Source organism: Engraulis encrasicolus, chromosome 16 (assembly GCF_034702125.1).
Source record: "Engraulis encrasicolus isolate BLACKSEA-1 chromosome 16, IST_EnEncr_1.0, whole genome shotgun sequence".
NCBI classification, from domain to species: Eukaryota; Metazoa; Chordata; class Actinopteri; order Clupeiformes; family Engraulidae; genus Engraulis; species Engraulis encrasicolus.
In genome coordinates this window covers 48,056,735-48,120,669 of record NC_085872.1, presented here as the reverse complement: position 1 = coordinate 48,120,669, position 63,935 = coordinate 48,056,735, and the positions used below count along the sequence as shown (strand labels likewise).

At 43.6% G+C, this 63,935-nt stretch overlaps 2 protein-coding genes across 2 annotated transcripts; one reads left to right on the top strand and one right to left on the bottom strand.

Moving 5' to 3' along the window:
- The first annotated feature begins 8,649 nt into the window (after positions 1 to 8,649).
- On the top strand, positions 8,650 to 9,430 carry LOC134466130 (zinc-binding protein A33-like). Its single transcript, XM_063220025.1, has 2 exons — positions 8,650 to 8,674; positions 8,880 to 9,430. Exons 1-2 carry the CDS (start codon positions 8,650 to 8,652, stop codon positions 9,428 to 9,430), a joined length of 576 nt encoding a protein of 191 aa, XP_063076095.1.
- Positions 9,431 to 28,486: 19,056 nt separating this feature from the next.
- On the bottom strand, positions 28,487 to 41,919 carry LOC134466129 (uncharacterized). The gene is made up of 12 exons (XM_063220023.1): positions 41,726 to 41,919; positions 35,363 to 35,523; positions 35,185 to 35,265; positions 34,893 to 35,021; positions 34,685 to 34,762; positions 34,182 to 34,307; positions 33,625 to 34,085; positions 33,193 to 33,523; positions 31,839 to 32,646; positions 31,514 to 31,726; positions 29,996 to 30,624; positions 28,487 to 29,581 (listed from the first exon to the last, which is right to left on the bottom strand). The coding sequence occupies exons 2-12, from the start codon at positions 35,501 to 35,503 to the stop codon at positions 28,487 to 28,489; spliced, it is 4,092 nt and encodes a 1,363-aa protein (XP_063076093.1). The 5' UTR covers positions 35,504 to 35,523; positions 41,726 to 41,919.
- Positions 41,920 to 63,935: the final 22,016 nt, after the last annotated feature.

Genomic DNA, 63,935 nt, shown 5'->3' with positions numbered 1-63,935 from the left:
CTTCACCCACCCACACCAGAGTACCTCCACATTTCAGAGACCACACACACACAGATAAACATTACATTACATTATTATTACATTACATTGCTGTTGGCAGTTGCTTGATAGCCAAAGCAACTAACAAACAAGGACATAGTCATAGCCAGCATCAGCTACATGTCTGATAACATTTATGAAAATGAAGATTTCACCACACCATCATCTAGTAGCACAGCTGAAAACATCGTCATGACGGAGGTTCCTCAAGGATCTCAGCAGCGGACTGAGCATGGCAAAACCCAAGATAACTCAGGGGGACAATATCGTAAGTCTGCATTATTTTCAATCAGGGACTTTTATGTAGCCTATAGTAACTCTAATGTCATCTTGTTCAACACTTGCACACTTTTTCTCCTCAGGTCACTGCATACTGGCTGTGGTCTGTGTTCTCTTCTTGGCTGTCATCACAAGTCTCAAAACACAACGATACATCAAAATAGCAGCAGAGAAAGAGCAGGTATAGACTCAAAACAGCAACTTCACCAGTTTACATGTCACATCATGTGATGCGGCTATGTTGGTGGAATACAAAGTTCTCTGTGGCCATCTCCATTGCATTAGAGAACTATGATATTCCACAATCCATATCCCACCATTCTGTTCTATTCGGATCTCTCTATTCTCTATTCTTCATTTTATTCACATTATTTGCAGTTGGAGACCAAGTTCAATGTTGAGAGAGATCAACAGCAGTTCCAATACACAGCAGAGAAAGTGCAGGTATAGACTCACACCAGCAACTTGACAAGAGGAGGGAAATCATTTTGGCATGTTTAATGTGACATTTTGTGACATGCTGCTGTGTTCTCTGTTCTCTGCAGCCATCTCCATTGCATTAGAGATCTATTACATTCCACAATCCATATCCCACTCTGTTGTATATCTCACTCTAATCCCCATTTCCAGCTGGAGACCAAGTTCAATGCCGAGAGAGATGAACTACAGTTTCAACACAACCGCATCACAGCAGAGAAAGTGCAGGTATCTCACACCAGCAACTTGACAAGAGGGGGGAAATCACATGTTTAATGTGACATTTTGTGATTCTGCTATCTTGGTGAAATGCAAAGTTCTCTGCATCCATCTCCATTGCAGTAGAGATCTATTACATTCCACAATCCATATCCCACTCTATTGTATATCTCACTCTAATCTTCATTTCCAGCTGGAGACCAAGTTCAATGCTGAGAGAGATGAGCTACTGAGACGTATTTGTGCACTAGGTGAGTACAGAATTCATGAAAATGTACGATGATAAATGAAAGCAGCATTCCCAAAGTTCCAAAAATGTTTTGTTAATGGAGAAATGTATTTTCCTTTACCATTTTTTATTGTGTTGGCAATTTGGTCTAGACCTATAGCAGGCCTGGGTTACCAAGTGCATTGTCTTCACTGCAGTGTCTATACACATGGGATATTTGAGGTTGTTTTTGAGGTTGTATGGAAAAGCCTTCAATCCACAAGAGGTTTTGGCCCTGTCACTAGTAGTATGAGTGCGGGAATATTCACGCCTGATGAGGCTAATCAGTTTTATGCTTGATTTGACTCTACTGTGAACACAACTGACCATCACACACCAGTGCAGTACATTGCACATTTAGAGAAGGAAGAGGGGCATTCATCTCTCTGTCCTCCAATAACCATCACTGTTGAGGAGGTACGCTCCCAACTAAGAAGGCTAAATGTAAATAAGGCACCTGGTCCGGATGGGATCATGCCACGTGTCCTCAAAGTGTGTGCTGATCAGTTGTGTGGGGTTTTACATTATTTGTATTCCCTGTCTTTGTCACTGTCAAAAATCCCCATCATATGGAAGACTTCCTGTATTGTTCCGGTGCCTAAGAAACCTAGTGCCAAGGCTCTTAAAGACTTGAGACCCATTGCCTTGACCTCTCACGTAATGAAATGCTTTGAGAGGACAGTGCTGGGACACCTGAGGGCACAGGTCAGTGCTTTTCAGGACCCATTGCAATTTGCATACAGGGGGGGTGTGGGTACAGATGATGTTATCTCTTATCTCTATCTGCTACATAAGGTGTATAGCCATCTGGAGACCTCTGCTGCATCTGTGAGAATAATGTTTTTTGACTTTTCTAGTGCTTTTAACACTTTACAACCCCACATTGTATCTATCTATCTATTCATGGTTTTAATCTGCACAACTCCACTGTTACCTGGATCACTGACTACCTCACAGGTAGACCTCAGTATGTTACAACCCACAACAGCACATCTGACTCCATTATTACTAACACAGGAGCACCACAAGGAACAGTTTTATCTCCTTTTTTATTTACTTTATACACCTCTGACTGCAGACATAGCATTGCGTCCTGTCATCTGCAGAAGTTCTCAGATGACTCTGCATTAGTGGGTTGCATCAATAACAATAACTATACTGCGTATCAGTCTGAGATTAATTATTTTGTTAACTGGTGCGAAGATGCCCATCTCATTTTAAATGTGGAAAAAAACAAGGAACTGATTATTGATTTTTAGGAAGAGTAGAAATGTTCCAGCCCCTATTTTAATCAAAGGTCACCCTGTAGAAGCTGTCTCCTCTTACAAATACTTGGGCGTCCATCTTGACAGCAAGCTGGACTGGAAGGAGAACAGCAGGGTGATTTTTAAGATCTAGACTCTTTTTTTAAAGGAAACTAAGGTCATTTGAGTTGGGGAGGCCTATTTTAAACACATTTTATCATGGGATTGTGGCAAGTGTTTTATTTTATGCTGTTATGTGCTGGGGTATAGGGATATCACTTGAGGACAGAAATAAGATAAATAAGCTAATCAAGAAAGCGGGGTCCATCACGGGTGTATGTTTTAATTCGGTGGAGCAAATTTTAGAGGAGTGGACTTTGAGGAAGATGAACAGTGTGCTGGGCAGGGACGACCACCCACTGTCCAGCCTGTTCACTAAGAGTGGCAGGAGCCAAAGGCTCCTTCTCCCCAGGTGCTCCACAGAAAGGTTCAGACGATCTTTTATCCCTGCAGCAATCAGACTTTTTAAACAACAGCTGCTGAGGGTTTTATTGGTTTTATGTGTTTTTATATGCTGTGGTGACTCTTTGTGTGTTTTTATGATGGACTGTCTGTTGTGTATTGTTTCTTAATGCTTTTTTATTGTTAGCTCTTATTTATTATATGGTTGTCTATTTGTCTGGAATGTGCTGTGTGGATGGCCAGGTGGCATTCAATTTCCCCTGTGGGGATTAATAAAGTCTCTCTCATACTATGTGGTAAACCAGAGAAACTGGAAGCTATGAGAATGACCACTAGCTGGTGGTCAGGGGTGGTACTGAAGTAGTTGGCTATCACGGCCAAGTGAAAGATGAATGGGTGTCAGTGGAGTTTCTTGTTAAATAATGTTTTACCCAGAAATGTTAATATTCAGTTTGAAGCTAGAACTAGTAATAGGCTAGTGACAATGCGCCAAAAAAGGCCTTCGTTTTCAAGATACCCCTACCGGAGGTAGAAGAAAACCCAATAATGTTTTTCCTCATCTCTAAGGTGTCCCATAGGCTACATGAAAGTGATTCTTGGCCAAAGTGGTTTTAATGCCAAAAATTGCACACATTTCCATATGCACCTCCAAACAAAAAAAGCACCAAAAATATGACTTCTCTGTATGGGAGTAGATATATAAAAATCATGCAGAAAATTACCAGAAGCTCTGAGAGCTTTGAGAATTGGTATGTTTGTGCCCAGGGGCTTTACCTGCACCAGATATAAGTGGTTGAATTTGACCATCTTGATGAAGGAGATATAGGCATTTAATCACACACCTAAAATAGGCGGAGTGGCAGTCGGTGAAAACGGTCGGGGTTCCAGCTTTTCATTTTACGTCCGCAGCCGGTGTAAGAACCGCAGACCATGTTTAGCCTGGCCTACCTAGCCACCTGATTGAGTAGCCTGCATCCGGGTCAGACTAGAGTTGCAACAGTGAGACACCTCTGAAAACACTGGCCAGTGAACTGTGTGGTCGGATAATCTTCTCTGTGCCTCGGTTTGATTGACGAGAGCTTTGTGATGAAGTGTGTAGCGTTTTTGAGGTTGTTTATAGCGGGGAACCATCAGAAAATAATATTTACAAATTGGCCACGCCGTGATGCATTGGCTGCGTTTTTCGCCAAAAAGCTTAAAATAAGCTAACTCTATAACAGCGCGGCATTGCCCGGAATGGCTCATCATTAGATACATTATGTGGCATGGGAAATCGATGGTGAAACTTTCATTTTACGCCGGAACTATCCTTTAATCTCACTACCGCTAGAAGGAAATTACGCAAAAGTCAAAATGATACACTTGTCCTTAATTGGTTTATGAGCTCAAAGGACCATTATCAACCATTTTACAGTGATGCGCATGTATCTATTCTGCTTTTTCATGTAATTTAAAGGGGTATGCCACTATTTTGGGGCTTATTACAGTTAAAATCGTTGGGCAGGGTTTATAAAGGTGGTAAAGTGTCTTATTTTTCATGTTAAGCGTTGTCTTGCTTTAAGACAAGTTAAAAGAGGGAATATGTCCCTAAGCTAGTGAAAGTCAATGTATCCATGTAGCATGCTACAATGCTACACGGATACATTGACTTTCACTAGCTTAGCGACATATTCCCTCTTTTAACTTGTCTTAAAGCAAGACAACGCTTAACATGAAAAATAAGACACTTTACCACCTTTATAAACCCCAGCCAACGATTTTAACTGTATTAAGCCCCAAAATAGTGGCATACCCCTTTAACTGCAGAACCCACGGGGTAACCCACAGAACCTCCCACGGCTTTCCCCATTAGGTTGTAATGTCAGCCGCTGGGCTTAGTCACTAGGACATTGTCCAGGCAGGAGTGCAGCTTGCAAGATCTTGTCCTCCCTCTTATTACTGTTTCCAAACCCCACTCACGGCCTTCTGTGCGGAATGCACAGCATAAGTGAGTTGGATACAGTCCTTGTGTAGGAAATCAAAACAAAGTCAATGTTGCCAGACAAGGACATTGGTCTTCCGGTGATGATTACACAAGGGCTCAGACCTGCCTCCGTGTTGTGTGTGACATGCATGCTGCATAGCACAACAGGGATTGTGTCAGGACACGACACGCCCTCTGGATGTCGCTTCACCAGTCTCTTTTGGACGTCCGAAGGATCCTCTTCCGGCTTGACTTGTCGTATGCCATTCTTGTAGTCGTCTTCCAAAACAGTTTTGTCAACTTGTAATCCATCTGAATTCTTCATTCCCCTCGAACAGACAGGATGCAGAGAAGTCTTTTTGGTAGCCCTCTCCTCCCCCCACTCGACCCAATCATAACAAGAGTGGTCGATGATGTCATCAGGAGGGTACAGCTTTGGGGATGGGTTGGCCATAGCAGGGTGCTGAATCACGTGTGGTGACTCTAGCCCAGCTTGCCAGTCTCCACAATGGCTGTCAGAGACTTTGGCACCTTTGTGTGTCCACATGAGAGAGGTCATGACCACCTCCTTCTCGTGCACAAAGAGAATGAAGGGCCAGTCTCGGTCAGGCAAACCTAGAGCAGGTACCGCACACAGTTCAGAGTAAGACTCAAACCATGCACGGCAGTTGCTTGATCTTGCTTGGCACAGGAACATTTTGAATTGCTGTGGTGTGATCAACAGGGTTTTCTCTCTTCCCTTGAGAGAAGTCCGGGCCCCGCAGACTGAGGGTTGAGACAGCTGTGCCTCCAGTTCATGGACGACAGGCCTCAGTCTTTGGGTAGCAGCCTTGTTGATAAGGTACTGCTTTGTGCTTGGTGGGGGCTCTCCACACAACCTCACCGTTTTAAAGTTAAGCTCTCCACCGTCTTTGTCCCAGGGGTGGAGGTAAGGGGCTGCATTGATTTGATGCACTTGTTCTGGCACTGATGCAGTTGCTCCATCTCCATCTCCACTCCCCGACGTCTCTCCCCCATTGGTTGGCTCCTCCTTGATGGCATGCCTCTCAGACGTCTTCACCGTTGGCACAGCAGGCAGGGGGTTGAGGTGGGTGGACACCTGGAAGATGATGTCACATGGCATGGCATCTTGGAGCAGGGTGACTTGCTCAGCATATGGAAACCCCTCAGACGGCCTTATCCCGCTCCCTTGGCATGGCATGGGCGCGTAGGAAGGGCTTGCTTGGGCTGCCCCTCCCAATGGAGCAGGGACGGTCAGTCTGGAAGCCTGAGCGTGTGGACCAGGGACTCTGGCTCCTCCTGGAAGTTCCTCCTCCTCTTCTCCTTCGTCTCCTGAATCAGAGAGTATGGGCGGGGCAGAAGGCACAATACAGGACTCTACCTCATAACACACATTGGTCTGTGGAGAGAGGATGTCTTATGAAAATAATAGAGGAAATTGTTTTAATTAACTGCCTTTCTAATGTCTAATAGCTACCTTGATCAGTTTCAATCAGGTTTCCGTGCCTACCATAGCACTGAAACAGCTCTTATTAAAGTTATGAATGACATAAAATGGAATTTTGATGCTTTGAAACATCGATCTTGGTGCTACTAGACGTAGCCTCTTACTGCAGCAGGGGTGGCCGGCGACCCGATTCTCTTGCTGAAAATGCTTAACTACATCAGAACAACATTGCTATGACATTACAGAGAGCCATAGTGCTGCACTAAGGGGTTAAGTGCCGCTTTCAACACAGTAGATCATGCCATACTACTAAATAGACTGGAACACTGGGTTGGCTTTACAGGCATAGTGATCAACTGGTTGAAATCGTACCTACAACAAATACGTTTTTTTTGTTGCCATTGGAAGACATACCTCATCACCGAATTCTCTGAACTGTGAGGTCGCACAGGGCTCCATTTCTGGGACCACCACTGTTCAATCTGTATATGCTGCCAGGACACATTATCGAGAATAGCTCCATAAATTACCATAACTATGCGGATGATACCCAGCTCTACTTATCTATGTCCCCCAATGACTACTCCCCCCTTGAATCACTCTATCGTTGCATTGACCAAATTAACAAATGGATATCTCACAATTTTCTCCAGCTGAACACAGATACAACTGAATTAATTATATTTGGGAAAAGAGAGGAGAGACAAAAGATTGATACTACCCTTGAACGAAGAGACTGAAAGCAAGGGATACAGTATATTGGACAGTGACAGTGACCTAAACTTTAACAGTCACATGAAAGCCAGTACTAAGTCTGCATTTTATCGCATAAAAAAGGTCTCTAAATTAGGGGCCTCATGTCTAAACATGATCTGGAGAGGCTAATACATGCCTTCATTTCTAGTAAGGTTGATTACTGTAACAGTCTTTTTACAGGCCACCCCAAAAAGACCATCAAACAATTCAACTTGTACAAAATGCAGCAGCAAGGGTTCTTACAAAAACAAGGAAGTTTGACCACATTATTCCAATTTTAAGATCGCTGCATTGGCTCCTAGTAAGCTACAGAATTGATAAGGCAATGCTTCTTGTATTTAAATCATTAAATGGAATGGAACCCACCTATCTACTGGATATGTTTCAGCTGTATGCACCAACCATGTCACTAAGGTCAACGGAGAAGAATTTGTTGGTGATTCCAAAAGTCAAAACAAAGTGTAGAGAGGCAGCCTTTAGCTTGTATTCTTCAAAGCTTTGGAACCAGCTTCAAGATGACGTAAAAATGCACCCACTATTGATAGCTTTACATCTAGACTCAAGACGAAGCTGTTCTCAGATGCTTCCCCCTAGCTTAAATTATATATCATTCTTATTTTTTTATTTTTACGTGTATTTTATTTTATTATTTTTTAACTTATGTTTTATCCTAATGTTTTAAATGTTATTTGAATCTAATTTATTTCCTTCTTTCTTCCCTGTTTCCTTTCTTTTTGCATTTGATGATTTTTGTGAAGCACATTGAGTTGCACCTGTGTATGAAATGCGCTATGCAAATAAACTTGCCTTGCCTTGTTGGGTGATAGGGAATCAGAAGTCCTCTGATATAGTTTGGAGCAAGATCAACAGCAATAAGTTATTTAAAAATAATAATAATAATAAATTAACTAAATTAATTAATACATAGTTCATATTAATAAATAATTAATTAATAAAAGGAATCCTATTAAAATTCTCCAAGACATGTGAGATATGTTCCCATATTCTGTTGTATATAGACGGTATAAAGGGAATTACAATAATCCAAACAAGAGAAAGTAAAGGTCTGGATCAAGGTGTGACATCTGATTTTGGGTGTTTTTCCCCAAAGGAAATTATTTCCTGTCTTGCCAATAAGCAATACATTTTAAGCCCTCACCAACATTATATTTTATAATTGTCATGAATTTGAATATCATATGAAATGAACACAAGTCCCTTTTTGTTTGATCTCACCAGTCACCTTTCCTTTGATTCTGCGCAGTGCAGCGATCGTAAAATCAGTCTGTGCAAGTACTGCTGTTGCTTGGTGGGGCTCGGAAGCATCCAGACCCTCCAAAGGGGGGAATGATGGGAAAAGTTTGAGAACCACTGGTCTAGATGATGATTCTAAGGTGATATGCTCTTCACCACACCACTAGCTTGTCGAAATACAAAATGTGTTAAATAATTATGATGTGTGTTTTCACCATTGTCATCCTCAGAACCTCATGACATGAACAGCATTAAGAAGCATGCAGGTAAGTTTATTATCTATCTATCTGTCTGTCTGTCTATCTATCTATCTATCTATCTATCTATCTATCTATCTATCTATCTGTCTGTCTATTTAGATAACATACTATTTACTATTACTAAGTTTGAGTATAGGTTAAAAAAATAATGTCCATGAATAATGTTTGAGTGCATTTCATTTGAATAACTTTTATTCCCGCTGTGAACCAGTGAATGTGATCCTGGATCCTGACACAGCACATCCCAGTCTCATCCTGTCTGCTGATGGGAAACAAGTGAAGCTTGGAAGCAGAAGACAGAATCTTCCAGATACTCCAAAGAGGTTTACTGATTATGCCATTGTTTTAGGAAGAGAGGGGTTCTCCTCTGGCAAATTCTACTATGAGGTTCAGGTCAAGGGGCAGACTCTGTGGGATATAGGAGTGGCCAAGGAGTCCATTAACAGGAAGGGAGAGATATACCTGAATCCTGAATATGGATACTGGACAATATATCTGAGAGATGGGACTTATCTGGCTGGGGCTGATCCCCCTGTTACCCTCTTCTTGAAGGGGAAGCTCCAAAGGGTGGGGGTGTTTGTGGACTATGACACAGGTCTGGTCTCCTTTTATGATGCAGATTGCTGGCATAATATCTACTCATTTACCAATGCCTCCTTCACTGAGAGAATCTTTCCATACTTTGGCCCTGATGACATTTACAGAGGTAAAAATTCAGCTCCTCTTGTAATCTACCCAGTCCATGTCTGCCCCACCAACTAGGCCCTAAATGGCACATTACCGTTGTCAAATTTAAATCTGGGATTTAAGTTGTGGGTCAAACTCTATGTTTATTTTTTTAAATGAGCTAAAATTGTGCACACAAACACTTAAAACTCAAAGGAAATTTTCACAAACAGTCTTGTGTTCATGTCATGTTATTGAAAACTAATTATGTATTTGAATCCCCTTTTTTAGACTTTTTAAAGTGACAACTAGATCAGCCTATGCATCTCTGCTTCTGCATTCTAGTCATATATTGACAAACATCTATTCGTGTCAGCATCCCATCTACTGCAATTAATAAAGACATATATGCCAACATGTTATGGACAGTCTTATGTGTCTTACTTGATATATGGCAACTGGTGCCCAACTCAAACACTCATCACCAGGCTGGTGTGATCTGTGCTAGAGGAGCATCCACCCCCCCCCCCCAAAGCCCCTGACACTGACACATTAAAACTCATTTGGCTTATTATGATCAGAAAAAAATGATGTAATTGAGTGACTTAGGCCTACTGTATATTCAGCATATATGGGTAGATGACGTGACGTGTTAATTTTGCTGTCACAGGCTCTTAAAATTAAGTTAATTCATGCTTTCAAAATTGTTTATGTTTGAAATGGTTGAACTTAAGTCTATGTTGTGAAAAAGTACTGTGTAATTAATCCAGAGTTTAAATAAGTATACTCAATTTTCAGTCAAATGTCACATTTGTCCTATGGTGTGACTGTCACAAGCCGGGTTCTTCATACTAAAACATTTTAAAATAAATAATCAAAGCTCAGTCATTTATCTTAACAACCCTGGCATGTTTTTCAAGGTGTCTATTTTAGCAAGTGACAATGCTGATTTGTCCCCCTGTTTTCCTGAGAGCGTATGGAGTTATGAAACTTTGTCACAGAAAACAATGTCCTGTGGTGTGACATACTAACATGGGTAATTCTATGGATAATTGTCTATTGTTGAAGTTCTCGCTGTACATAAATTGTGACCCTTAAGAAGCCAATAGCAAGGGTGGATTTTAGGTTTTTCTCTCATTGTTCTTCAATCAATCAATTATGTTTTGCCACTTAGTTTTGTAGTCCTTTGGTGTGACAGCCATAAAATACATTTTGACAATAGTGTATTTTTTATATATTTTTCTTATGTAGATGTATGCAAATGCATCTTACTAAATGTGAAATTGCATTTCAGTTGGCAACGACAGGGCTTTAAATTAACTCAAAAGCTCAAAAGTCCTATGGTGTGATGGTAAAAGTCCTATGGTGTGACACTTTGGAGAGTCACACCAAAGGAAAAACAGGTCACACCAAAGGACTAGATATCTGAGAAATACCTTTTAAAACAACTGGTTATAAATGTTTTGTTTATTAGATAACTATTGTGTATTCAAATAACATATTCCTTTATTGGCCATTTGAATTTATACTTTGATGCATTGTTGATGAATATTTCCTGTTGATTTTAGAGACTGTCAAAGGATATGAAATGTCATTAATGGTGCTTTGAAACCATAAAATAGAATGGTAACAGTGAANGAGTGAACGAGTTACCTCGAGTTACCTCGTTAAAAAAGTCGAGAATCCCAAGAAAGCCGACCTAAAACCTCGGGAAAGTGGGCGTGAAGATTTGGTGACGCAATGTCAGATCGATAATTATCGAGGTTGATCTCAGGCGGAAGTATAGAACAACGAGTTCCCGACCTTATGTTTTGTATGACGACACACGCATCATCAACATGGCGCCCATGCATGGAACTAGCATGTAAACAGTATCAGAAATGCTAAAATATCATCTTGTAATCACTATCAACAACACCACTTGATGTCATTCAATTGCAGATGTACATACGTATGTCAGTACTGCTGGTATCTGACTGTTTGATATAGTCTACTTAAGCTAAAATGATATGTCGTGGGTGTGAAGGCTCAAGGTGAGGTGAAAAAAAGAAAAGAGAACCAAAACAAAACGCGCATGAATCCTGATTGTTCCGGGATCAGTGGCGTTCATGCGCCAAACTCCAGAACTCGATTGTCATGTGAGCAGTATCGTCAGCTGTCTCGAGAGGTCCCGAGCTGGTGAAGGCACCAAGTATAGAGAAATATAGGTGAATAAAGTATACTGTGGAAAGCTCAAGATAGCACAATTGTGCTGTCCAGCTTGAGATACCAAACAGGCACTGGCCGCTACACATTACAGGTTCAATGGTGCGACAGTCAAAGCATAGCCACAAAGAGTGTGAGGTGTGATGGGCATGCCAAGGTCACACTTCAGGATCAGTCTTATGAGCTCTGCTGGTTAAACTTAATGACCACATGGCTATCTGTCATTGAGTGTTAGCATATGTTGATAATCTATGACTTAAAGACTTATAAGCGTAGAGTGTAGGTCCATATTGACTACAACATTACATTATGATCAAAAGACAAAATAGTCATGTTGATACATTTGTTTCTGCCTCAGTTTTACATTTTTGTCCTTTGGCGTGACATGAATGTCCTACAGTGTGACATTTTTTAAACGCACAAATATTTGTTTGAGCTTAACAATATGTTTGATTAACATTGAATATTGCATTAGGGAACAGCAAATTATACTCCCTGAAATGTTAGTATAAATTCGGACACTTTTGAACATTTAAACAGAAAGTTATCCCTGTGTTTCCAATAAGCTTGCCTCTCATGGGGGGGGATCCTTAAATGGTTATTTCTCATTAAATTAATACTTTAAAATATTGCACTGGATATAAAACTCCCTCAAGCAATTTCAACATTATTTAATATATATATATTTCTAAACGTCACACCAAAGGACATATTTACAGCTAATTGCTTTAGCAACGTAAACAAATAATCAATTAACAGACCAACATTGTGACCACTTGGATTTTTTTGAAATATTAATTGCCGCACTACGTAGACATATAATTCTTTGCCTCATAAAAAATGTTTTGTAAAAAAAAATGTTTTTTGCTGCTTATCTGTCATCTACCCATATATTTACCTTAATATATTTAGCTAGTTCCTGCCATGGAAGAACGAAATAATGCACTCCTTTAGGGTCAACATGACTGTACATTTCACCAATAAATTTTAAAATAATTGCCTCTTTGTTATACAGTATGTGCTTGTGGCTTTGCTTAGGCACAATCCCTGATGCTGAACAAAAAAGTGACCAAAAAGTCAGGGGCATTTGCAGCTGGTGCAGCCCTATTATTGCATGGCAGCTGTCCATGCATGTGGTGCTGAAATGAAACGTGTGGAGTGCGGGCACCCCCTGCACGGTGCACCAGAGATTGCAGGTGGTGCGTGGAATTTTGGCTCCCATTTGAAGTCATTATATTGATTGATTCATGTCTCAAGCAAGAATCATTGCAATAAATCACTTAAATCATTTTTAGTGCGTATACATATATAAGTTTGGGTTGGGGATTGTCTTGGTCCCAGGTTAGGCGTCAGATATACCGAAGCCGAACGGAACGGATGCGAGACAAACACGTTTTTTCTGCTTAGTTTCAGCCGGTGTGTTCTACTCTGCCTTTCACACTGACAGTGTCGGCGTGCACGGCCAGTCCTGTTCAAAACCCCCCGCTGACGCCCGTCTACCGCCCGTTGGTGTGTAAGGACAGATATGTTTCCATATATTTTCACTGACGCCAGTAAAAATCACGGCCGTTCCGCGACACTTTACCGCCCTAGTGTCTTAGGGCCAAAACATACCAAGGCGGAACGGAACGGTCGCAGGACGAACGCGGTCTTCCTGCTTAGTTTCGGCCGGTGTATTTTTCTCTGCCTTTCACACTGACAGCATCAGTGTGCGCGGCCAGTCCTGTTCAAAACCCCACCCATAGCCAAAGCTAGCGTGCTACTTTGCCATTCATTTGAATGGAACACCGCCGGCGTGAAAAAATACGCTCGAGTTATCTTTTTAAAATGCAGCGCGGCGCGGTGACGCCCGACTGCTGCCGGTTGGTGTGTAAGGACAGATATGTTCCAATGTATTTTCACCGACACTGTAAAAACGACACTGTAAAACACGCCGGCCGAATCTAGGCAGGAAGACCGCGTTCGTCCCGTGCCGGTTCCGTTCGGCTTTGGTGTGTTTTGCTCCTTAGAGGCTGCTATAAGGAAGAGGTTATTATGAACCGGTAGTAGGCCTACCGGTAGTTGAAAGACTGAATATGGATATTAGAGACACACACTTCATAAACATGTTTTTTAAACCCCTAAACAGCGATGGCTACTGCTGCTGTTCTACAAAAAGAAATGGTAATGCTTCTCTGTTAAACCATGGGGTCCATACACTTCATTCAGCATTTTACAATCTGGTGACTGACAACTTCAAAACCACAAGTACATACTGTGCCATGGCTGTAGAAGCAAGAAAATAGAAAATATGTGTGTGTGTGTGTTTTTAAATAACTTTTAGTAACTACTTGGGGCTGTCACCAGGGCTGTAGTGGTCAAATTAGAGGTGGGTAAACTATGAATTTTTTGATCAGACAGACCGCGACGCGACGCGTGTATCATCGGTGTATCTGTGTATCTACAGGTATGAAAATGGGTATGAGGCCAGGCATGATAGTAGGCCTATAAAGTATCGGTATCAACGCATCCAAAATGGTCATTTGTTTAAAAGCCACTAGAACTTTTTGGCATGCACATTCATTTGTCTACTATCAACCGAAAGCGATGCTCCAGAATTAGGAAAAGGGGCAAACGAGGTGGCGTCGAGACACGGCTTGCAGCCAACCCAACTCGTCCAGCAATACCATCAATTCTCTTGGCAAACGTCAGATCTCTGGACAATAAGATGGATGACATATGGCTACTAAGATCAGCGAACAAAACCGTGAGGAACTGCTGCGTTACGGTGTTCACCGAATCATGGCTGAACGACGGCATACCCGATTCGGCTTTACAACTGGAACAACTAACGTGTCACCGAGCGGACAGAGCCCTTGCAGAGAAAAAACGAGGGGGAGGAATATGTGTCTACACACATGATGCTTGGTGCAATAATGCTACGGTAGTACAGAGGCACTGCTCTCCACGAGTGGAGTTCATGATCATCAAGTGCCGACCCTTCTATTTACCTAGAGAAATATCCGCTATCCTATTAGTCGCCGTCTACCTCGCACCCAGCAACAACAACAGCGTCAAAAGCGAGGCACTGAACGAGCTGCATCGGGGCATCAGTGAACAACAAGATGCACACCCAGATGCCTTCACAGTGGTCCTGGGAGATTTCAACCACGGAAATCTCAAAACAGTACTTCCAAAATTTCATCAACATGTCAACTTCCCAACAAGAGAACAAAACACCCTGGACCTCGTTTACACAAATCAAAAGAGAGCATACAAGGTAAAGCCCATCCCCCACATTGGATCATCAGACCACACAACGATTCTGCTACTGCCAGCTTACAGACAAAAGGCAAAACTCACCAAACCAGTTCAGAAGGAGGTGAGAAAATGGCCTGAGGGAGCCATCTCACGACTACAGGACTGCTTTGAAACCACAGACTGGGACATTTTCAAAACAGCTGCCACCCACAGCAATCACATTGACATTGAGGAGTACACAGACACCGTGACCTCCTACATCACAAAATGCATCGATGATGTTACAGAAATAAAACACATCACCACCAGGGCCAACCAGAAGCCATGGTTCACAGGAGACGTTCACCGACTGCTGAGGGCCAGAGACAAAGCCTTCAGAGCAGGAGACGTAGCTGGCCTAAAGACAGCAAGGGCAAACCTGTCCCAGGGCATCAGGAAAGCAAAAAAGGAATACTCAGACAAAATAACAACACACTTCAAAGACAGCAGAGATGCACAGAGCCTGTGGCAGGGCATACAGGCCATCACGGACTATAAGCCTGCACCACGTAGCTGTGACAACAACACCTCTCTGCTAAACGACCTGAACAGTTTCTTTGCCCGCTTTGAAGCACAAAATGACACTCACCCACAGAAAACTCCCCCTCCCCCCCATGATCAACCCCTTTACCTGTCCTCTGCCAGTGTTAAAGGATAGTTCCGGCGTAAAATGAAAGTTTCACCATCGCTTTCCCATGCCACATAATGTATCTAATGATGAGCCATTCCGGGCAATGCCGCGCCGTTATGGAGTTAGCTAATTTTAAGCTTTTTGGTGAAAAACGCAGCCAATGCATCACGGCGGGGCCAATTATAAGCCTATTATTTTTTGATGTTTCCCTGCTATAAACAACTTCAACAACGCTACACACTTCATCACAAAGGTCTCGTCAATCAAACCGAGGCACAGAGAAGGTCATCGGACCACACAGTCTTTCACTGGCCAGTGTTTTCAGAGGTGTCTCACTGTTGCAACTCTCTGACCCGGATGCAGGCTACTCAGTCAGGTGGCTAGGTAGGCTAAACATGGTCCGCGGTTCTTACCCCGGCTGCGACCGTAAAATGAAAAGCTGGAACCCCGACCGTTTTCACCGACTGCCACTGTCTAAACCAGCCATATTTCGGGAATGGCTAATAGCATTAGAAGTGGATGAAACTGACGTAAAAATCCGGAGGGATCGCTACTACCGTGTGTGCAGGCAGCAGATTTGAAGAGTTGCATGGAGAGTACAGGTAGGCAGACTACTCTTACAAAGTAATTGCAACACGGTATAATATAACATGGAGTCAACTTTGTAATAACACACCACTGGTGGTGTACTTACATCTGTAAGAGCACTTCTAGTACGACTTTATAAAATTCCTCCAGCCCTCCTCCGTTGCGTAATGGTCCATCTGACCTCGCGCGCCCTCGTCATTAGAGTCTACTTACTTCACTGAAACTGCTCTAGCATGCTTGACATCAACCACATCAAATGCCTCAGGTCGCACAATTTCACAATTTCACTTGCCATCCCGCGCTAGTTTGTTTTGACCGTGTATTTATCTCCTGTAGTGGGCTACATTTACTGCACCTGTAGGCTATGCCTTCCCAAAACAGAGTGCTTGCTGGCAAAGACGCGCGGTGTTTCAACCAGTTCACAGATTCACAGACAGTCATGAGATTCATGAGCCAGACACATTTACACATGTTTCTCTCTCTTCAAACATACCTCCATAGCCATGCGCCTTTTTGGCACAGCATTCCTCTTTAGATGGTTTCGTTTTGGTGTTCCATCTCCCTTACTCTTCTTGTAGCCATCATCCTCGAAATGCTCCCTCCACACACGGTAGTAGCGATCCCTCCCTCAGGGTTTATATGTCAGTTTCGTCCACTTCTAATGCTATTAGCAATTCCCGGAATATGGCTGGTTTAGACAGTGGCAGTCGGTGAAAACGGTCGGGGTTCCAGCTTTTCATTTTACGGTAAGAACCGCGGACCATGTTTAGCCTACCTAGCCACCTGATTGAGTAGCCTGCATCCGGGTCAGAGAGTTGCAACAGTGAGACACCTCTGGAAACACTGGCCAGTAAAGACTGTGTGGTCCGATGATCGTCTCTGTGCCTCGGTTTGATTGACGAGACCTTTGTGATGAAGTGTGTAGCGTTTTTGAAGTTGTTTATAGCGGGGAAACATCAGAAAATAATAGGCCTATAATTGGCCCCGCCGTGATGCATTGGCTGCGTTTTTCACCAAAAAGCTTAAAATAAGCTAACTCCATAACGGCGCGGCATTGCCCGGAATGGCTCATCATTAGATACATTATGTGGCATGGGAAAGCGATGGTGAAACTTTCATTTTACGCCGGAACTATCCTTTAACCCACGCAAAGCAGCTGGCCCAGACAACATGAAGGATTGTGCAGAAGAGCTGAAGGATGTCTTCACAGACATCTTTAACATCTCTCTGGAGCAAGCAGTCATCCCACCACTTTTCAAAGCTGCTACCATCATACCTGTGCCGAAGAAATCATCACCATCATGCTTCAATGACTACCGTCCTGTAGCACTGACGCCCATAATCATGAAGTGCTTCGAACGGCTAGTCCTGTCACACATCAAAGCCACCCTACCCCCCACCCTAGACCCCTACCAGTTCGCATACCGAGCCAAGCGATCCACGGAGGATGCAATTTGCTCTGCCCTCCATCCAGCCCTCACCCACTTGGACAATAAAGACTCATATGTGAGAATGCTGTTCATTGACTTCAGTTCAGCATTCAATACCATAATACCACAACAACTCATCAGAAAACTGGACAAACTAGGTTTCAGCACCTCCCTCTGCAACTGGCTGCTGGACTTCCTGATGCAAAGACCACAAGCAGTACGGGTAGGGAACAACACCTCAAGCACCCTGACCCTGAGCACGGGGGCTCCGCAAGGTTGTGTTCTCAGCCCCTTGCTGTTCACGCTGCTGACACACGACTGCACAACGACCCACAGCACTAACCATCTAGTGAAGTTTGCGGATGATACAACACTGGTGGGCCTCATCACCAAGGGCGATGAGACTCACTACAGAGAAGAAGTAGACCTGCTGGCCAGATGGTGCAAAGACAACAACCTCCTGCTGAATGTCAACAAGACCAAGGAGATTGTTGTCAACTTCCAAAGGGTCCAAAAACAACTGCCACCACTGACCATCGACGGCGATGCTGTGGAGAGAGTGAGCAGCACCAAGTTCCTTGCAGTGGGAGAAGAAGGCCCATCAGCGTCTCTACTTCCTGCGCAAACTAAAGAAGGCAAGTGCTACACCCTCCATCATGACAACATTCTACAGAGGAACCATAGAGAGCGTCGTGTCCAACTGCATCACAGTGTAGGGAGGAAGCTGCACGGAGAAAAACAGGAAGACACTCCAGCGTGTTGTGAACACAGCGAAGAAGATCGTTGGAGTACCACTCCCCTCCCTGCAGGACATTTACACCACACGCCTCACCCGGAAAGCACTGATGATCATCAAAGACACAAGCCACCCTGCACACAAACTGTTCAACCTCCTGCCCTCTGGAAAGAGGTACAGGCGCCTCCGTTCCCGTACCACCAGGCTGGCGAGCAGCACAATGCACCAAGCGATCAAGATGCTGAACACTCAACCCACTCTCCCTCCACTGTCAGCCTCTAGCCAGCAAGGCCACTGACAACCCCCCCCCCATATCTGCGACTGAACATTCCACCTGCACTACTATACTTGTGACTGAACTTTCAACCTGCACTAACTCAAAACATGCACACACACACACACACACACACTGCTGCTGGTGTACTTGACAGACCTTTTTAATATTTATTTTTCTTCAAAATGCTACTATTACCATGTCAGAACGCTATAAAGGACTTTTTTTAGGAAAAGCACAAAAGCACAACAATACCTCTTAATGTATGTCCTCTACAAGTCTTCTGTTGTCCAGTCTTGCACTTTAAAATGTCTGTATGAGCACTGTCTATGTCCATGTATAAGTACTGTCTATGTCTATACTGTCCATGTCCTTACCTAGATTAGTCTATGTCTGTATGGGAAAGCAAGAAATGTAATTTCAAATTCTTTGTATGACCAGTGCATGTAAAGAAATTGACAATAAAACCTACTTGACTTGACTAAATCACGATTAAAATCTCTTCAGTTAGGCCTATAGGCCTATCACATAATTTGTGTGATCATATGATGCAGAGTGTGCCTTTGCTACAATCCTAGATAGTAGGCCTAACACCTATATTGGAGTAGCTCAACAGCATAACAATGCAGCTCAATCTCATAGGCCTATTCCAATTTCTGCATTAGGTTTTTAAAAATAGATTCACCATCATACAGTAGGCCCATCTCAGCCATTCCCCACAAAGATGAATGGCATTAGGCTATAACATTGGAAACTAAATATAAAAAACACAGCATTTGTGGTTTCCAACTGAATTGATAATGAAGTGCTATTAGGCTACATTTTAGGCTTATATTTTTATAAGACACCTCACAATTTACCCCTCCACCATCATCCATTAGGCCTACTTAGCTAGGCTAGGGCCTACTTGTAGTGGCATGGTGCTCATAGATTAGCAATAGGCACTGCAGCCATTAACAGAGGAACTGGAGTTTTACCTACCATTCATAAGCTAACCCATACAGTGTTATCAATAACCGCAAAGGAAATAGACAGAAGAAGAAGCTGATGAAGAAGAAGCTTATAATTTCTTTACTCAGGAATGAGTCCTTCTAGCTCTGAGAAATTGCTTTTGCAAATAACTTGGACATGTCAGATCATGAAATAATTTTTAGGCTAAGTCTTGTGACAAGGTGTAACAAAACTTGTACCTCCCTAAATGATGGATTTGGTGGTGTTACTAGGCTTACTCCTGTGTTAGGTTACTTTCATACCTGGCTTCACACACAGGATTTTTCCCCCAACTCCACCGCGAACGTGCATTTGCGTTTCTATCGGCATTGCCGTCCGTAGAACCGGCGGGCAGATGCGCTTTCGCTTGTAAACATGGGGCGCACTGGCTTGTCCCCTACTTCTTTCGGACAAACGTTGCGAAGTGGCTAGATTTGATGAGAAGGGCGTGACTAATTTGCGAACGGTAGAGAGAAACCTGGAGTGGATGAAAATGATTCCTACTAAAGCGTTAAGTATGTTCAACAATATTTTTGAAATGACACCAAATTTATTTTGGATTATTCCAACGGCAGATCACAAGGCGCAGGGAACTTTGACGTGCGTAATTGCCATTAAGAGCTGCGTAAACGCTATTTAGAGGTGGGTAAACGCTATTTAGAGGTGGGTAAACGCTATTTCCTAAATTCCAGAGGTGCGTAAACGGCATTTATGTGCGTTTACCCTCCACTACAGCCCTGGCTGCTAGCCTGTTAAACCAGCCTAAATGTGAGATTGGATGTGTAATCTAGTCTGGCCCTGATGAATATGTAGCAGAGTGGGGTTACTAAGATTACTGACTTTTAAGTAATTAGGTTTTAAAAGGTGACTACGCCAGTCTCGTTTAAGGGTGAGACAACCCAGATGTTAAAAATACAATTTTCCCCGACAGGTTCTAGATGACAAAGGATGACACAGCTGTTGCACATACAATAGTTTTTATTTTCTTCTGCTTTCAGTCTTATTTGTATTCAAAATGTGCAGGCAGTTCACTTGAGTTTATATACACAAACAGAGTTTTAACTCCACTGAAGTCAATACGGACAGATATCGTGAAACAGTGACGGCTGAAGTGCGAGAGCACTGAGTAGGCTAGTACAGGTAACTTACTGAGCGTGTTACCTACACACTGCACTGTGAATGCCTAAAAACACTGCAATCAAAAATGTACACACAAAACATAATCAAAATAAACAAAAGAAGTCACAGCACACTGAAATGATTCACAGTGAAGAGGTAGCCTATGTTTATCAAATCAGGCCTCTTGGCAGAGGGTTTACTATACCACTCAGGGGATCTACACCTCACCAATAAGTTTACACGATAATGCTACTAATCTCAACCGGCCAGTCCCCAATAACTCATCCCTTGTAAGGGGTGGGTAATTGGAGCTGACCGTGTCAGACCGTATTGAGGCAGTCGGTTCATATGCAAAATAGGGAGGCGGAGCACTCGGAGGGTCTCAGGCAGCCTCAAAATGAATGGCAGTGAACGAGAAGTCAGCGTATTGAAGGATAAAACTCGCTGTTTTTGACTTGTAATCGTCCGGGGAAACTTCCTTCAAAGTTCACAGCCTGCCTCGTGAATTCAGGGAAATGACAAAAAAGTGGGACAAGCATACATGCATCCAGATGACCACGAGCACTTGTAGAATCAACAGTCCCCCCCTATCAGCTCAGTTTGACAGCTGTGAAAACGCTCTCGGAGAAGTTGTATTACGAGAGGTTCCACTCGCCAGGTACTGCACTGTAGGGGCGCCAACGGAGGACTGCAGACTACATTCAGAATGAATGGGCTGCGCTCTCGTCTCTACAGCGCCCCTAACTGCAGGCATGGATTAAATAGCGAGAAGGCTGTAAATAGTGTACCCTCCGAATGCCCCGCTCGCTGGGTGCGTTCTGACAGCTGTCACACTGAGCTGATAGGGGGGACTATGGATTCTACAGGTGCTCGTGGTCATCTGGATCTACGTATGATTATCCCACTTTTTTGTCATTTCCCTGAATTCACGAGGCAGGCTGTGAACTTTGAAGGAAGTTTTCCCGGACGATTATTAGTTCAAAACAGCGAGTTTTATCCTTCAATACGCTGGGTCCTCGTTCACTGCCATTCATTTTGAGGCTGCCTGTGACCCTCCGAGTGCTCCGCCTCCCTATTTTGCATGTGAACCGACTGCCTCAATGGCTGAAAGACGAAGGCGTCGCGCACCTGCGCAAAGGAACAACAACCTGCCACTACTAAGAGAGCTCGTGGTGGTAAAAATGGAAAATAACAAACACAAACACCGGGAAAAGACAGCGGCGTCCCCCCACCCCAGCCCATTGACAATATGTGCTCAACCTAGAAAGCACAAGAGAGACTGGGTTAATGCCAGGGAAATGCCATTATCAATGTGCAAGGTGTGGCGTGAAAGCCACAGGCACAGAGTGACGGTAAATTAGAAATTACCTTAAGTTGCAACTGGGAAGCACTGGACCGAGCCTGGAAGTCTACGGTTGACCCTCGCTTCACCATGCAATGCTGCAGTGAAACAACATCACGTTAGCCACAGTACAAACATAGGCCTAATTGAGTATCGCCAGGTGCACAATGCAGAAGGGCTTACCTTCAAGCCGGTTAGGCTACATGCAGCAACCTGGCGTCCGCATTTCAGCTGCGCTCTAGTACGCGCTCCAGTATGGGTCCAAAACCCAACACGCCAACATCACCTACTGCACCCAGCGTACAGGGCTTCCCCAAGCGCCAACCGGTACCGAGGTTAGCCACACCTGGCTAACAGCCAACATAGTAGGCAATTTATACTAACCGGAAGGGCTCCGCCCTCGCCCACACGGGCAGCTGTTTTCAATTACAACATGCACACTAACAGGGGACCTAGTCCAACCTGTTACAAATAGTACATCCAAAGATTGTTGATGAGAACAACCTGTTGTCTTTCAAACCATGCCTGTGCCTATGGGCCGGCGCTCTGACCAATCAGCACAATCTTTCTTTCTGGTTTACTAGGTTAACAGTCTGCCATTTACATTGTAATCCTATAGGGACATTGAAAATGTATGAGCAAAAGTTGCAATTAACTTAAGAAATACATTGAAGTACAAGATAATATGAAAAACTCATGTAAAGTAAAAAGTCTTTGAACATAGTTAAGTACAAGAGTGAAGTATAATTTACTTCATTGCTGTGTGTGTGTGTGTGTGTGTTTGTGTGTGTGTGTGTGTGTGTGTGTGTGTGTGTGTGTGTGTGTGTGTGTGTGTGTGTGTGTGTGTGTGTGTGTGTGTGTGTTTGTGTGCGTGCGTGCGTGCGTGCGCGCGTATGCGTGAGTTCAGAGGCTCTCTTCTACCTCCATGTCAGTGTACATGTCTTCCTCTCCAATGTCCTGCATGTCCATCTCCTGACCACCAGGGGTCAGCACTGCTCCTAAGCTCACAGCAGCTACCAACCCAGCTGTGCACCCCAAAAGGATCCCTGTACATAAGGTGGATTTCCCTCTCAAAGCAAATCCTCAACTCTCACAAATATGCTATATCTCCAGATGTACACCCCGCTGTCCTCTGCTGTGAGGTTGGAGATGAGCAGAGAGTTATACAGTTAGATCTAAACCTGTGGTTGCAGAACTGTCTGCCGGTCCCGTTGGAATAGAAGGTCATCAAAAATGACAGTATAGATTGTCTGTAACATCCAAGCGGACACTATCACCATGAGAAAACATCACATGTAAGGGGGAGACTATTGAGCAGATAAAAAGCCAAAATTCCTTCCACTTGTACATGTGTTTTGTCATGACATAGAGGGAATGATGAGGGAGTAGTCTCCAGACTGGCTGCCGTTCTGCATGTACATCACTTCCTGTGGGCGGGTCTGATTGTTGCTGAGCCTGACGTCCCCAGTGGGAGTGGACCATAGGCTTTGGATAAATGTCCACTTCCACTTGTTCTATCGTACTTTCAACAACACAAGAAGAAAACGTGGCTTGTTGCCTCAACTTCAAATGCTTCGTTACTTGTCTGTATTACCTGCATTTGATGAAGCGGCGAACTAATGTGCAAGGGGGCGAATCTCACATATGAACATTGAAAAAGCCTCTTGGAAGTGGAGAGAGCTGAATGCAGGGCGTAATAATTGCAGAACAAATGTAGATTTACACATTAACTCACAGTCAATGTCAATATCTCATTTAGTTCAATGGGTCACTTTCACAATGATGCAAAATTTCAGGACAACCACTAGAGGCCGCTGTGTACACGGCTCTGTTTACATCCCAAAGCTGCATAGCAGGGGCCTGTACCAAAGAAAGTAGATCTAACAAGAAGCGTCATTTTGTTTCTTTTCCGGTATCCACTTTATGTCGGGTGAACGCCCCTTTAGGAGACCTTCGGTTAGGAGACCTTCGGAGTCCTGAGGTTGAGAATCAATGAAGTCCCCTTAGCGCTGTAGATGGCGGTAGCGCCCGTCGTGTGCAAACACCACGAAAAGAGAAGAAGAAGGAGGGACAACGCCCCCTTAGGAGACCGAATTCTGAGCACTCGCTTTTGCATTGAGTGGGCGTGTTTCGAGTCCTCTTTATTAAATATCCAACCTCTTTGCCTGTACTAAGAAGCTGATCTCATTACAACATGCACACACACACACACACACACACACACACACACACACACACACACACACACACACACACACACACACACACACACACACACACACACACAACACACACACACACACACACACACCACACACACACACACACACACACACACACACACACACACACACACACTCACACAGACACACTCACTCACACACACACAGCAGGGGCCTTTAGGCCTACTAAGAAGCTGGTTCAGGAGTAAACCAGGTGAAGTTAAGAGGTCAATCATCTAACAGAAAAGCCAGAAGTCCAAAAATAAGGACACCAGGCTCTTCTATTAGATGATTTACCTCTTAATTTAATCAGGTTTACTCCTGAACCAGCTTCTTAGAATACTCCTCTGAGCTTTACAGTTTTTTATGATTGCTAAAGCTCAATTTTCGCAACTTTGGCTGCTTTTGCAAAACTCTACACACAACTACAAGAACTTCACACCTATCTAGCAAAGCACTGTAGATACGTTGCAAAATCAAACTAAGGTTGAAAAACGCTATACACTTTTGGAAAATGTGCATTTTTGTGTCAAATCATTCACACAAGTTATCTTATAAGAAACACACACACACTGCAACTACACACATGCAGTACAAATCATACACACATTTAGCTTGTGTTGTTCTTTGCACAGTGCAAATCAATTGCAGATCACACTTTTGTCATGAATACTTGTGATATAAAAACGCAGGGGATGAGACTTCAATCATGGATGTTTATTTACGTTCCCCAGAGCAAACTAAAAATATGTTTTTGACATGTAATTCAAATATACAAGAAAACACAATGTAAGTCTAACAAAGGAAATTACTGAACATCCACATGCCTTGCTGGATCCGACAATAAAATTTCCTTGACATCATATGCTATGTCTTCAAGTGCAAGACAGCGGAGAAAGTATCACCTTGTATGCAGTCCTGACATGCCCTCTGGTCAATATCAGTATGGACTCCTACAGTATATTCAAAACTAATTGTTGATTACCTGCACATATCAACATAGTTGTTTTATATGTTCTGAACCTTGTAGACCTGATTCATATGAATTTTGTTTCTTTCAACTATAGCCGTGATATTGCAGAGATGCTCCCATTATTTATATCTGCAAAGGTTCTGCAATGTTCTATTGGGCCTAGGGAATTTCCTGCAGCCTTCTTGTTAGCCATCACCATATTCAGAATGTGGGTCTCCTGCTCAGGTGTGAACACACAGTTGTTCTCTGCCACCTGCTCTCAGAATTCTAGTAATTCTGTAAAGTAGCAATCCCATCACTTGTACATTACTTTATTTCACACATTACAGTCAGTATATACTATATTGTTTTTCATATACACTGTCTCTGTACATATTTGCTACACTGCGCTGTTGAGTATGAAATGACTCTACATAGGCTACCGGTTCTCAGCGTGAAATGTTCTGCTTATGCTCTCTACAGTGTAGCGGGTCAGATTGGGTTGAACCTTTTCACCAGCCTTCCTGTAGCTCATGCCATGGTTGATGACATGGTCATTGAATGTGTCATCTGTGATTACTTGTATATGCCTTTGTCTCCTTTCTCCCCTTCCTCACCCTCCTCTGATCCTCAATCTTCTGGTGTTTATTTGTCCTTCCATTATTGCCAACACAAAAAGCTTACCTGTGACTTATTTATACAGTATACCGGTTGCAAAGTGAAGAGATTATCTAAAGGTGTTTCCCCCTGTCACATGTTGTGTAATAATTAGTATTGTAGTGTACAAAATATCCACAAGTGTGTATATTTTTTCTAGGACTGTGTTCATATTTTGCAAATTGTGTGTAAAGCAGTGAGTTGTGTTTACAGTTCTGCAAAGTGTGTTTTATAACATTACAAACTGAGTGCTAATCCGTTTTTGTGCTATCAGTTTGGCTGGTTTGGTTATAGGTTTGTGCATCTGTGTGAGGAGTTCAGCAAAAGCAGCCAAAGGTTACAAAAAATGTGCTTTAGCGAACAGAAAAAACTGTAATGGTGATATGCACACACACACATGCACTCACCCACGCACGCATGCACACACACGCACACACATACGCACGCACGCACACACACACACACCCACGCACGCACACACACACACACACACGCACATTCACAGACACACACACAAACGAAAGACCTTAATACTGCTGTCCTATAAAACTACAATAAAAATATGGATTCAAAAGTCAAGGAGAATTAAACTAATATTTGTGCAACATAAACACCAAGAATTTGGGCGCTATCTTGTCTCATATCAGTGTGGTGGTGTGAAGATGTGAAACTATTGGCATCTTTTTCCAAGTAAGCGTCTCTGTCTGCATCAGCAGAGACCACAGTTTAGCCCCCTCCATCTCTGCTCTTAACCACAAACATCTACCTGCTCTCATTACCATGGCAATGACATGACACACAGCTGAACACATGCATTCACGCACAAAAACACATACTCAAACACACACACACACACACACACAAATACATGCATGCACGCGCACACACACAGACACACACACAAACAAACGCACATACACACACATATGTGCTCACACACACGCATGTGTGCGCGCACACACACACTCACACACACATATGCGTGCACACACAAATACACACACACACATGCGCTCACACACACACACATGCATGCGAAGCACACACACACACACACACACACACACACACACACACACACACACCCACACACACACACACGCAATACTGCTTCACTATAAAAGTGCAATAAAATATGAATTCAAAACTCTTCACTAAACTAATAATATAAAAACAAGAAACAGGGCCTTGTGGTCTCTCATATCAGCGTGGTGGTGTGAGGGTGTGAAACTCTCGACATCTTTTTCCAAGTCAGCATCTCTCTCTGCATCAGCAGTGACCACAGTTTAACACCTCGATCTGTGCTCTTTCTTTTTTTTGTTGTTGTTGTTGGTCTTTTACGACTTTATTTGACAGGACAGTTTGAGACGGGAAGTGAATGGGGAGAGAGATGGGGAGCGGTCGTCAAATGACCCGGACCGGGAATCGAACCCGGGTCGGCCGCATGGCAGACAAGTGCCCTGCCGGTTGCGCCAAAGCTGGGGAACATTTGTCCGTATAACAAGGGGAAGAAGGGGGAAAAAAGGGGGAGAAAGGGGGAGAAGAAGGGAAGAAGTTCACCAAGTCTCCGTATCGAATCCCGCTCGAAGCAACGGAAAATCAAATATATTGTGGGTTTTTTTCCTTGTTATGATAAAACAAATGGATACATGGTATATTTTGACCAAAATGATACTCTAGCCACCACTGAGGTGCATTTGGAGGTTTTTTTTATTGTCAGAAAACCTGATGGTGGTGGCATCTGATGGAGTTCACCAAAAAACACATGTTTTACATGTTTTTGACATGTTTTAGGAATATGCATACAATAAGTATCTACAGTCATGTTGAATTGTTAAAGTAATTCACTTTAATACAGTAAACATATGTTTTTACTTCTAATTCTGTCTGTCGCTGTTGACAAAACAAGAAAGAGCCCATTTTATGAAAAATGTTAAACATGGGGAGCTTGGGTAATACATTCACTGCACAGCCAAGACCTACATATATGATAATACACCTCTATATTTTGGATTTGAACAACTTAAAAGCCATTTTTGGCACATTTTCAAGAATCAGTGGCCTACTTCCGAGAGAATCTAACTAATGAAGAAAAAACACATGTACAAACATACTGTGCACACACAAACATAAAGTGTTTATGCAAGATGCCATTGACTTGAGAGGGCTATTTATTTTGGTAAATGCAGGTACAAATTAGGCCACTTTCACCACTCTCAGATTACTGTCACCACCGTCAGTTCTTAAGTCACCACCGTAAGAAGGAGTTTTGTATATTTTAAATGAATGTGCTTACAACATTTTCCTTAGGAGTTGTTGAATTATCAAAGTAATAGCCAATTTAAGCCTACAGGAATATTTGTGAAATTACAAAAAATTGTTTGTTCTATTTAGGCTTTAAGTAAGCATCGTATGACGGTACATATTTTAAAATTAGAACACATGAAACAGTTTTACAATAGAACAAAAGTGAATTTTCAACATTTAAAGGCATATGTGTGAACCAAAAAATACACATTATCACTTAAAAACTCCAGATACATATGCAACCAAATCAATGCAACCAAATCAATACAATTTTAATTACTTTAATTGTGTCTGACGGTGTTGACAAAAAACAAGGTGTGATCAGAGAAAAGCCTGATTTCTGAAAAAAAAAAAAATCTGTCAACATTACAACCTGTTTTAGCCACTTTCTCAAGAATCAGTGAGCTACACAAACACACCCTACATGCGCCTCCTTTTTTGCAGCCACTCCTCCTTTGACATTTTCTCCGTATTTGGGCAATAAATTTTGCCTTTGTACTGGCTGTGTCCAGTATCTCCTTTGCGGGACTGTCCACATTTTCGGCAAGCATTTGATGTTACTGTGCGGGTGTACTTCCGCTTTTCTGCCGGTGGAGAAGGTGCAGGAGACACAGGACATGACACAGGGCGAGGTGTGATAAATTGAGAGTCTGCAGATGGCTTGGGCAGAATGTGTCGAGGGGCTGAGTGACTGATGGAGGCTGGGGCTGGAGGCACGGCAGCAGATGAAGCTGAGGCAGATGGTAGAATTTTTCTCAACTTGGTCTTCACCTGACCAGCTGTGTTGGGTGGCATGTTGTATGTGTGTAATGGGTGGCTGTGCCGTGGTGGTGAAGCAGGCTGCAGTTGTGCTGGAGGCAATGGGTCTGAGGACACTGGCCGAGCCACAGGGAGGTCCAGTCCTTGAAGGAGCACACTAACCTCTTGCTTCTTCAAACGGTCATTGTGCCAGCTAATCAGTGTTGTCTGATTAACCACTACCAGCTGCAGGGTGGTTTGCCGCATTTTGCCGTGGTTTGCTGAATTCATCAGGATAAGCTGCCTGATCTTCCGGTAGTCCCTCAAAATGCAGTCCCATCTGGATAATGAGGCTGTGCCTTGCTTTTTTGGGGTACGGTAAATGTTGCAGAGCCTAATGAATATCAGCTCAATAAGACGGCAGCAGTCAGGCCACTGTGCTGGGGAGCCAGTGGAGCCCAGGACACACCTCTTTGTGCTGTCGACACCAGGGGTAAAGTCAGCCCTCTTTTTTGGGGACCTAAACTTCCCTGTGAGAAGCCTGTCCTGGTGCCGAGCAGCATATACCAACTTCTCTTTATCATATGGGTCCAGGTTCTGCCACAAGCCAACAATTGTGTCCTCCTGCTGTGGACTGAGTACCAGGCTGGTCTGGCTCCTCAACTCAACCAGGTACTCTGCCAACTCATCAGCTCTAGCCAGTCCAGGAATGCCATGTCCACTTGCTCGCACCGGAGGAGCAGGAGGAGTCGGGGCAGCGGGCAGCAGAAATGGACCCTGAGTGGTGGAGGGCAGCAGAGATGGACCCTGAGTGGTGGAGGGCAGCAGAGATGGACCCTGAGTGGTGGTGGGCAGCAGTGATGGACCCTGAGTGGTGGTGGGCAGCAGTGATGGACCCTGAGTGGTGGTGGGCAGAGTGGTGGAGGGCAGCAGAGATGGACCCTGAGTGGTGGTGGGCAGCAGAAATGGACCCTGAGTGGTGGAGGGCAGCAGAGATGGACCCTGAGTGGTGGTGGGCAGCAGAGATGGACCCTGAGTGGTGGAGGGTAGCAGAGATGGACCCTGAGTGGTGGAGGGTAGCAGAGATGGACCCTGAGTGGTGGAGGGCAGCAGCAGAGAGGGTGGACCCTTGACAGCAGGCAGAGAGAGCAGCTGAGGAGGCAGCTGGACGGTAGGCAGCTGAGGAGGCACCTGGACAGCAGGCAGCTGAGGAGGCACCTGGACGGTAGGCAGCTGAGGAGGGGTTGGCAGCTGAGGAGGCACCTGGACGGTAGACAGCTGAGGAGGGGTTGGCAGCTGAGGAGGCAGCTGGACGGTAGGCAGCTGAGGAGGCACCTGGACGGTAGACAGCTGAGGAGGCAGCTGGACGGCAGGCAGCTGAGGAGACACCTGGACGGCAGGCAGCTGAGGAGGCACCTGGACGGCAGGCAGCTGAGGAGGGGTTGGCAGCTGAGGAGGGGTTGGCAGCTGGACGGCAGGCAGCTGAGGAGGGGTTGGCAGCTGGACGGTAGGCAGCTGTGGAGGGGTTGGCAGCTGGACGGTAGACAGCTGAGGAGGGGTTGGCACCTGGACGGTAGGCAGCTGGGCACGTGGATCCTGGGGAGTGGGTCGATGGATGACAGGAAGCTCAGCATCTGGTGCCACTAGAACATCCACAATGGCCTCCTCTCCTAAAGTATCAATGAAGCCTTCGTCTTCTTCCACTTCTTGTTCTACAGAGATGTCCTCCAGCAATTCTGAGGTCCTTGGTGACCCAGGTGTCATGTCCTCCAGGGGCTGTCGACTCTGCCTCAACAAGTACTGGACTCCAATCAGCTCACCTGGGCAAACATATCAAGAGAAAAATTAAGGGAAATCAATGTGTTCTCTGGGAGGTACAGTAGAGACAGTAGAGTGTTATGTGTTAATCCTGAGGGGAAATTAAGATGTCCAGTACCATACATACTTAAATACAGAATACACGAGACATTACACACATCATTACACACACACACACACACACACACACACACACACACACACAAACACAAACACACACACACACACACACAAGGTGATTGTCCTGTGTGGCTATATCGGAGAACAACTCTTCAATTTCTCTTTTTGTGAACTTAAATAAAGTGTTTTTGGTAACACTTTACTTTACGGATCACTAATAAGGTGGTAATTTCATGTTAATTTCATAGTTATTTCAGGGTAATAACTGTTTGTTTTTAGTAACAACAGCAAAATAACCATACAGTTTCCAGTGCATTGTGGTGACACCCTGATGACTCGCAGCACGGTGACACTTTGTTGACACACACACACACACACACACACACACACACACACACACACACACACACACACACACACACACACACACACACACACACAGACACACACACACACAATGCACTGGAAACTGTATGGTTATTTTGCTGTTGTTACTAAAAACAAACAGTTATTACCCTGAAAAAACAATGAAATAACTATGAAATTAACACGAAATTACCACCTTATTAGCGATCCGTAAAGTAAAGTGTTACCGTGTTTTTTCCATGATATGTATTTATTTCTCAATTTTTTCACGTCAGATCAGTTCAGGTCATGTGCATACTAGTACAAGTACAAGTGCCACAACAATGAAAATACAATTCACCTTAGCACTCTGTCTGCACTGTGCAATAAATAATTAACAAAACAATATCTTATTATATGATTTACCTGTGTATGCTGCAGGTGGAGAGAAGCCAGGGATCAATGGTACGCCAAATAATGCTGTGTAGTTGGTGTTGACAGCATACACCAGCTCCCCAGAGTAGGTCCGCAAGCGTGAGTCGTCCCCAACAGCAAGTGCAGCTGCAGCGCGGTCTTTATTCCAACGGAACAGGCCTTCCAGAAGATAAATCTGGAAATTGAGGCTGTTGGCGCTGTTCCCTGTGAAAACAGAAAGAAGCCAGCACATTAATTTATGACACCGACAAACATAACAGTGCTGTACAATAACATAAGCATTAGTGACAGGGTGTCATATTATGTAATGGCGAACCTGGAATAAACCTGGCAAGGTGGCAGTGGAAGGACTCCAAGGATGTCGAACCTCTGGCACATCTGTACGTTTTCAAGGCCACTCCACCCTTGTTGAGAGTTCCCGTTTGAGTGTAGAGTGGCACATCTGGAAGGTCCTGGATGCATCCCACGTGGCGCTTCTGGATATTCCACAAGTGCTGTATTCGTACCGGCTCAAACAAACCTACTCCCATTGCATCTCTCCCTTTCGGCCCGCTGAGCTCCTCTATCAGCTTCCCCAGGAGGCGGATGGTGTTGTCCGTCCCGCGCGTCCGTCTCCTACAGTGAAGTGCCAGCTCTGCCTTGGTGATGCAGTTGTCCACTATCACATCTGTCAGAGAAGCCGTGGGCAGGCCTTCTTTGGTCAGCTGCTCCCTCTTGGCCCTTCGCAGGAGAGCAAGGTCCTCAGCGTCCCATTCAAAAATGCATGCTGACAGCCTTGCCATAAAGATGGGGTAAAGCTGATGGGCATCTGTTGTGACCCCTCCAGCCAGGCGTCGCATGAAATGCCAGATGTCAAGGCGGATGATGATACCTGGCCAGCCACCAAACCGCTGCTTCAGCTTAGTGTCTCCCGCCTCCTTGCAGCAGTGGCAGTCCACATAGAGCACAGTTGGTGGAGAAACGCCTGCCCTTCTGTATCGCTCAACCAACCCCGCTGTCATCGCGTCAAGCCCATTACCCTCATCTGTAGTCAGGACGCTGATGAGTACCTGGCCGAATTCGTTGCCCACAGACGTCATCCACTGTGCCGTCCCCTTCGCAGGCCCACTCAATTTTTTCGTGATCTGAAGGAAACAAATCAAACGGAAACACAAAATAAAAACACATGCAGTCATCATTAAAGGACCAGTTCAGTCAATTTCAATAGGCTGTAGTATTGCTCACCCTACCCTTGACTTGTCAGTACCCGGTGATGCCACATTTTTCGGCTAAGCCCTTTCCGAGATATGAGCTATTCTAAAGGGGGCAGCGTTTGTTTACATTTTTTAAAAATTAACATAGGCCTACTCCAAATATTTTCCCATAAGGTACCGCTGTTTGCTAGTTGTTAGCTGATGTTGTATAACCTTTCAGATGTTTTGGGAATAAATAAACATGTTTTTACGAAATGTAAACAAAGAGCTGCCTCCATTACAATGACCAAGATCTCGGAAAAGGCTGAAGTAGGGGAAAAAAACCTCAGATACTGACAAGTCCAGGGTAGTGTGAGCATTACAACTGCATGTTGAAATTGACCAAACTGGTCCTTTAAGGTTATACAAAATGATGATGGGGTAGTGAAAAAAAAGATACATTCTAAATTAGAGTGCTATTATTGAAACAGCTCTTACTTTTTTAGTCGAGTCCATTTTTAAGATAGACCCATAAGTTGAAGTGATGGCTGCCTTGATGTCATCCAGCCTGTGTAGAATGTCCTTGCTGTAAACAGTGAGGAGCCACTTGTAGCTTGGCAGTTCCACAGGGTCTGGAGGTCTCTGAAAGGACATCTGTTGGAGGCCGAGGTTGTTGTTGCGAAACCCCATACACTCTGCGGTGTAGCGATTGACCCGCTGCAACCACTGCTCGCTGTGGTTCTCCTTCAACTGCCCGACCAGGCGTACCGGTCCATTGCCCATTGTTCTCTCACGCAAAAAACGGATGGCACGTATATCAATGGCATGTCTGATGAGAAAAAAAAGATAAATAAAAGCATTATAATCAAGTTGCCATTTTGTATGAATAATATTATCAAAGTTAACATAAAAGTAAAAAGTAATAATTACTTTTGTGTCAGGATGACCCTAAACTCAGAGCGATGGGCCAGGTCTAGCTGCTGCAGCACGGCGTCTCCCCAGGACAGGTAGCTGGACCTGCACTTGGTGCAAATGAGGGTCTCTGTGACTAGGTTGTAGTAGCTGTCAATGTCCAGCACCTGCCGGACCCTCCTATGCAATCCACCACTTGTCAGTTGATGCCCGACGCATTCCGAATTGGTGCACTTAAGACTCACACGCCACAGCCTATAGGGCATCCAGACCAGCAGACGGTGGGAAAAAAACTTGTCTGGAGTGGGAGCCTGATGGTACAGGAGATTTGGAGGTGGGGGGTTGTACCACAGCTGAAGGTTGTCCTTTAACTCCATCTTCCCCTTCGCATTTACTCGAAACAGGACTTCAGCCACCCACTTATGGTCCTCCTTCGGCATCGACTGCGGCCAGAGCAAGGGCAGATCAGGGCCTGCAGACTAGGTTAAAACACAACATGTTTACACAACACTGACATAGGAAAACACAACAGTGCACAGACAAACTCAGCTTTGCAAGTGTTGATTGTATCTTACTGAGGTTTCTGTTGCTGGTGGAAGTAAGAAGGAAGAGGAGGGTTGGATGATGGGCCGGAGAGCTGGAGAGGGTTGAGGGTTGACGGCTGCCGATGTGGATTTAGATGGAGATGGACTAGGAGGAGCCTGTGAAATATATTCAGGGGTATTTAACATTTCATTGCTATGAAGTAGTGAGTTTTCAACTTACAAGTCAAGAAAGGTAGCCAATTAATGCACGCCGTACCTCCAGTGGCCTGCTGTAATAGTGTCTGAAAAGTTAAGTACCATGGTACTACAATGCTATGACATAACACAGAGCCTTCAGTAATGCACGCCGTACCTCCAGTGGCATGCTGTAATAGTCTTCGAAAAGTTAAGTACCGTAGCTAGTACCACAATTCTAGGGCATAACACAGGGCCTGTAGAAATGCACTAAGATTTGGGCATTGCCATTCTGGTAACACCAAATACATAACGGCATGTCTTAACAGGTTAATTGAAATTGAGTAATATCATTTCACCTGAGTGGGTTTGCGTTGCACGTTTACATTAGGTTTGGCTGACGCAACGTGAGAGCCTCCAAACCTCGACTTTTCAAACTGTTAACAAAAAGTAAAAGAAAATAGTTAGAAATGGATGGAAGTCAGTGAAACTATAAATCATTTACTACCTAAAAGTGTGTCTGTATTTCTAAGTGAGATGTGTAATGCATTAATATTGTATGCTGACCATCGACAGTGTCATCTTTGGCCGTACAACAGTGCCCACAGCGCTGGTGTCCACTGCACTTCCTTGGACTGTAACAGTGTCCTCTCTGGTGTATGACTGGCTGGTGGGTGGGTTGGCTGGTGGATGACCCTGTAAGATGTGTATAATAGGACAAATAATATACAACCTTCCAAGAGTAAATTTACACAAAGGCACTAATATAGCATCTATCGCACCGCTTTTGGAATTAATCTATTTCAAGGCTTTCATAATAAATCTATACAATGTGACAATGCATGGCAATCGAAGGCACCTTGTGAAATCCACACGAGCAGGTGGGAGACTTCAGCCAGAGAGTGACCTGACCCCTGGACTGAAGAGGACACTTTTCTATCTGTAAATGTGAAGAGCAATAGATGGCAACAAGAAGTTTAATAACTATTAATCATCTAAGTGAACTTATATGTTTAAAAACTGCATTTAGCATTTACCTTAAGGTACAGTTCATGCCACCTCTTCTGTCTAGGGGCAGGTCTGTTGCCCTCACCAGACGGCCACACTCCTGAACTGGCAAACTTCTGCAGACGTGCCAGCCATTCCCCATCACTCATGGCTTTGTGAGATTTAGCCATCACGCCACGATACTTTCCAGCTGACATAAAGAATGAAAGAGAATAATAATTATCTGTTGTGATATGTGATCTAACTGCACTATTACCCTACGCGGAGTAATATATAGAATGTTGGCCGCGCAGTTGCACTGTATTCTGTAATGTGTCTATCGGTTGTTGTTAGTTACCAGTTGCCCAGTAAACAGTAATCAGCTGAGCTTTATATCCGAGACTCCTCGTCCTTGTGTCTTAAGTTATTATTATACAATAACACTTCATGGTGGCAGCGGAAAAGGATCGCTAATAACGCCATACATCACTGCTTTGCCTGACGGAAGTAAACAAGATTGTCCGTGGATAACTTTGTTTTCGCCACCGGTGAAACCCCAACGGCAAGCTAAGTGGCTAACGGTTTACGCTCGAGACCAGTAAGGTAAACAATGGCTTCACATCTACCAACAATGAACTGGTCGGACCCAGATCTAAGCGAGGCAATAGCACTTTTTAAGCAAAAAATGTGCCTTTACATAGAGGATGAGGAAATAACCGATGAAGCTAAGAAAGCTAGGAAAATATGCCGAGGCATAGGAGACGAAGGACTCAAAAGACTTAATGCTAGCGGACTCAGCGACGAAAATAAAAAGAAACCGGAGCAGTTATGGACGTTTTTCGAAGGACAGTTAAAATTAAATGTGAACTTTAGGATACACAGACTTCAATTAATGCAATACAGACAGAGACCCGACGAAAGTATCGATGACTTCATTACGAGAGCCCGAACGCTGGCGCTGAAATGTCAGTTTGACGACGCTGAACTGAATGAGCGCCTTATTGAGCTCATTATAGCCAGTACCCCTCACGACGCGCTGAAGAACGATCTGTTCAGCAAACCCAAAGGCTACTCCATCGCCGAAGTGTTAACAGAGGGGAGGAAATACGAGGCGCTGTCAGCTGGCAACGAGCAGTTAAACCAACTGGGCATGACCACTGCCGAAAAGGTCCACGCCATCCACCGAGGACGGGCATGCCAGAACTGCAGCAGAACCCATCCACCGCGTCAGTGCCCTGCCTACAACGACGAATGCTCTGCGTGTGGTGCGAAGGGACACTGGGCGAGGTGCTGCAGGAAGAACAGACAACAACAGCCAGGCTACACTCCACAGAGATCAAGTAAGCCCCGACCACCACCACCACCACCAAACAAGCACTACTACAATCAACACCAGGCAGCCAGGGGGAGATACAAGCCACACCATAGAGCCAGAGTCGATGCAGTCGACTGTGAGGACTCAGAGGATGAAGACTACTACCAACAGTTCCACTCCATTACCATCAGCGAGAAATGCATGCACAGCATCAGCAGCAATTCACCCAGAGACGAAGCCTACACGACACTCAGCGTGAAGCCACCCGATGTACCAGGCCATGGACACACACTCAGGCTGAAAATTGACACAGGGGCATCGGGGAACACCCTTCCACTGCGAACATTCAGGCAGATGTATGGCAACGACACAAGTGCATACCAACGCCTGCAGAAAACCAACATGAAGCTGTCAGCATACAGTGGACATGAAATACGATGCCTTGGTACCATCAACATCCCGTGCCAGTACAAGGACTCCAGATGGGTGAGCACCAAGTTTTATGTTGTGGACGTACCAGGACCCGCTGTTGTTGGATTACCCACCAGCGAGCTGCTTAACCTTGTGACACTGCATGTAGACACTGTAAAGAGAAAGACTGGCAACATCAAGAAAGAAAGACAACCACCACAACATTTGAAAGTAACCACCTGTACTGACCTCATGAGAGCGTACCCCAATCAATTCGACAAAATTGGCAACTTTGAAGGAACTGCAAAGCTCTTACTGAAGCCCGACGCCGAACCATTCATAGACCCACCACGAAAATGCAGCATTCATATTAAAGACAAGCTCCAAGGTGAACTCGACAAGCTCGTGCAACAAGACGTCCTGAGAAAAGTAGAACACCACACTGACTGGTGCTCCAGCCTCGCGTACAGCACGAAAAAAAGACGGATCCCTGCGCATCTGCCTCGACCCTCAAAAACTCAATGCCAGCCTGAGGAGATGCCCACACAAGATACCCACCGTGGAGGAACTGAATCCCAGGTTCGCAAATGCAAAGATCTTCAGCAAGCTGGATGCGAAAGCAGGATACTGGTCCATACATCTGGATGAAGAGTCCCAAATCCTCACGACGTTCCGCACTCCCTTCGGCAGATACTGCTGGAAACGTCTGCCGTTCGGGCTGAGTGTGTCTCAGGATCTCTTCCAGGCCAAGATGGACCAAATCCTGGAGGGACTCCAGGGCGTGGCCAGCATCGCAGATGACATCGTTATCTATGGGAAAGATGAAGAGGAGCACGACAAGAACCTGACAGCACTGATGGAGCGCGCTGCAGAGGCAGGTATGGTGTTTAACAGTGACAAGTGTGTCATCAAACAGAACAATATTTCATTTTTTGGCAACCTGTACACTGACAGTGGCATTAAACCTGACCCCGCAAAGATTAGAGACATTCAAAAAATGCCAACACCACGAAACAAAGATGAGCTACACAGATTTTTAGGCATGTTAACCTACCTTGCCACATACATACCAAAGTTTGCAGAGAAAGCGCACACACTGAGAGGACTGCTAAAAAATGACGCCTTGTGGCTGTGGGAAGCTGACCACCAGAAATGCTTCGACGACTTGAAATCTGCCATCACAGAGGATGCGTGCCTGAAGTACTACGACGCCAGCACACCCCTGACACTGGAAGTGGACGCATCACAGAAAGGCCTTGGCATAGCACTGGTGCAGAACAACAGACCCATCGCTTTCGGATCCAAGACCCTGACCGACTGCCAATCCAGGTACAGCAACATAGAACGTGAGATGCTTGCAATTGTGTATGGAATGCAGAGATACCATACTTACCTGTATGGGAAGTCATTCACTGTGATTACAGACCACAAGCCACTCGTCACCATCTGCTCCAAGCCACTGCATGCTGCACCACCCCGACTCCAGCGCATGCTGATCAAGACCCAAGGCTACAACTACGAAGTGAGATACCGACCTGGCGCTGAAATGGTCCTGGCAGACACCCTCAGCAGACTTCCGAACCCAGAGAACGACGGCGACATCGAGCTGGATGAGCGGATAGACGGCATCGACGCACAGTTTGAAGATCCAGAGAGGCTCACCATCGCCATTGTCAACTTTTCACCTGAAAAACAGGACTCTCTGCGAAGCCAAACTGCTGACGATCCAAACCTCTGCGCGCTGACAGAACTCATCCAGCAGGGATGGCCTGAAAACATCAAGGACTTACCCAAAGAGTTACGCCAATACTGGTCCTTCAGAGATGAACTTTCCACGGAGTCAGGAGTCATCTTCAAAGGGAGACAGGTACTTATCCCTGACACCATGACTGCAGACATACTCGCACAATTACACATAGCACACCAAGGCATAGAGAAAACACGTAGACTGGCAAGAGAAAGTGTGTATTGGATTAACATGAATGATGACATTGAAAGAGTTTGCAGATTGTGCGATGTGTGTAAGGAAAACCAAGATGCCAACCCAAAACAGCCTCTCAAGCCACATGAGATACCATCCAGGCCGTGGCAATCTATAGCCTCTGACCTGTTTGAAACCAATGGACGCCACTACCTATTGACTGTAGACAGATACACAAAATACCCCCTTGTTGATGAAATGCCCACTCCAGTATCCAGTCATGCAATCACACAAAAAATGCAGTCCTACATGTCTCTGTTTGGCCGGCCAGACGAAATCCTTACAGACAATGGAGCACAGTATATGGGACAATCTTTCCAAGCTTTCGTGAAAAAATGGGGAATCACACATGTCACCAGCTCTCCCCACTACCCCAAAAGCAACGGGTTCATTGAAAGGCATGTCAGACACATCAAAGGCATCGTCAAGAAGACACTTCAGGACAAAAGCGACCTCCACATTGCCTTGCTGCAAGTCAGGGCAACACCAATCGACAGCAAGCTGCCTTCACCTGCAGAACTGCTCTTCGGCAGGCCTGTCACCACCCTACTGCCAAGCCGAGCAGAGCCGGGGAAAGAACAACACCATCAACACCTGGCCCACAGAGCAGCTGCGATGAAGGACCACCACGACCGCAGCTGCCGCAGAGAACTGCCTCCACTCCAGCCTGGACAGCATGTCACGGTGTGGAACAAGGAGAGGAGGACCTGGCACCCAGCAGTCGTCCAGCAGAAATGTCAGGAGCCAAGGAGCTACATCGTCCAGACACCCAATGGGCGCATGCTGAGGCGCTGCAGGAGTCACCTACGGGGCCCCTACAACACATCCGCACCCACACAACAGAACACCACACAGACACAGCAACAGCACACTACACAGACACAGCAACAGCACACTACACAGACACAGCAACAGCACACTACACAAGCACAACAACAGCACACTACACAAGCACAACAACAGCACACTACACAAGCACAACAACCTGCTGTGAGCAGAACACACCTGGCAATGCCACAAAGGCTGGGTAAACGGCGAGGTCACAGTGAACAGACAGAGACTGCACCATCCTGTGAACCTGTAAGTAGAGCACCACTAAACACCAACTACCCTCCGCCAGTCCGTACACGATACGGAAGGGATGTGGTCAAGCCAGCGCGCTTTAAGGACTACGTCCAGTAAGACATGTTTTTCAACTTCGTTCAGCTAAGAGACTGAGTGAATGATTTTCTAAATGAAAAAAAAAAAAAAAGAGTTCCAGTTGTCAATTTATAGTGATTACCAAAATTGAACAATATGTCAATATGTCTTGAATTAATTTAATATGCCTTTTGCTTAACAGTGAAGTTGAACTTTTTAAATGAAATATTTATGGTTGAAGTAATATGAAGTTAATGTATAAGCGTAGAACTTAATGAAATATTTATTGGATTGTTTTTTTAGTTAAACAGGGGGGATGTTGTGATATGTGATCTAACTGCACTATTACCCTACGCGGAGTAATATATAGAATGTTGGCCGCGCAGTTGCACTATATTCTGTAATGTGTCTATCGGTTGTTGTTAGTTACCAGTTGCCCAGTAAACAGTAATCAGCTGAGCTTTATATCCGAGACTCCTCGTCCTTGTGTATTAAGTTATTATTATACAATAACACTTCATTATCAAAACAACAATAATATAATAATCAACATAACATAAACCATACATGTATAGCATAGATATTTAATGTAAAAAAGCAAAGCTGAGCCATACACTTGAGTTTAAGAATATGAACAGCCTTAAAAGGACATGGACTCTCACATTAAACATGATATCCATGCATTGAATATAACCTCAGCATAATTTAGGCCTTAATGTCCAATGCCATACTACACTTTGCAAATAAGCAGGTAACTTCACCCTTATTGCTGCTTACAGAAAACCATACTGCATAGAAAAATAAAGCTGACCAAGCTACATCTTCGTAAAACCAACTACGAGATATGAAAGCAAGAACTAAGCTATTCTGGCAGTGCCTTGCTATAATAGCTACAAGGCATCAAAGTGGCATCAAAGCGTTTACAGAAATCATCACATGAAAGCGCCACATCCCTGAAAGCATTGGCCTAAACCCCAGGTGTAGTTATTACCGTGTTTATTTTACAGATGATACACGTTCATTTTACATTGAGACATTACGTGAAAAGCAATTCTGACGGTCTCCGTGCTAAGTTATTACTTACAACTTGTAGTACAAGGCATCAAAGTGTTTACACATCCCTGAAAACATTGGGTTACATCCCAGTTGTCGCGTGTTTATTTGACAGATGTTCACGTTCACTTAACATTAGAGAAAGTTACGTGATTCGAAACACTATCATATCAAGGGAACAACAACATTGGAATTACCGTAATGCTTATCACCACCTAGCATGGATGCTAACACTGACAGACAACGTATCTCAAACACGGCATCACCGGCATCACACAAAGCATGAAATATTAGATATTACCGCTTAAATCTTAAAAGAAATTAAGTTATGTTAGGTGTGGTGATAAAAAGTAGCTACAAATTCGTTTGACCAAACTGCCGCCAACACTTCAACACTGACCCTCTGACGAAAAACATCGATAATAACACCGAATGGTTTTATTTATTAATACTCACAGAAACTCTCAAACTCAAACTAAGCCACCCATCTCAATGACAATAAACATAACCCACCTTTTTCTCAGGTTCGCTGGTCTCGTTAGCAACTTCTGACAGCTCCGACATGGGATTGCCAGTGCGAGGCGACCAACGTGGACTTGTTTACATCATGTGACATCACGTTCAGCGTGCTCGCTCAGCAGAAAGATAGAAAGCGCATAGCTATTCGTTTGCAAAACATGTATTTATTAATTTGATTGGACGGCTCCCATGGCCTGATTGGCCCGCTGTCGAAAGATAGAGCTGGCCCTGCGATTGGAAGTAGAAAGATAGACCTTACGTGCTAATTGGTGTTTGAAAGGTGGAGCAGGGATCGCCATTGGATGAAAAGTACAGACTATCGGCTTCCAGGTAGCGCCACGGCAGGGCCGTTGATCTCTGCTCTTAACCACATACATCTACCTGCTCTCATTGCTATGGCAACGACATGACACACAGCTGAACAAACACACACGCACACACACACACGGAGGCCTACTTTATTGCCGCTGTATGGTGTATGGTAGCCACTCTGGAGCGGATTAGGCCTTACCGACACACACACACACACACACACATAGACACACACACACACAGGCCTACTTTATTGCCGGCTCATAGTAGCCACTCTGGAGCGGATTAGGCCTTACCGACACACACACACACACTTACATCCACACACAAACACACACGGAAACACCTGATTGCCAGTCCGTGGGTTTTGCAGGGGAGCCAACCTGGCCAGCTCTCCACTAGAGAACTGCATTGGGCGGGTTTTCTCATTTCTCTCCCGCCCGCTCCCGCTGAATATTACACCATTACCGCCCGCTCCCGCAGGGCTTGCGCACCGTGCCCGCCCGGTCCCGCGGTGTTGTCCACTCCCACTCCCGCATGCTTGTCTCTTGGTGCATTGCAATAGGCTCCGCGCTTCTGTTTTGTTTAGGCTACGTTCATTTTCACAAGCGAAAAAACTGCAGCTTTTTCTATTTTTCTCCGAATGCAGGCTAATTAAATAGGCCTATTTAAACAGGGCTGCTTGAATGACCTGCTAATCCATAATGTCAATGCATGACAACCCAATGGAATCAAAATTGATTTCGTTTTATTAACACAAACCAACAAACCAAATTCAAAACTTGCAGTCACATGGCAGAAAAAAAACAATTATTCGTCAGATTTTGCAGGTATTCTGCTTGAAAAAAAGGTGACAAATTCTGTCGGCAACATCTGGCATCATCGCGACGACCGGGTCCGTGTAGCCTAACGCTTTGGTGCTTTGCTCCATTTTCGGAATTAATCGGCCTATGAAAAAGATGGGTTCATAACTTCAATTTTCCAGATAGCCTAACTTAGAAAACAGGTAGGCCTAACTGTTTTCTTTTATTGTAATTTGTAACATCTTGTTTCAGCTTGAGACGTACAGTATGTACGGTACAGATCTGACAGAACGACTGGCTCCGCTGTAGGACAACCTGCACACTTCCCAGTACAGTACCCAAGTTGGGGCATGGTTTCATACATGTTTTACGCACAGCCGCAGGGACATTTCAGCACACAAACAACTGAAGACGTGCGGCATCAGCGTGTGATCCTTCCATTCACTGAAGAAACTTTGCCAGTGCGAGGGTGGGAGAACGTTTCCCCTTTTCATAGCGTTGCAGTTGACACAATTACGGCAGGGGAAAATACCTGAGGGGAGGTCACATAGCCAGTTATGAGGTGGAGTAGGCTATGTGTCTGCTGAGTCGGGTAGCCTATTCTATCTTTCATAGGCAAATCTCAGGGTTTAGAAAATGATTGTCCAAATGTTGGGTCATAAGATGTGCCACTGTTTGTTTAGACCTACTGTGTTTGATGTCATTAGATGAGTGAAAATATAGCCTATTAGCCATGGCCAGTCGTGGTTCGTCTTGGTTGCGCACTTGTTTTTTCCTGGTGAACCAGAAGCTATGTGTTGACGCCCAGGGGGCTGGGCTACACAAACCTTCTGGTGCACCTGTGATTCGCTCTCCTCCTCCGTTTACGAAATAAACGGGGCAGCTCGACGAATCAGGATCGTAGGGAGGGATTTCAGTGGGTATGACGTTTATCGAACGCAACACCCTCCCCCAGGGTAGTTTGGCTGTGCCCGCCCCCTCCCTGAATCACAACAGTAATGGCGGCGTGCGAGGAGTTATCATGCGTCGGGATGGAAGCAGCAATTTCAGCGGTGTTATCCAAAATACCTCAAGTTGATTTTCTAAAGGACGTTGTTCTGTTTTGGTTCCCGACCTGGCGGCATTTACGTGACGACACGTCCTACGTCACAAAGCTTCAACGTGAGTGGTCGAAGTGTCATGTCATTCATATGAGGTTGCTCCAACCACGTGCAAGCATCTTTTGACTTAACCCCGCCTGCGGAGACGCGTGAAAGGGCAGTGTGCCAGTAGCCTGTTACTTACAGGCTACTGGTTCACCAGGAAACACTTGTTTCTCCAACAGGGTACTTCTCTACAGGCATTTAAATTAGGCTACCAGCATCACATTGACCAAGTGCTCTATTTTGGCCAAAGTCTCAAATTCGTCATCTGTTCTGCAATATGTCGGTTTATCGCAATGTGGCAGATGGAAATAGCCTCTTAACGCACGTGGCCACCATCCGCCCTCTATGGCAAAACGTTTACCTTATTGTCAATTCTTGCGCGTCCGCAGAACTTGCAGCACAGATTGAAACGCAGGCCAAAATATCTACGAACACTTCGTCAATACGGGATATGATGCTAGTGTTAATTTAAGTAGGCCTACATGCCTGAAGGCACGCGATTTGGCGAACACATATGGCACTACTTACAATGGATTTAAAAAATTGGATCTAAGCACTGCAAAGCGTTACATGGACCCATCGGGGTAGGGTAGGGTATATGCAATATGCTGATAGCCTACATTGCAATTGACCAAATAATGTAGATAAACAATATACTTCTTCTTATATAGCCTCAATAACGGGACAACTCGGCCTCCAGCATTGACCACTGCGAGCTGTTATAGCCTAATAAGGGTGTAGTCAAGATTGCAATGAATTTGCGATATCTGCAGTGGTTTACATTATTTGTATGCATTATTTTGATATGAGTAAAATAAATGGTTCAATTAACAACTAACAGGTCTAGGCTAATAGACTAGGCCTACATTTTTTTCAATATCGGCCCCCTTTTCTGCTGGAAAGCGGTGACCAAATGCCAGCTTTAACAGTGCAATTAGTTGCCAAGATAAATCCGGCTTTATCAGGGTGTCGTTTGCAAAATGACTTGTGTTAAATTTGTTGCTTAAATAACTAATATGTTTTGGCTACTAAAGTTAATTTGATGGTGTACTTCAACTGAAAACACGTAGGCCTACCAGCTATCTTCTGCAACGTGGGGCAGCTGTCATTCTAAATGACATAAGGCGCAAGTAGACTAGGCTACTGTCCTCTCGGCGTGAAACTAGTGAGTCGAGTCCCGTGCCGCCCGCACAACTCCACTGTATTTGAATTCTCCGCCCACTCCCGCCCGCAGCTTTGCCCAGACCGCCCGCTCCCGCAAGATTTGCGTTGGGTCCCGCTGGACCCAGCGGGTCCCAATCCCAATGCAGGTCACTGACAGCACCCCCACCCACCCACCAGCCAACCAGGAAACTAGGATCCTGACTACCCGCCAACCAGGCTGTCATCATGCTTTAGCGTATGTATCGCACGCTAGTTCATTCAGCGTGTTGGTGCGACGCATTTTGAAGTTAAAGCGTGCTCCTCAACGCAACGGTAAAGCGCTTTCATGCACTTTTGACACGTGACGAGGTTTGCGCAGTTTTCCCGCCGTGTCGGCGATTTTGTTTTGTCACAGCGCATTTCTGTTACTAAACGCAAATATGCTTTGCTGTGCCCTAACCAAAACCACCCCTAAACCTAACCTGTCAGTAAAGCAATGTTTCTGCTGCTTTACTTTTGCCAAGAACAGCAAGATTAGGCGAATCCAAAACCATCCCTAAACCTAACCTGTCACAGGGCGTTGTGGAGCACGCTTTAACTTGGAAATGCGTATTGGACACACGCGATAGATACGCCTATGCATGATGACATGTTGCGCCAACCCAAGGACGTCCCTGTGAAACTGTACTCTGACTGTGCATCGTTGCTGCTGCATATCATGATATAGTACTTGACTAACTGTCCTGAACTGGTTCTCTAATTAAATGTTTATTTATTATGTCAGAAAGTTACACTATGGTGCATGACTTAACACCTCATGTTGTCTTTGAACCATACCACCCGACCCCTTTAAATAGGCCTACCCCCCAACCCCCCCCCCCCCCCCCTTTTGCATCCTCACTTCAAAAGTTGTTCATGCGCCGCTGTGAAGTAGCTGTAACTCCCTGCCATGTGTTCTATATATAGAGGCCACTCTTCACAGAGCACCTTCACACTTCAGAGACCACACACACAGAGATAAACATCTCTGATGATATTCTTGAAAACCAAGATATATTTAACGCCACAACACCATCTAGTAGCACAGCGGAAAACATTTTCATGACGGAGGTTCCTCAAGGATCTCAGCAGCGGACTGAACATGGCAAAACCCAAGATAACTCAGGAGGACAATACCGTAAGTTTGCATTATTTTCAATCAGGAACTTTTATATAGCCTAAACTAAAGTAACTCTAACGTCATCTTGTTGTTCAAAAACACTTGCACAAATGTTCTCCTCAGGTCGCTACAAACTGGTTGTGGTCTGTGTTCTCTTCTTGGCTGTCATCACAAGTCTCAAAATACATCAATACATCAAAATAACAGCAGATAAAGTGCAGGTATAGACTCACAACAGCAACTTCACAAGAGGGGGAAAATAATTTCGGCATGTTTACATATGACCCACTCTCTTCTATTCTAATCTTCATTTCCAGCTGGAGACCAAGTTCAAAGCTGAGATAGATGAACTACAGAGGCGTCTATATGAACTAGGTGAGTGTAGATTTCATGAAAATATATTGTTTTGTGAAGTGATTTCTGTTTATAGGGAAAGGTTTTTTTTTTTTTTTTACCATTGTCATTGTGTGGGAAATTTGGTATTGCCCTATAAAGCAGAGGTGGGCAGTAACCAAGTATATTGACTTCACTGCATCTAATCTTCTATAGAAATGAAATAATGTACAGTAGGTTCTACTATGTGTGGCAAGTCCTGCACTGCCTCCCAGTGGACAATCTAAATCACAGCATGAGGGTTTTTACACCCAGTCTCATCTCCTTCCACTTAGGTCTCTGCTGTTATCACTTTTCAGTGTACAGTGAAGCCTGTATTCTGCAATTCTAGCTAACAGAGTAGCAACACAAAGCATAGCCTCATTAATAAGGTTCATTACAGAGCCGTAAACAAAGTAAACATCTTTTTCTAAAATGACTATCAGTCTAGATCTCTAGTCTTTAGTTCAGTCTAGGGGTATTTTGAAACGGACGAGAGCGTTGTCATGGAAAACCTTAAATGTTTAAACTATCTTAATATGGTCACAAATACCACTGGCCACTGATCAAGTCAGTGAGGGCAAGCGTGGAGAATTTTCAACCGACGACTTTGAATGTTTTGTCACCTACTTTAGCGGAGGAGACAACTCTCAGAACTACTGCTTGCCTCTCGGGCATTCTGCTTCTGGATTCGTTCAGATAGCCTGCGTTTTGGATAAACATCCCAAAATTTAGATCACTAGTCCCCCTAATTAGTCATGCCCAGTGATTGGATACTCTGGTTAACTCTACGGAATATCCAACCACTGGGTGTGACTAATAAAGGGTATCCTATCACTAGGTGTGACAAATGAGGCTGATACACTTGGAAGTGCACTGCACTAGGTTTTGAGAAAGGCCCAGAGTCACAGGTCTGAGTTGGCTTAAATGGCTGAAGGGGATCAGGAACGAAAACATCCCAATAAAACACATCACATGATCCAGTAGCACTAGTACCATAATAGCATCTACATTAACTTCTAGTCTCCGCTTCTTGACCTCCTTTTTAACACTGTACTATATCTATGGTATACTGGCTCAGGCATTTGGGAGGCATCAACTCTGACAGTCCACTCTATTATGCAGAACTATGGGCTGATGGGACATTATAGAAATTGTCAAATGAAGTCTCAACAGAGCACTAGTAATATAAGGTATCAGGATACATCTAGTAATTGGAATTGTAAATAATGAAGGTCTTTTTTTTAGAGTGCAGGCATGAAAATCCCTCACCTTTTGGCGAAATTCGCCGTTTTGAAATCAAAATGGGTCATTTCTGTGAATCGTGTAGATCCGAGGAGAAAATAATTGTGGGGGTGGGTCGAGCGAGGAGAAAAGTGTAGCGCCAACTTACTGTATCATTGTGTAGCGCTCTACCGTAGAAAACTCTATGTCTATGAGAGAACTTCATACCGTTTCAGGAGACCGTTTCAACTGACAATGACGTTTGACCAATCACAGCATTTGTTGGTGTCGGCACAGCCAATAACATGAACGAGCTCAATCTAAGTCCCGCCATCCATACTTCTTTTTGAAAGTGCAATTTTAAACAGGTGCCGCTTTGGTCTGCGGCGCTGGCGAGGTTGTATCAAATATCTTTCTTTAGGCCTATAGTTCTAGATTATAAGAAAATGTCCAAACGATCTGTCACAGACAGTCTACGCGTTTCCCAGAGAGGTAGCTATTTGAGATCATGATTCGTGTTATGAGAACAGCAAGCATTTGGATGAGAAGTGAGTGGATGTAGTTAGCCACAGTGGTTAAGCTGTTTTTCCTAATAATTTGAAACCGCATTTGCCCTGCGTGAAAAAGTAGGCCTATTTATTCTCAAAAGAGCTCCGTTAATGAAAGCTTGGGTAGGCCTACGGCACGTTTTCCTGGCGGCTATTTTAAACTGTCTGTGCACTACGGAATGGCGAAAGTATAGTAGGTGCTACGGGGAAGAAGCGCATATAGGCTGCGCGAGGCATCCAACATCATGCTTCGAATCATATGCTGCTGCTTCTTATAGCACGCACGAGAGAGAGAGGGAGAGGGAGAAAGAGCGAAGCGTAACTTAGTCAATCGTTTGACAAGGGACAAATTGTTATAGGAGTCAAGTTTTTTGTAATCCCTTGGTAGCTTACATCTAAATGTCATTAAAAGTCTACCGATTTATATTTAGTGGAACATGGTCAAACATTTTTTTCACGGTCAAAGTTGGAGCTTTCCTATTATTTTTTTCATGGAAACAGATATACTAGGTTAACTCATTGGCTGCCAGCCATTTTCATAAAAGAGTAGTGAAGGGCATGGCGATTCTTTCGCGCCAGTTCGTTCTCTTCGTTCAGTTCTGCTGAGGAATTCGTTCGTTCACAGTTCGTTCAGTCGTTCATTTTGATTACGTCACGCCACAATGCAGGAGAGCAAGGGGTGAATGACGAGCGAACTAGTTCAGTGAACGATAGGAGGAGGGGGGCATTCATACTTTGCCTGTGTGCTTCTCATGTCCAAACATATCAACTTAACTCATTTTGCCTAGTTATATTATTTATTTAACAGCAGCACACATTTAAAAAAAAGCTCAATTACAAGCTGTTTTAAAGTATGCCTTCGTCTCTGCCACGTTAAGTTGTTTATTCGTGGTCATGGAGACTGTTGCTATGCGCCCAGGCTGGTCTCTCGTTCGCGGGCTCAATACAGTTCGTTCTCGCTGTGCTGTGTAGATCTAAGGTGCTCCTCGTGTCTAAACATATCACCTGAAACCTATTTTGCAGATTAATTTTATGTATTGAACAGTATCACCCATTAAAAAAGAATAAAATATCATTTACAAGTGGCATTTCCAACTAGAAGTATGCCTTTGTCTCTGCCACGTTAAGTTGTGTATTCGTGGTCATGGAAACCATTGGCTGCAGTTCACTGGCTCCTCGTTCAGGAACGAGAGCTCAGCTCGTTCAGAGCTGTGAACTGTGGACTATGTGAACTGCTGAGCTCTTCTAAATTATGAACTAAATACCCGGTATGTGTAAAAACTCTGGTAATATTAAGATATCACATTAAGAGATAAAGTGGTGCCCCTTTGCGCAGATTAAAATGCTCATTGGACGACCACTTCTGCTACTGTCTGACTGACTAGTGACAGACCGGTGATTCACCAACGAACGAAGTGAACGAGAGGCGGGGAACTAGTTCGCTTCGTTCACTTCAAAGACTCGTTCAAAACGAACGGTTCGTTCGTGAACGACACATTACTGTAAAAGAGTACCTCGGAGTGCCAGAGATTTTTCAGCATTTTGGGCGTTTTTTGGAGGCTCACAGAAAATTGAGTTCTGTGTCTGTCAACACCATACCTATCAAAACACAGATTAGACGCTCATCTGTCATCAGAAAAAAACGGTGTCTCTCTACCCCTTTCCGTTCTTTCATAATCATCTGTTGAAATTAAGTGGAATTCGCCAAAATGCTGCTTTCTAGCCAAAAAGCTGAGAAAACGCCATTTGAAGTAGAACTATAACTGCAAACGTTTTTGCCCATAATGGCATCGTCCTAACAACTCCAAACCTATCAGATGCTATTACAGAGTCTTCTGTCATCTGTAGCCTGAACAAAAGATCGATTGTATGACCTTTTCAACCTAATGTACTGAAATATAACGGGGGTGGACTCGAAAACAAGGGTGTTTTGGTTTAGTTGCTGGCGCGCAGAATGGATCATGACAGCAGGTGCCCCTAACTCCGGGAACTCCCTCCCTCTCCCTCTCCCTCTGATTGTGCTCTCTCTCTCTCCCCTCGTTGGAGGACGAATCACAGCTGGTTTATTTCCTCCATAGTACCGTGTTGTGTCTTGTGGGGGAGGGAGGCAGGTAGGCAGGCAGCTCCGCTTAGCGTAGCTTATTGCAGCTTCTTTGGCAGAGCGGACAATTTGCAGATTGATGATTACTGTCATCATGGTTCTGCTATAGTGATCTTGTAATATATTGTTCAATGAATTTTCTTTTGATAAAGTACTGATCACATATCCAACATTTCACAAGCCGATTGGAGTGGTGAAGGCTAGCTGGTCTGAGGCTAAGTGCAATGCTTTCTCATGTGAGCTGAAAGCATCTGACCAGACACAAAGGCTACTCTGTTCCAAGAATCTGCAACGCCCCCCCCCCACCGTCTTTTTTGATGATACAGTAAGCTGATCATACTATACAGATCCATAAAAAATAACTGTAGAATGAGTAAAAATAGTTGACTTACCAAGGCTCCTTTATTTAGGCTTAGTTAAGTTGTTAGCGATTTCGTGATAGCTAGCTAGCTAGTGTAGCAAACTTTATAGCCAAACATTTCCCAACTGAGGTGACACATCACCACTAGTCCCGTGCATTCTCCTGTTAGATGATATTTTGTAAGCATCATCCTGATGTTGTGTAGGCTGATCACATTATCCAAAATGAAAGGTTGCCACACAGATCATCTCATGGTGTATTTTGGGCAAGCTAGGTACAATGCCTTCTAGCTAGATAGCAACAGGGGGTTGTATTTTGGTCATGAGAGGAAGGTTTTCTTTGGTCAAGCTCTGACACTAAAATCAGTAGCCTACCTGTGTTAAAATCAGAGGGCAAGAAAGTAGACTACTGTCACAGGTGCTTTACTTTCAAAAATGATTTTGCTATGCAACTTTTGAGATTGTATTATAATAGTAAAAAAGGGGTGTTTTTGTCTTGACATGTCCTCTTGATCTGAACTAAAGCCCTGCCTTGACTGTTCCTAAGGACACTTCTGCCACCTACAGGAACAGTTAGAAAATGCCCAGAGGCTTGACATTTATACAGAAGATAGGTCAGACCGTCCTTGAGGCCTGGCTGTAAAAAAACGCAATTATCGGCGAACGACGTCGAAGGCAGGGGGCGTCACTATTCGAAATGACGTCATAGCGACGTCGAAGGCAGCCAATGAGTTAATGGACTAAAATTTCAGTAGTTTATCCAAACTGTGACAAAGATTTTTTTGTATTACAAATTGTCTGAAATATGATGATTAACTGTTCAAACGAGATCACAACCAGGCAAGCGTTGAGGGGACATTGGATAGTCAGTGTTGAGAGGAGGGGGTGCTTATATTAGTTGCCATTGGGGGCATTGGCAGGGTTTTGATGAGGTCAAGGGGGAATTTATTTTTAAAAAAAGGCTGAGAACCAAATTTATTATATCTAACCCAGATAAATGTAGGCCTAAATGGATAAGGCCGGCTGCACATTGGCTCAGACAGCACAGCGGCGCACTTTCGCTACCGACATAATTCGGACCCCCAAACCCAATTTCACACGAACATAGCATTGATACTCAATGGGCGGCGCCGACAAAATAGAACTTGTCTTTTGATTAGATCGTTAGCCCTTGTGACCCTTTTGGTAGACCTTTGAGTGATTGACCACTCAAGAACCAAATGTGTTGATAATATCATGTTATCTCTCTGCCCATTCACCAACAATAACATTTCTCTGACCACACACAGAAAAAGTTTCACTATAAGGCAAAATTATTTAGGCCTATAAAAATAATGAAAGGTTGTCCTATTATTAATCACGTGTGATTATAATTCCAATGATGGAAAGATACCTTTGAATTTACAACAGCTACAGCCACAGTAATGCACAACAAGTTTCAGTAATACATTCAATGGACATGATGACTATGTACAACTTTGGCTTTCCTACATGTACACAATAGGTGTCAAGCAGTAGTCTTAATTTAAATATACGTCATTAACATCTTCATCCATATACATAGTTTTCTGTGTCAAATATATGCTCTTCATTATGTGTAAGCTTACACACTATATGAAATGATTTTAATGAGACATTCTAGAAATATATAAACCAAAGTGTTTTTTAGGAAACACTAATTAAATTATTAAATTGATCATAATGCTAACTTATCATTGATAGGCTTATTATGAGGTTGAGGGGCCATTGGGAGACATGAGTGCATTGTAACTGAAATTTTATGCAGTTTGACCTAGTTGTGGTTTGGTCTTCGGCCTTTTTAAAGATCAACTAGGCCAGCCATATGTTGCCCTCCTCACTGTGGTTTGGGGTTCTCTGTATATTTTGGTGTGCTGACCAATGCATGGTTTTCTAATGTTTATAGGCTATATTGACCTTGATTGGTGGTGCTTTTGTTCACTGGCATTGTCATGTCTTTGCACTGTGAATCTAGTTGTACAATTATAATTGAAAGCCTATATTGGAAGAATTTGAACAGGCACATTTAGGGTTGGCTAATTGCAGTGCTTTCCACTGTCAAACTAAGCACAGACCCTAGACTAAAAGACAAATTAGCCAGACAATCAGATTTTTCCTGAAGTGGAAATTTTATTCAGAACCTGTTCAGATAAAGGCCTTATAATTTGGTAAACTTTACCTTCAACCAGTTGGAAGTTTTAAACTAAATTAATGAACCCTGGTGCAATTTTATTGAATTATATTCAAAATAACATAGCCAATTTAAATAAACACGAGTGCATTATTGGCCTAACTTTAATTTCAACTTAATGTGAAATGCAGCGTGCAGTTTGGCCTATCTGTGTGGTCTGGTCTTTGGCCTTTTTAAAGATCAACTAGGCCAGCAATATGTTGCCCCTGTCTCACTGTGGTTTGAGGTTCTCTTTTTGTGCGCCGCTGACCAATACATGGTTTTCATGTTAATAGGCCATTGACCTTGATTGGTGGTGCTTTTGTTCACTGGCATTGCCATGTCTTTGCATTGGGCATGGATGTACAATAAACATAGACACTTAAATTGCAAACGTTGCAGTGTTTTCCTGCTACATCTTCACTGAATGGTCAATAAATCTCTTTTTGGCTCTGAAACTTAAAGTACAGGTATATACATTTTTCCACAACCTAACATATGGCCATCTAAATTCTGATGCGTCCAGTGTCACATGCATGCGCTATCTGCATTTGTTTCCCCATTCACTTTGCATTAGATTATGTCACTATGAATATTATTTTTGTTTTTATTTTTATTTTTTGTTTTTGTTTCAGTAGCCTACACATCAAAGAGAACATTTTGAGGTTGGCATCCTCACCCATTCAGATGTCAGGCCTACTGCACAAACAAAAAGTCTGAGATCTTGGCTACTAAAGTATAGAGGGGGCTTGCCATGATGAAGTCTGGGAAGCCCTGGGAAGTCTTGATTGTATATTGGACCATTGTCGTGATCTAACACAATTTGCTTCTTTTGTGGCAGCAGCCGAGCAGAATATTTGACAGTTATTGTGTTCTATGTAATGTTTTATTTCATTAGATAGGGGCCATGGATATTGAACATTTGTAGGCTATATCAAGATACAACATGTAAATATGCCAGAATTTAAATAATAAGAAAGCAAAAAAAAAAAAAAAGACCCCAGACCCCAGACCCCCCCTAGTAAGACTCTTATACAACACTATCCCCAAAAACGCCACTGCACACCACACATGTGCGCGCACCGCTGCAGCACACGCGCCACTCCGTGCCACCGCGCCACGCCACACCTTTCTCACCTTTTTCACCCCTGACCCGTTTCCATGCCTGAGAGTGAGCACAATTATAATAAATTTATTTTTGAGCGCCTTTCAAAATACCCAAGGACACTTGACAATCAAAACAAATACATAACAGTAGGGAAAGTATAACAAAGCTTCAGTGAATTAATAATAGGAGAGTAATTAAAATGCAATAATAAAATAGAAATAAAACTACAATGAAAATAAATGTGTTAAAATAAGAAAAAGAAGTAGAAGGCATTTGAAAATAAAATAAAAATGAGGGGAAAAAATAATAATATGTAAAATAAAAAATAAACTGATAATTAAAATAAAGTGGAAGTGCCTGTCAGTGAAGTTGAAAAGCAGAAGTGAAAAGGTGTGTCTTCAGCTTAGATTTGAAAGTAGACAGTGTAGAACACTGACGAAGTGACAGTGGGAGAGAATTCCAAAGTTTGGGGCCAACAACACTAAATTCCCTGTCGCCCATGGTGCGCAGGTGTGTGGAGGGAACTGTAAGGAGGAGTGAGTCAGTGGAGCGTAGTGTGCGGGTGGGATTGTATGGGGTGAGGAGACTTGTGATGTAGGAGGGTGCAAGGTTGTGCTGGGCCTTGTATACGAGGAGGAGAATTTTGAAATGGATACGTGAATGGATAGGAAGCCAGTGTAATTGATAGAGGATAGGGGTAATGTGATGCCAGGGTCTGGTGTGTATAAGTAATCTAGCTGCTGAGTTTTGGATGTATTGTAGACGGTTAATCAATTTAGTAGGGAGACCAGTGATTATTACCAATTATGACTTGTGCCCATCAGATTTCCTTGCACCCAAATAAGGTTTGATCTCAGTGGTTCTCAACCTTTTTTGAACAATCGCCCCTTTGACCTTGTCATCATAAGCCTCCCTATGACCCCTTGACCTCATTATAAGTCTGCCAACAGGCCTGGACGCAAGCAAGCAGGAAAATGCTTAATCAAAACGAGATCTGCTTGGTTGAATGCTTGACAAACAAGTTGGACAGTTTTTTCTAATGTGATTTCCCAAGACATAAAAAATGTTGCTTCCTGCTTTAAAGGGACACTGTGCAGGAAATGGTCAAAAAAGGTACTGCAACTATGCTGCTCATTGAAACTGGGCTGTCTATTGCCAAATTTGATCTTTACATGAAAGTGTACTAAGTAATAAACTAATACTTTCTAGTATGGTCCAAGTACAGTCATTTTTGCAGCTAAAAATGGCTATTTTTGGTAATTCAAAATGGCGGACCATGGAGAAGACCCCCCTTTTCATGTATGAAAAGTGTAATTTTTCCAGTCATAATGAATACTTAGAATTTGATGCTGGTGGTAAGTGTTCATGAAAAAGGTAACATTAGTGAATGGGGAGCATGAATTCTTGAAATAAACAACTAAAAATCTTACACAGTGTCCCTTTAACCAGCAAGTGAACTGCCTCACAGCCATGTGGACTACACCCGCAATTCACGTCAGCTAGATGAATGCCAATCACCGACGGCATAGAGGGGGTCCAATGCCCGAGCAGTTGCTCTGAGGTGACTGCGCGGCTGTTTAGCAAAACAATAGTTCCCGCAATGATTTATCGCCATGTGACATGACTGCGGCGCAGAGGTCACCCCCATATGCTGCGTTGCGGACAGAAATTCTAACCAGGATGCTTCACGCGGACACAGTGGGCATGCTCGCTGCCTAGCAAACTTGCTGCCTGGCAAGAAAAACGCCATCACGAACGACCCTAATGCCTTCATTAGTATTGCAAAAATAGACTTATGCCGCCAATGGGAATTAAGCCCCACCCTCCTAAGCTCCCCAACGCCCCCTGGGGGGCTGTAGCGCCCCATTTGAGAAACACCAATCTAGATGATGAGTCTAAGGCAGGGGTGCTCAACTAGAAACTGAAAAGGTCCACTTGTTTCCAGGGTCCAAAAAAGTCGCTACGGACCGATGCAGAAAATAGCCTCACTCGCTGGCCGCACTGGCCTCTTGCTCACTCACTGAGTTGTCATAGTGATGATACTTTTATTTGTCATAAGACTGGCTTCGCAGAAATAGATCTATAGATCGCATGGCAGCGAAATCTCATGTATAATTTATACATATTAAATACAGATGGATTTTGTCTTGGTCCGGATGACATTGCGTTTGGGTCCGCATCCGGACCTGGGTCCGCCAGTTGAGCACCCCTGTTCTAAGGTGATAAAAATGCTCTTCACCACACCATTAACTTGTTGAAATATGGCATGTGTTGAATAATTATGTTGTGTGTTTTCACCATTCTCATCCTCAGAATCCCACGACATGAAAAGCATCAAGAGTCATGCAGGTATTTTTGTTATCAAAGCATGTCATCACTGCTTATGTTTCACTTTAAAACAGAATTTCAATAGATTCAACAGATTTAGAATTTCAATAGACTCACAGATTTAGACAAGTTACTTACTATTTACAATTACTAAGTCTGAGTACAGCTATAAACTAATGTCCATTAATAACTTTTGAGTGCATTTAATTTCAATAGGCCTAACTTTTTTATTCCCACTGTGAACCAGTGAATGTGATCCTGGATCCTGACACAGCACATTTCGATCTCATCCTGTCTGCTGATGGGAAACAAGTGAAGGATGGAGACACACGACAGAATCTCCCACACTCTCCAAAGAGGTTTACTTATCATGGCATTGTTTTAGGAAGAGAAGGGTTCTCCTCTGGCAAATTCTACTATGAGGTTCAGGTCAAGGGACAGACTTGGTGGTCTATAGGAGTGGCCAAGGAGTCTATTAACAGAAAGGGACAAATAACCCTGAGTCCTAGATATGGTTACTGGACAATATGGCTGAGAGATGGGACTTATAAGGCTATGGCGGGTCCCTCTGTTCTCCTCTCCCTGAAGTGGAAGCTCCAAAGGGTCGGGGTGTTTGTGGACTATGACGCAGGTCTGGTCTCCTTTTATGATGCAGATTGCTGGCATAATATCTACTCATTTACCAATGCCTCCTTCACTGAGAAAATCTATCCATACTTCAACCCCAGTTCTAGTGACGAAGGTGAAAATTCAGCTCCTCTCGTAATCTCCCCAGTCCATGTCTGCCCCATCAACCAAGTCCTAAACGACACATTACCGTTGTCACATCTGCATTACTAATAGTTTTATTGTGGGTCAAAGTCAATGTTCATTTTTTAAAATAAGCTGAAATTGTGCACACAAACTCTTAAAACTCAAAGGAAATTTTCATAAACACTCTTGTGTTCACGTCATATACTGTATATTAATGATGTATGTGATAGTATGTCATTTGGCTTCTGGGCCTGAGTTTGACAACCCTGTTCTAGAGCCTACTCACCTTTAACACACCTTTCTCACACGGCAAATATCCACTTTTGTACACTTTTTAAGGTGACAACTATTACAGGATCAGCCTAAGCTACTGCTAGACATCTCTGCTTCTGCATTTTTAGTCATATGAAGGTGAGAGAGTGGATCGCACTCGTGTTCTTCTTTTCTTCTTTTTATTTTTTATTATTTACATAGCAGCAGAAGTGTAGACAAACGTTTCGGCTGTTGCCTTCGTCAGTGTCTCATCTTACTAAGCTACTCATATATTGACATCAAGTATTGTGAACTGTTTTCAGTGTTGGGAGTAACGAGTTACAAAAGTAACTAATTACTGTAATGCATTACATTTTTGAGTAACTCAGTAATGTAACTGATTACAGGGGAAAAAATCGGTAATATGTCCTCGTTACAATGCAAGTAACTTGCACATTACAACGCATTTTTTTCACCTACATTTTGTGTGGGTATTTTGTTTTCTTTATACAATGTTCGCGGATCACCGCGAGATCAGCTATTGCATCTGATAGTAGGCCTACGTCCGCGCAGAGATTTTAAAGTTCCACGCAGAACATTGCTTCCTCTTTCATGCTTCGTCTCTCGAAATGGCAGGCTGACAAAGGATGACCGATCCAGAAGATCCAGCTTGCTCGTTTTCAAGATGGGTATATATGACCACTACTTTGACTTCATTGAAAATAAGGACGCCAAGAACATTTCAGTTAAATGCACACTGTAGGCCTACTTGAAACCCAAACCGCGTTCCACGTCGAAAAACAGTAGCCTACAAACAATTTGACGATTTGAAGAGGTGCCATAGCACCACCAAATTAGTCAGGAAAGGAGGGGATGCATCCCATTCTCACGAGACAGGGACACGGCAGGTTATCCGACGGGGGGGATGAGTAGGGCCTACGTTGCACCCCCCTCACTTTTGTTCAACTAAACATCACTAAAATTGAAATAAATCCATTTGAAATAAAATATTATACGTTTGCCTGCCTAAGTAGTGAAATTGAAAATGCTTGCTGTCGTTGCATCACTCTGTAGCCTATCACAGTAAATTCCAGCGCAATAGTTGCATGAATAGAACTAGCTGTTTGCGCAAAGTCGCAGAATATGCTGCCCGCGGTGCTGACTGAGCGCGCATAAAGAATAATAGTTCTAGAGTTGTGAGTGAGTGACAAACTGATCTCCGCACAAAGTCACATGATTCAGGCGAGCCACGAGCTTGCAAACTGACTGGCTGGTATCCTCGCAATCATTTTTTCGCCTATAATTTCGTTCATTGATAAGACATTTTCCCCGGTGTGCTGTAGGCTATATAATTAATATTCAAAATGGGCCTACTGTGCAATGCATGCATCTGCTATTTTATCAATAATAATTTTCAAACTCGTAGTGCAGTGAGGTGGCTTTATGTTTCAGCCAAGTGCAACGGAGCCTGTGCTGCATGGGTCCGTAATAGATTAAAAAAAACGGCGCTGGTGTGCATGGTAAGGTGTGGTAAGAAGAGAAAGGATTAATCATTGTATTGGTGAATCAATATTGTATGTGGGTAAAATGCAATTCCTGAAAATGTTTTTCAGTCTGCAGGCTTCCAAAACGACTTATGGATGGCAGGTGAAAGTCATGCCACCTCATAGATTTGCACTGTAGATTGCCAAATCCTTATTTCCAGTCATTTTGGGTAAAGTAACTAAAAGCAATGCAAAAGTAGTGTAGTGCCTTACTTAAAAAAAAAAAAAGTAATGTTGTAAGTAGTGGTGGGCCGTTATCGGCGTTAACGTGCTGCGATAATGTGAGACTCTTGTCGCGCGACAAAGAAAATATCGCACGTTAATCTATTTTCAAAATATGGATTTGAGGTTTGGGGATGCGCGTCACCATAGCGTTCGATTGACAGACGCTTTCAGACTGCCCTCCAGTCGCTTCGCCTCTCCAGCTGTTGCTCTGCAGATCTACCAAATATGAACAGTGTTTGCATGCTGTAAACATTAATTTCTCTGCCGTGGTAGGTGTTGTTTGAGTGCTTTTTCCATAAGTGGTAGACTAGAGAGAGGTTATTGTTTTGAGGTGAAGCAGACATTGTGTAGCCTACCAGCCCGACTACATTTCCTCAGGCATTGCATGGAACACAAACAACAGTCCTGTTCCAGAAATCTTGCCTGTGCCATAATTGCAAAACATTCCGTTTGATATACATTTTGAAGATTGTCAAACTGAAACTGTCAATATCTACTGCCGCTGAATGTTTGTGTTATGATCGCGCATTTGCGACTCATGTTTGTCAGACGGTATTCTAATACACCTCGCGGTTGTTGCGCGTGATAAAGCCAATCTCGCGGTCGTCGCGCTTGACTTTTTTTTTTTTTTGCAAACTGAATTCATTTGGAGTTGTAACTCCGCTGGCATTCTAACGCAGAGAACAACTGTCAGGTTTAGGCCAAATCGATGTGGGCCAGTGCTTTAGGGTCTAGAACTAGCTCTAGAAATCTAGTAGCCTGGCTCTGACTTTGCTGTACCTACTGCGCAGCTCCTCCCTCTCTAAAAGAGCCGCTGCCCTTTTTACAGTCAGTGGCAGATTCATTCTCTCTCTCTCTCTCTCTCTGTCTCTCCCTCTGTCTCTCTCTTTGTCTCTCTCTCTCTCTCTCTTTGTCTCTCTCTCTCTCTCTCTCTCTGCCCATTAGAAATGCTGAATTGTTTGTCATTTTGTTTAAATAGTCTAAATGTTTGATATAGATTTATCTGTATTTGCCTCTACAATTTATAGCAATGTTCATTTTGAAATGTCAGTATATTATGACTGTAAATGCTTCCTAACATACTCAAAACACTTTTCAAATATTGCTTTTTTTTCATCGCCAAATATCAACCATTTCTTTGATGATGAGATGCATTTTGGAAAAAAGAGATGAGCTCTGGTCTAATGCGCCATCTTAAGAAATCCCCGAGTTTTTTTCATCACTATTTCGCTAGCGTGCCTATTCTAAATGAGCCATTTTGATATAGATTAATCTAGATTAATCTAGATTAATTTAATAAATACAGTGAGATTAAAAAATTAATCTATGCCCACCACTAGTTGTAATGTAAGGCATTACTTTCAAATGACAGTAACATGTAATAAGTAGTGCATTACAGTTTTTGAGTAACTTTCTCAACAGTGACTGTTTTACACATCTATTAGTGTCATCATCCCATCTACTGCAATTAATATTGATTGAATATGGATATGGATGGAATGAACATGTAAATGATCTTCATTCTGCTGCCAGAGAGGCTTTTAAACTACGGTGTGATGCAGGCAGGCCAAGACAAGGTCCCCTGTTTGAAAATAAAAAGGCTACAAATGTTAAATTTAAATATGCTCTTTGATTTATTAAGAGGAACGAAAGCACAATGAGAGCTGACGCACTTACTAATAGGCTACAAAATAATGATTATATTGACTTCTGGAAGGAGGTTAAGGCAATGAACAACTGCAAAACATCTCTGCCTTCTGATATAGATGGGGTGTCTGGTATTGAAAATATTGTTGAGAAATGGCGTAAGCATTACCAAGATCTATTTAACTGTATTAAGAATGATCCATTTGAAGTTAATCATATAGATTCAGCTGAAAACTTATAAGATCTGATGAAATTCTTGAAGCAATATCAGCACTCGTAATAAGGCGTGTGGCATGGATCAAATCTGTGCTGAGCACCTGAAATATGGCAGCAAGAAACTCTGCCCTCTATTAGCAATGTACTTTACTGGGCTTCACATCCACAGAGTACTACCTGAGTCTTTTATGGCCATATTGCTTGTTCCAGTTCTTAAGGACAAAGCAGGCAAACTGAATAGTATTGACAACTATAGACCTAGAGCTCTGTCTAGTATTCCCTCCAAAGTTTTAGAACGGGTCCTCCTTACAAGGCTTGATGATTTCCTATTAACATCTGATAACCAGTTTGGTTTTAAAAAGAAACATGGCACTGATATGTGTATATTTGCATTAAAGGAAATGGTTGCCAAATATGTGATCAAAAACACTGTTTTATGTGCTTCCTCGATGCTTCTAAGGCTTTTGACCGAATTAATCATACAAAATTATTTATGAAATTGTTACAGAGAGGGGTCCCAAGGGTCATCATCAGGATCCTTGTGTACTGGTACAGCCACCAGACGATGCAGGTTAAATGGGGGTGTGGTATATCCACCCCATTTCATGTATCTAATGGTGTCCGCCAAGGTGGGCTTTTATCTCCTGCCTTGTTTAAAGATCGCCTCTCAACGTAATTTAATTAATATTGCCGTGTTCCCAATTGTTATTGAATGTGTTACGCGTTGGTCCTGTTTTAAAAAACGTTCCGGTTGCTTTGTTTCAAGACGTTTTTGCAAGCTGACAAGGTGGCTTGTGGAGAAACGAGAGAGTGTTCCGTGTTTCTCGTGGAAATGAGTCTCTGATTGGCTCACTCCTCCTGCTCTCAAAGAAACGCGTCTCTGATTGGCTCAGTCCTCCAGCCCTTGGAGAGAATGTAATGGGAAACAGAGTCGCCACTTCCCCGGGTGGTACTGCACTATAGGGGCGCCAACGGAGGCGTGCAGGCTCCATTCAGGGCTGTGCTCTTTCGACAGCGACCCCTAGGCGAGCTGTAGGCACGGAGCAACCGGAGTGAGCAGGCTTTATGTATGAGGCTTTGTGCTGTGTGTGTACCTGAGAGTAGCAACCAGCTGATAGCTAAGCTAAGCTATGTTTCGGACCACCAGACGTTGCTTGTTTTGAAAACAAGCAGAAAAAAATTACTCGACATGTTTTTAGATAAATGGGTCGATATAAACCTTTGTGGGCAACGCCTTCTTTCGACGTGACGAAACACAGAAAGGCTTTCGTGATTCGCTCGTTTCTCTGCATTATTTATGTAAATTGGGAAACACCGGGAAACACAGCCAGGAGAGTTGACGCACCACTATGAGAGCCTTGCAAGTGAGTTTAACTTGGGGTGACCGTCCGATCTTCGAAAGGAGTGAGTAAAACTGAGTTTTATCGGAAGTTGGCCTTTAATGTTTACATGAATGACTTATCAGTCCAGTTGAGTTTGTGTTCCACAGGCTGTTTAATTGGTAATTCTATGTTTAATCACCTCATATATGCGGATGATCTGGCCATTGTGAGCCCATGTAGTGCTGGGTTGCAACAATTACTTAAGGTGTGCACTCAATATGGTCTTCTGTATGATATTAAATTCAATGCAAAAGAGCAATGTCATGATAGTGAGAAGTAAAGAAGATAAAGAGATGACATTCCCTATTTTCTATCTGTGTGATAGCCCTCTTATGGTGTGTAAGGAAGTTAAATACCTTGGTCACATCATTTCAGATGATCTCAGTGATGATCGTGACATATACCACCAAAGGCGTAAACTATATACTCAGGCCAACATGCTACTTCGCAAGTTCAGCATGAGCTCAGTCAGTGTCAAATGCTCTCTGTTTAAAGCCTTCTGTACACCTACAGGGTATGTATACTGACCATTTATGGTGTAGGTATAAGAAAAGCAGCTACCAGAAGTTGACAGTAGCATATAATGACACTATGAGATTGTTGATGAAGTTACCAAGATGGTCCAGTGCTAGCTACCTCTTAGTACACTTCAAAGTGCCTGGGTGTGATGCAGTATTGAGAAACGTTATGTATAAAATCATGTGCAGACTGGACTGCTCTCAAAACAGCAATATTGAAACCCTTGTGAGTCCAGAAAAGAGCTCTGTGAGGTTCTCCTCCAAGCTCAGACGACACTGGAGAGACTGCCTTTTTGTGTGTACCCATTTTTTTCCCCTCCTATTTTTCTTTTCTTAACTTCTCTTGCTATGTAATGTTATACTGTTGTTTATCTTGATATGGACCATGCATATGTATATGATATACATAAAGAATTGAATTGATAGAATTCAATTGAATAAAGAAATATGTGCCAACATGTTGTGGACAGTCTTATGTGTCTGACTTGATATATGGCAACTGGTGCCCAACTCAAACACTCATCACCAGGCTGGTGTGATCTGTGCTAGAGGAGCATCAAGAGCAAAATAAGTCTTCATTTGATATCTCTCTCAGGGGCATTTGCAGCTGGTGCAGCCCTATTATTGCATGGCAGCTGTCCATTAAAAATTAAATTAAAAATGTAATTAAAAATTATAAAAATACTTAAGTTTAAGTTTTAAAGTATGTGGAATTTATTGCTGATCAGTATGACAAGTAATACAGAACTAAATGTAATGTTACACAAGTAATGATACAAGTTGCAAAAAAACAAAACAAAACAAGTACCAGTAGTTGAAAGACTGAAAATGCATATTACAGGCACACACTTCATAAATATGGTTTTTAAACCCCTA

Bases quoted from the DNA above. Each gene is read 5' to 3' on its own strand.
- LOC134466130 (XM_063220025.1), top strand. From the start codon at position 8,650: ATGAACAGCATTAAGAAGCATGCAG. The intron at 8,675-8,879 runs GTAAGTTTATTA...GCTGTGAACCAG, and splicing joins CAGCATTAAGAAGCATGCAG to TGAATGTGATCCTGGATCCT.
- LOC134466129 (XM_063220023.1), bottom strand. From the start codon at position 35,503: ATGGCTAAATCTCACAAAGCCATGAGTGATGGGGAATGGCTGGCACGT. The intron at 35,266-35,362 runs GTAAATGCTAAA...TCACATTTACAG, and splicing joins GGCATGAACTGTACCTTAAG to ATAGAAAAGTGTCCTCTTCA. The intron at 34,086-34,181 runs GTAAGATACAAT...GTTTTAACCTAG, and splicing joins CACCAGCAACAGAAACCTCA to TCTGCAGGCCCTGATCTGCC.